Here is a 68,693-nt window from a genome sequence, read left to right on the forward strand (position 1 = left end):
ATAGAAATGTCAGACTGTTAGTTTGCTTGCTACCAATGTGGTATCAGCTGGTTTTGTGTTGTTCAATGCCGACTTATCAGTTTTGGCACTAGTTGCTTTTTCCAAAGGGAGGAGCTAATCACATTTGATTGTATAAGTATCAGTCAATCTCTTGAGACTAGATTGGATGATGTAACCATATAGCAGATCTGATGGTACTAGATGCGTTGGAAAGTATAATCATCCTCTTTCCTTTCTTGGTTTTCTTAGGGTTACTAGATGCTTTTCCTTAGTCTTTTGCTGCATCGACCCTCCACTCCCATTATTGAGCATATTGGTGGTCGACTATGAATGCATTGGGATGTTAATTGCCGTGTCCGGTAGCCACTATTGCAAGTTGTACAACACGTCCTTGACGGTGTCGAGACAGCAAAAGTGACAAAGCACTCACTATAGTTTTAGGTTTTGTTTCAAGCATTATCAATTACTCCCTTCGTACCAAAATAATTCTTTATCAGTTCTCAAGCTGATATGTTTTCACAATGATGGTGGTTTCACACCAACATCGGCTACTATGATATACTTCTTTACCTATATCAGCAGTTAATATATAACTAACAAATGAAAATGTTTTCAGAAGGTGCATATTTAACATGCATATTTAACATTGGAACGAGATGTGTGATGGCTCATCTCACTCAGCTCTTCAAGACAGCGTGCGTGCAAGGAAACTAGAAGGGCAGAAATGCAAGGGTGACTGCTTGGAGTGGTAAGCTTGCTGCAAGTTATAACTATTGCTTCAAATAATGCTTGTGCAAATTATTCTAGCCATATATGTGACAAAAAATGCTTCTCCAGCAAATTTTCTACTTCTGAAAATTTAAAAAAAATAGTGACAAGCTAGCCTTCTCCATTAACCACTTTCTGTGTGCTGCAATATGAACATGTTTCGATTTGGCTGCTCCCCCTACCTTATGCGCGTAGGTGCTTTGTGTGCTTCCTTCTTCCCTTCCCGGGACGCCGCTCTCCCGCTGCTCTGACGCAATAGACAGACAAATGTAAGTATTTCTCTTGTCTCCACTTTCCCTCTGTTAGTGTCCTTTCTCTGGCACTAATTTGCATAGAAATTATTTTTTAAGAGAGAACAAGAGGGGATGTCCTGTCATCCAACTTGTCTTCTTAAACAAATGAAGCACAATCCTTTGCAGCACCTGAAATTTTAGACTGAATGAATTACGTTGGCCACCTGTATTTAGAAACTCTACCCCATGGAGTAGCATCTACCTTTAGTTTCCTAGATGCCCATTGTGCCTGTCCTTAATTAGCAACTCACTTTCCAAAAGTGCCGATGACAATTTTTGTGAAATCAGTCGTGCAGTTTGCATCTTTGTAACAGTACATGCTATAAGATCAACATTAACACTAAAAGTGGGCTGTGTAGTGCCTGGAAGTTTAACTGATTATGCGGACCTGCTTTCATTGTGCCTCAAATTTCACAATCATTATTTTTTTATTTTAGATGCCTAGAATTTTGGCAAGCCAAGTTTCGCTGTTAAATGCCGACTTGTCAGTTTCCGTATTGGTTGCTTTTTCAAAGGGATGAGCTAATCACATTTAATTGTGTAAGTACCACTCAACCTCCTGAGGATCGATTGGATGATGTGATTATATAGCAGATCTGTTGGTACTAGACGAGATGTTGTGTAGGAAGGAAAATATAATCATCATCTCTCCTTTCTGGGTTTTCTTAAATTTACCTCCAAGATCTGATTTGCAGTTGGACGTACTGGACTGGCACAAGAGCACATTTTGGTTCCATTTTTACAGGTTAAAAACTGGAGCATCACGTTTATGACGAATACGCATGTCGTACAGTACATGCTTATTATTTCTATGCAGCATTATTTGGTTCAAGGACAAAACCTATAGTGCATGCTTATTATTTTTATGTAGCATTTTTTGGTTCAAGCACAAAACCTACAGTAGTATCTTAATTTGTTCAATTTCTACTAGAAGAGAGACAGGTTAACTTTGTGTAGTTTATGAAATTTCTAGAGGCTTGGCTCCATAGAAATGTCAGACTGTTAGTTTGCTTGCTACCAATGTGGTATCAGCTGGTTTTGTGTTGTTCAATGCCGACTTATCAGTTTTGGTGAAATCAGTCGTGCAGTTTGCATCCTTATAACAATACATGCTATAAGATCAAAGTACCACTAAAAGTGTTCTCTATAGTGCCTAGAAGTTTAACTGATTATGCGAATCTGCTTTCATTTGATTGTGCCTCAAATTTCACAATCATTATTTATATATTTTAGACACTTGAAAATGAAGGAAGAGATGCTATGATTGTATGTTGCTTCTGCTGTATGTTGATCTACCTGCCTTTCCTTTTGTTATACATGCAGCCAAAATTTCTGGAGCAGGACAGTCGCTTGACATTTTGTTATACATGCAACTGAGCCGGTCGGTTAGCGGCTCTTAAATCTATCCGCCACTGTCACCATGATGATGACGACATCCACTCCACATGCTTGTGCTCGGTCGACGACGCGACCGTCTCTTCCTCACCTCACCTCAGGCTGGCGGCGTCCAGATCAAGTGGATTCGTCAATGGCCTCAACAGATGCAGTCTGATTGCTCTGTCACGCCATCATGAAGGTACTCCCACTCCTCTTTGATTTGCTCCTCTCCCCTTCCCTTCCCCTTTCTTCTCTTTTACAATTTGTTTCCTTCCTCACGCAAGCGTCTCGGATAGGCTCCTTCTCCACAACCACACACGGGAAGCCATGGAAGCTCCATGTGCTTGTTCTCCATGGAGGTCAGCAGCTGCCGTGATGGAAGCAGGTCCTAGAGCTTGTCAAGGTTAGGATTTGGCAGCTGCGCTCCCTCCCTATTGATTAACCTATGCTAGTTTTTGATAGTTTGCCTTAATTTTGCTTCTAGCACATGGTTTTGCATGTATTGCTAGCGTATATTAAACTAGCAAGAAATAAGTGGCTCTGAAGCTACTTTTTTTACCAATCTAGTCTTGATTAAATCCAGACTTTATTTACTTGTAGATGTATATTGCTTCTTTTGGTTGGTACCTGCTAACTGGTGGGATATGGATTACGTCAAATGTTTATGTCAGGTGATGAATGTATCTGTGATGAATTTTTATGCTCTGTTTAGAGAACTCACTTGGGTTTGCTCACTCAAAATGACATCAAATTCTTGAAATCTAGTTCTTAGCCTCGAGTGTCAATGTGCGGCTTGACTGAATCTTTAATGTAATTTTTCTTGTACTTGTGTTGTATAACTAATGCTAGTGCGGAGAATGAGCACTTCAGATTGGTAGTAAGCTGGCTAAGTACTTGGTCTGAATCACACGATTTTGTTTGCAGCATAATAGCACCATGCTTAGTTGGTATACTTATGCAATCATCATTTTCCTTGCTGCTATTTTTGTGGTTACTTTGCACCACCTTGTTATCTCTATTTTGTTACACATCTGCTCGTACATTGATCATATGACAATTGTCCTTACTGCTACGGAGTAACACTTTATTGTATCATTCCATCTACATGCATATTGCTACCTCTTGAGCATTGCGTTGGTTTTCCCTTGAAGAGGAAAGGGTGATGCAGCAAAGCATCGTAAGTATTTCCCTCAGTTTTTGAGAACCAAAGTATCAATCCAGTAGGAGACCAGGCGCGAGTTACCTCGTACCTACACAAACAAATAAGAACCTTGCAACCAACGCGATAAAGGGGTTGTCAATCCCTTCTCGGTCACTTACGAGAGTGAAATCTGATAGATATGATAAGATAATATTTTTGGTATTTTTATAATAAAGATAAAAAGTAAAGATTGCAAAATAAAAGGTAATAGAAATAGCTTGTTGATGGAAGATTAATATGATGGAAAATAGACCCGGGGCCATAGGTTTCACTAGTGGCTTCTCTCAAGATAGCATAAGTATTACGGTGGGTGAACAAATTACTGTCGAGCAATTGATAGAAAAGCAAATAATTATGAGAATATCTAGGCATGCTCATGTATACAGGCATCACGTTCGTGACAAGTAGACCGACTCCTGCCTGCATCTACTACTATTACTCCACACATCGACCGCTATCCAGCATGCATCTAGAGTATTAAATTCATAGAACAGAGTAACACTTTAAGCAAGATTGACATGATGTAGAGGGATGAACTCATGCAATATGATATAAACCCCATCTTTTTATCCTCGATGGCAACAATACAACACATGTCGTTTCCCCTACATTCACTAGGATCGAGCACGGCAAGATTGAACCCAAAGCTAAGTACTTCTCCCATTGCAAGAAAGATCAATCTAGTAGGCCAAACCAAACTGATAATTCAAAGAGACTTGCAAAGATAACCAATCATACGTAAAAGAATTCAGAGAAGATTCAAATATTGTTCATAGATAATCTTGATCATAAACCCACAATTCATCGGATCTCGACAAACACACCACAAAAGAAGATTACATCGAATAGATCTCCAAGAGAATCAAGGAGAACTTTGTATTGAGATCCAAAGAGAGAGAAGAAGCCATCTAGCTAATAACTATGGACCCGAAGGTCTGAAGTAAACTACTCACACATCACCGGAGAGGCCATTGAGTTGATGTAGAGGCCCTCTGTGATCGATGCCCCCTCCGGCGGAGCTCCGGAAAAGGCCCCAAGATGGGATCTCTTGGGTACAGAAGGTTGCAGCGGTGGAAATAGGGTTTCGTGGTGCTCCTGGATGTTTTCGGGGTACATAGGTATATATAGGAGGAAGAAGTAGGTCGGTGGAGCAACAAGGGGCCCATGAGGGTGGAGGGCGTGCCCCCCTGCCTCGTGGCCTCCTCGATTGTTTCTTGACGTCCACTCCAGGTCCCCCGGATCACGTTTGTTCCAAAAATAACTCTCCCGAAGGTTTCACTCCGTTTGATATTCCTTTTCTGTGAAACACCGAAATAGGCAAAAAACAGCAATTTGGGTTGGGCCTCCGGTTAATAGGTTAGTCCCAAAAATAATATAAAATTGTCTAAATAAAGCCCATTAACATCCAAAAAAGAATATTTAATAGCATGGAACAATCAAAAATTATAGATACGTTGGAGACGTATCACATATGAATGGTGCTTTCTTTTTGGTACAGGTAACTAGTGTCGCTGATCTGCCAAGCATAGGATTCCAGAGCTTCTTGTCATCAGCGACCTACCTCCACTGGGACCTGACTGCCATCCGACAACACGTGAGTCATACCGGACATCGTTGGGACCTCCATGTCCGGCTACATGGGTTGCGATGAGCCCCTGCTCTCTCTCTCTCTCTCTCTCTCTCTGCCCTTAGACGGTATGGCCATTTAGCTAGTGTGCGACTGTTGTCGTCATGCTGTGTGTAGTGGTGGTGGTCTTCCGGCAACTGACATGATCTTGGGATTGTGGTCATATTTCATGTCGATTAAACATATCATAATAGTTGTACTTTGTGAGGTCATGTGTGTATGTGGCTGCTACCATGCTTTGTTGCCCATGCAAGATTCTGTTGTGCCTCGACAAATATTCTTCGGTTTATCCATTTATGTACCTTTTTTGCACTACAAGTTACAGGTTTGGTATTGGTCCTTGTTCTAGCTTTGGTAGGATCCTTGCTTATGTTCGGATGTTGATTTGTTAATAATGGCTATCGTCAAGTAGAAAGAAAACTATTACCTATTAACTGGTGTAGTGTTGCTGGGCACATATAGATAGAACAAGTGTTATCTTTGTGTGCTTTGCAGGGAGCCATCATGCATGTGCTAGCAATCTTTATGACTAGTCTTGGATGAATATTTAATCTAGTTGTCTATTTGATTGTCAATTGTTTGCTATGTTAGCTGAACAAAGGGTGCTTCTTCTAATTTCTTATGCTAGCTGATCAGTTTCTAGAGCTGAACAATATATGTAGTTTCTTTTAGCTGGGCCCCGGCGCAAATCACACCTGCTCTCCCTGGAGCTCTCTCCCTCCTCTAACGCCTCCGATGAACACTTCTTCTCTGATTACAGCCGAGGTGAGCCACTCGCTTCGTTTATTTTGCATGATTACTCTCATTCCCTGTGTGTCCACAACCATCGAGCCGTGGTAATTGTATACTGGCCATTGCACAATGGGCATTTCTTGGGCTGGGTTTGGGGCTGTGGTGATGGTGTTTGCTATAATCTACATTTCTGTTTCTGTGAATGATTGAGGACCAAATTATTTTCCTTGCTATGGCTGCGTTTCACCATCTTAATTGGTACTTCTAATTGTTACACATGTTCTAAATTCATGATGCTCAGGGTCCCATGTAGTTTTTAAACTAAACTTGATGTAGAAGATGATCTTTGGAATAAACTAGATGAAGAAAATTATCACCTTTGGCAAAACAAGTATAAACTTTCGCAACTTAATTCACATGTCATCTCTGTTTATTACTTGACAACAAATTAACAAAGTGGCCGCGACTTGGAAGACGTTTTACTCGACCACAAAATGAATTCACTTGTAATGTTGAAATATTTTCTATAATTCCTGGCAAACCAAAATAGTATGCAAATTATTTCGCCACATAATGGTCACGCAGCTGGTTTGAACTCCAATACTTACATTTTGATTCCTGGGTGCAGATGATAGACATGATTTCTGATTTCTTCAATTGAAGGCCTTAGTCGGCAGACCACTAGGGAGATTTTTGAGATGCTCAAGGAGTGAGAGAGCTTCATCTTGCAGTGCAACACACAAGATTGAGGTCCAGAGCAGGTACCTATAGGTGCAACGGTTACATCAGGCGGTGCCAGCACCCCCATGGAGGTGGTGGCTTCATCGGCGCCTCTTCTCTAGTGACCACTGCTTGCCTAGGTAAGCCACTCAGTTGGTCCCACTACTTCGCTTTCTCTTCTACTCTGCGTGCCCACGGCCATCCATTCGTGGTTCATTTAATTCCATGGCAATTTCTAGGATTCTGGGTTGTGCGTCTCGTGATGATTCTGGCTTGATAGTTAGTGGATTTAGCCCTCAAGTTTAGTACTCTGAGTCTGCTGTTGTTGTTGGCTGCTGTGTTGTTGTAGTTGTGATTGCTTTGCACCACCTTGTTATCTCTATTTGGTTACACATGTGCTTGTCCATTGACGATATGGCAATTGTCCTTGCTGCTATGAAGAAACACTTTATTGTATCAGTGCATCTACATGTATGTGCGGTGCTTTCTTTTTGGTACAGGCAACATGTGTCGCTGATCTGCCAAGCATATTATGATTCGAGAGCATCTCGTCACGTCACCAGCGACCTACCTCTACTGGGACTTGACTACCAGCCGACAGCACAGCGACCTACCTCTACTGGGACTTGACTACCAGTCGACAGCATGTGAACCATACCGTACATCGTCGGGACTTCCATGTTAGGCAACCCACGATGAACGATGCCGTGGAGAAGGAGGTGCAGACATGACCGAGACGACTCTCTGGTCAATAACCAACAGCGGGATCTAGATACCCATGTTGGCTCCCACATGCTCCACGATGATCTCATCGGATGAACCACGATGTCGAGGATTCAATCAACCCCGTATGCAATTCCCTTTGTCAATCGATATATTACTTGCCCGAGATTCGATCGTCGGTATCCTAATAACTCGTTCAATCTCGTTACCGGCAAGTCACTTTACTCGTACCGTAATGCATGATCCCGTGACCAGACACTTGGTCACTTTGAGCTCATTATGATGATGCATTACCGAGTGGGCCCAGTGATACCTCTCCGTCATACGGAGTGACAAATCCCAGTCTTGATCCGTGTCAACCCAACAGGCACTTTTGGAGATACCCGTAGTCTACCTTTATAGTCACCCAGTTATGTTGTGACGTTTGGTACACCCAAAGCACTCCTACGGTATCCGGGAGTTACACGATCTCATGGTCTAAGGAAAAGATACTTGACATTGCAAAACTCTAGCAAACGAACTATACAATCTTTATGATATGTTTAGGATTGGGTCTTGTCCATCACATCATTCTCCTAATGATGTGATCTCGTTATCAATGACATCTTATGTCCATAGCCAGGAAACCATGACTATCTGTTGATTAACGAGCTAGTCAACTAGAGGCTTACTAGGGACATGTTGGTGTCTGTTATTCACACATGTATTATGATTTCCGGATAACACAATTATAGCATGAATAAAGACAATTATCATGAACAAGGAAATATAATAATAATGCTTTTATTATTGCCTCTAGGGCATATTTCCAACAGGCCATCCATTCATGGTTCATTTAATTCCATGGCAATTTCTAAGATTCTGGGTTGTGCGTCTCGTGATGATTCTGGCATGATAGTTAGTGGATGTAGCCCTGAAGTTTAGTACTCTGAGTCTGTTGTTGTTGTTGGCTGCTGTGTTGTTGTAGTTGTGGTTGCTTTGCACCACCTTGTTATCTCTATTTGGTTACACATGTGCTTGTCCATTGACGATATGGCAATTGTCCTTGCTGCTATGAAGAAACACTTTATTGTATCAGTGCATCTACATGTATATGCGGTGCTTTCTTTTTGTTACAGGCAACATGTGTCGCTGATCTGCCAAGCATATTATGATTCGAAAGCATCTCGTCACGTCACCAGCGACCTACCTCCACTGGAACTTGACTACCAGCCGACAGCACAGCGACCTACCTCCACTGGGACTTGACTACCAGTCGACAGCACGTGAACCATACCGTACATCGTCAGGACTTCCATGTGGCTACATGGGTTGCGGTGAGCCCCTTCTCTCTCTCTCTCTCTGCTTTTAGAAGGTCTGTTCATTGAGCTGTGGGCAATTGTTGTTATCATGTGTGTATTGGTGGTGGTCTTCCGGCCACTACCATGATCTTGGGATTGTAGTCATATTTCTTTCTTGTCGATTAAACATGTCATAATAGTTGTGCTTTAAGAGGCCATGTGTGTATGTTGCCGCTAGCCTGCTACTATGCTTTTTTTGCCTATGCAAGATTCTATTGTGCCTCGACGAATATGCTTTGTTTTATCCATTTCTATATCTTTTTGCATTGCATGTTACATGGTTTGGTAGTGGTCCATGTTCTAGCTTTGGTAGGATCCTTGCTTATGCTGGGATGCTGATTTGTTAATAATGGCTATCATCAAATAGAAAGAAAACGCTTGCTTATTCACTGATGTAGTGTTGATGTGCATGTATAGATAGAACAAGTGCTATCCTTATGTGCTTGGAGGGAGCCATCATGCATGTGTTAACAATATTTTTGACTCGTCTTGGATGGATATATTTAATCTAGCTGTATGTTTGATTGTCAGTTGTTTGCTATGCTAGCTAGACAAATGGGCGTTTCTTTTATTTTGCTACGCTAGCTAATTAGTTTTTGTAGCTCAAATTTTTTTTTGTTGTTTCCTAGGCCGGATCGGAGATGGGACTCGGCGCAAATCACACCTACTGTCCCTCCTCTGACGCCTCCGGTGAACACTTCTTCTCTGACTACGACCTAGGTGATCCAATCTCTTCCTTTCTTTTGCATGATTACTCTCCTGACTTGTGTGCACAACCATCGAGTCGTGGTAATTTTATGTTGGCCATTGCACCATGGACATTTCTTGGGATGGGTTTGGGGCTGTGGTGATGGTGTCCCACATTTCTGTTTTGTGAATGAACGGTGACCAAAATATTTTCCTTGCTATGGTTGCGGCTGCATTGCGCCATCTTATTTGGTACTTCCGATTGTTACACATGTTCTGAATCCGCGATGCTCAAGGTCCCATGTAGTTTTTGAAGGAAATATTCCCTAGAGGCAATAATAAAGTTATTATTTATTTCCTTATATCATGATAAATGTTTATTATTCATGCTAGAATTGTATTAACCGGAAACATAATACATGTGTGAATACATAGACAATCGGAGTGTCACTAGTATGCCTCTACTTGACTAGCTCATTAATCAAAGATGGTTATGTTTCCTAACCATGAACAAAGAGTTGTTATTTGATTAACGAGGTCACATCATTAGTTGAATGATCTGATTGACATGACCCATTTCATTAGCTTAGCACCCGATCGTTTAGTATGTTGCTATTGCTTTCTTCATGACTTATACATGTTCCTATGACTATGAGATTATGCAACTCCCGTTTGCCGGAGGAACACTTTCGGTACTACCAAACATCACAACGTAACTGGGTGATTATAAAGGAGTACTACAGGTGTCTCCAATGGTAGATGTTGGGTTGGCGTATTTCGAGATTAGGGTTTGTCACTCCGATTGTCGGAGAGGTATCTCTGGGCCCTCTCGGTAATACACATCACATAAGCCTTGCAAGCATTATAACTAAGATGTTAGTTGTGAGATGATGTATGACGGAACGAGTAAAGAGACTTGCCAGTAACGAGATTGAACTAGGTATTGGATACCGACGATCGAATCTCGGGCAAGTAACATACCGATGACAAAGGGAACAACGTATGTTGTTATGCGGTCTGACCAATAAAGATATTCGTAGAATATGTAGGAGCCAATATGGGCATCTAGGTCCCGCTATTGGTTATTGACCGGAGACGTGTCTCGGTCATGTCTACATTGTTCTCGAACCGTAGGGTCCGCACGCTTAACGTTACGATGACAGTTATTATGAGTTTATGCATTTTGATGTACCGAAGGTTGTTCGGAGTCCCGGATGTGATCACGGACATGACGAGGAGTCTCGAAATGGTCGAGACATAAAGATTGATATATTGGAAGCCTATGTTTGGACATCGGAAGTGTTCCGGGTGAAATCGGGATTTTACCGGAATACCGGGAGGGTTACCGGAACCCCCCCGGGAGCTAAATGGGCCATAATGGGCCTTAGTGGAAAAGAGAAGGGGCTGCCCTAGATGGGCTGCACGCCTCCCCCTTCCCCTAGTCCTATTAGGACTAGGAAAGGGTGGCCGGCCACCTCCTCCTCTTTTCCCCTCCGAGGAATCCTAGTTGGACTAGGATTGGAGGGGGAATCCTACTCCCAGTGGGAGTAGGACTCTCCTGCGCCTCCTCCTTGGCCGGCCAGCCCCTCCCCCTTGGATCCTTTATATACGGGGGCAGGGGGCACCTCTAGACACACAAGTTGATCCTTGAGATCGTTCCTTAGCCGTGTGCGGTGCCCCCTGCCACCAAATTTCACCTCGATCATACCGTTGTAGTGCTTAGGCGAAGCCCTACGTCGGTAGTACATCAAGATCGTCACCACGCCATCGTGCTAACGGAACTCCTCCCCGAAGCTTTGCTGGATCGGAGCCCGGGGATCGTCATCGAGCTGAACGTGTGCTAAGAACTCGGAGGTGCCGGAGTAACGGTGCTTGGATCGGTCGGATCGGGAAGAAGACATACGACTACTTCCTCTACGTTGTGTCAACGCTTCCGTTGCGATCTACAAGGGTACGTAGATCAGACTCTCCCCCTCGTTGCTATGCATCACCATGATCTTGCGTGTGCGTAGGAAATTTTTTGAAATTACTACGTTCCCCAATAGTGGCATCCGAGCCTAGGTTTTATGGTTTGATGTTATTGGCACGAGTAGAACACAAGTGAGTTGTGGGCGATACAAGTCATACTGCCTACCAGCATGTCATACTTTGGTTCGGCGGTATTGTTGGACGAGACGACCCGGACCAACCTTACGCGTACGCTTACGCGAGACCGGTTCTCTCGACGTGCTTTGCACATAGATGGCTTGCGGGCGACTGTCTCTCCAACTTTAGTTGAACCGAGTATGGCTACGCCCGGTCCTTGAGAAGGTTAAAACGGAGTCTATTTGACAAACTATCGTTGTGGTTTTGATGCGTAGGTGAGATGAGTTCTTGCTTAAGCCCGTAGCAGCCACATAAAACTTGCAACAACAAAGTAGAGGACGTCTAACTTGTTTTTGCAGGGCATGTTGTGATGTGATATGGTCAAGGCATGATGCTGATTTTATTGTATGAGATGATCATGTTTTGTAACCAAGTTATCGGCAACTGGCAGGAGCCATATGGTTGTCGCTTTATTGTATGCAATGCAATCGCGATGTAATGCTTTACTTTATTGCTAAGCGGCAGTGATAGTCGTGGAAGCATAAGATTGGCGAGACGACAACGATGCTACGATGGAGATCAAGGTGTCGCGCCGGTGACGATGGTGATCATGACGGTGCTTCGGAGATGGAGATCACAAGCACAAGATGATGATGGCCATATCATATCACTTACATTGATTGCATGTGATGTTTATCTTTTATGCATCTTATCTTGCTTTGATTGACGGTAGCATTATAAGATGATCTCTCACTAAATTATCAAGAAGTGTTCTCCCTGAGTATGCACCGTTGCGAAAGTTCTTCGTGCTGAGACACCACGTGATGATCGGGTGTGATAGGCTCTACGTTCAAATACAACGGGTGCAAAACAGTTGCACACGCGGAATACTCAGGTTATACTTGACGAGCCAAGCATATACAGATATGGCCTCGGAACACGGAGACCGAAAGGTCGAGCGTGAATCATATAGTAGATATGATCAACATAATGATGTTCACCGATGAAACTACTCCATCTCACGTGATGATCGGACATGGTTTAGTTGATTTGGATCACGTGATCACTTAGAGGATTAGAGGGATGTCTATCTAAGTGGGAGTTCTTAAGTAATATGATTAATTGAACTTAAATTTATCATGAACTTAGTACCTGATAGTATCTTGCTTGTTTATGTTGATTGTAGATAGATGGCTCGTGCTGTTGTTCCGTTGAATTTTAATGTGTTCCTTGAGAAAGCAAAGTTGAAAGATGATGGTAGCAATTACACGGACTGGGTCCGTAACTTGAGGATTATCCTCATTGCTGCACAGAAGAATTACGTCCTGGAAGCACCGCTGGGTGCCAGGCCTGCTGCTGGAGCAACACCAAATGTTATGAACGTCTGGCAGAGCAAAGCTGATGACTACTCGATAGTTCAGTGTGCCATGCTTTACGGCCTAGAATCGGGACTTCAACGACGTTTTGAACGTCATGGAGCATATGAGATGTTCCAGGAGTTGAAGTTAATATTTCAAGCAAATACCCGGATTGAGAGATATGAAGTCTCCAATAAGTTCTATAGCTGCAAAATGGAGGAGAACCGTTCTGTCAGTGAGCATATACTCAAAATGTCTGGGTATAACAATCACTTGATTTAGATGGGAGTTAATCTTCCAGATGATTGCGTCATTGACAGAATTCTCCAATCACTGCCACCAAGCAACAAGAGCTTCGTGATGAACTATAATATGCAATTGATGAACAAGACTATTCCCGAGCTCTTCGCAATGCTGAAAGCTGCGGAGGTAGAAATCAAGAAGGAGCATCAAGTGTTGATGGTTAACAAAACCACTAGTTTCAAGAAAAAGGGCAAAGGGAAGAAGAAGGGGAACTTCAAGAAGAACGGCAAGCAAGTTGCTGCTCAGGAGAAGAAACCCAAGTCTGGACCTAAGCCTGAAACTGAGTGCTTCTACTGCAAGCAGACTGGTCACTGGAAGCGGAACTGCCCCAAGTATTTGGCGGATAAGAAGGATGGCAAGGTGAACAAAGGTATATGTGATATACATGTTATTGATGTGTACCTTACTAATGCACGCAGTAGCACCTGGGTATTTGATACTGGTTCTGTTGCTAATATTTGCAACTCGAAACAGGGACTACGGATTAAGCGAAGATTAGCTAAGGACGAGGTGACGATGCGCGTGGGAAACGGTTCCAAAGTCGATGTGATCGCGGTCGGCACGCTACCTCTACATCTACCTTCGGGATTAATATTAGACCTAAATAATTGTTATTTGGTGCCAGCGTTGAGCAAGAACATTATATCTGGATCTTGTTTAATGCGAGACGGTTATTCATTTAAATCGGAGAATAATGGTTGTTCTATTTATATGAGTAATATCTTTTATGGTCATGCACCCTTGAAGAGTGGTCTATTCTTGTTAAATCTCGATAGTAGTGATACACATATTCATAATGTAGAAGCCAAAAGATGCAGAGTTGATAATGATAGTGCAACTTATTTATGGCACTGCCGTTTAGGTCATATCGGTATAAAGCGCATGAAGAAACTCCATACTGATGGACTTTTGGAACCACTTAATTATGAATCACTTGGTACTTGCGAACCGTGCCTCATGGGCAAGATGACTAAAACACCGTTCTCCGGTACTATGGAGAGAGCAACAGATTTACTGGAAATCATACATACCGATGTATGTGGTCTGATGAATATTGAGGCTCGTGGCGGATATCGTTATTTTCTCACCTTCACAGATGATTTAAGAAGATATGGGTATATCTACTTGATGAAACACAAGTCTGAAACATTTGAAAAGTTCAAAGAATTTCAGAGTGAAGTTGAAAATCATCGTAACAAGAAAATAAAGTTTCTACGATCTGATCGTGGAGGAGAATATTTGAGTTACGAATTTGGTGTACATTTGAAAAATTGTGGAATAGTTTCGCAACTCACGCCACCCGGAACACCACAACGTAATGGTGTGTCCGAACGTCGTAATCGTACTTTACTAGATATGGTGCGATCTATGATGTCTCTTACTGATTTACCGCTATCGTTTTGGGGTTATGCTCTAGAGACGGCCGCATTCACGTTAAATAGGGCACCATCAAAATCCGTTTAGACGACGCCTTATGAACTATGGTTTGGCAAGAAACCAAAGTTGTCGTTTCTTAAAGTTTGGGGCTGCGATGCTTATGTGAAAAAGCTTCAACCTGATAAGCTCGAACCCAAAGCGGAGAAATGTGTCTTCATAGGATACCCAAAGGAGACTGTTGGGTACACCTTCTATCACAGATCTGAAGGCAAGACATTCGTTGCTAAGAATGGATCATTTCTAGAGAAGGAGTTTCTCTCGAAAGAAGTGAGTGGGAGGAAAGTAGAACTTGACGAGGTAACTGTACCTGCTCCATTATTGGAAAATAGTACATCACAGAAAACTGTTTCTGCGACACCTATACCAATTAGTGAGGAAGCTAATGATGATGATCATGAAACTTCAGGACAAGATACTACTGAACCACGTAGATCAACCAGAGTGAGATCCGCACCAGAGTGGTACGGTAATCCAATTCTGGAAGTCATGCTACTAGATCATGATGAACCTACGAACTATGAAGAAGCGATGGTGAGCCCAGATTCCGCAAAGTGGCTTGAAGCCATGAAATCTGAGATGGGATCCATGTATGAGAACAAAGTATGGACTTTGGTTGACTTGCCCGATGATCGGCAAGCAATTGAGAATAAATGGATCTTCAAGAAAAAGACTGACGCTGACGGTAATGTTACTGTCTATAAAGCTCGACTTGTTGCAAAAGGTTTTCGACAAGTTCAAGGGGTTGACTACGATGAGACATTCTCACCCGTAGCGATGCTTAAGTCTGTCGGAATCATGTTAGCAATTGCCGCATTTTATGATTATGAAATTTGGCAGATGGATGTCAAAACTGCATTCCTGAATGGATTTCTGGAAGAAGAGTTGTATATGATGCAACCGGAAGGTTTTGTCGATCCAAAGGGAGCTAACAAAGTGTGCAAACTCCAGCGATCCATTTATGGACTGGTGCAAGCATCTCGGAGTTGGAATAAACGCTTTGATAGTGTGATCAAAGCATTTGGCTTTATACAGACTTTTGGAGAAGCCTGTATTTACAAGAAAGTGAGTGGGAGCTCTGTAGCATTTCTGATATTATATGTGGATGACATATTGCTGATTGGAAATGATATAGAATTTCTTGATAGCATAAAGGGATACTTGAATAAGAGTTTTTCAATGAAAGACCTCGGTGAAGCTGCTTACATATTGGGCATTAAGATCTATAGAGATAGATCAAGACGCTTAATTGGACTTTCACAAAGCACATACCTTGACAAGATTTTGAAGAAGTTCAAAATGGATCAAGCAAAGAAAGGGTTCTTGCCTGTGTTACAAGGTGTGAAGTTGAGTCAGACTCAATGCCCGGCCACTGCAGAAGATAGAGAGAAAATGAAAGATGTTCCCTATGCTTCAGCCATAGGCTCTATCATGTATGCAATGCTGTGTACCAGACCTGATGTGTGCCTTGCTATAAGTTTAGCAGGGAGGTACCAAAGTAATCCAGGAGTGGATCACTGGACAGCGGTCAAGAACATCCTGAAATACCTGAAAAGGACTAAGGATATGTTTCTCGTATATGGAGGTGACAAAGAGCTCACCGTAAGAGGTTACGTTGATGCAAGCTTTGACACTGATCCGGACGATTCTAAATCGCAAACCGGATACGTGTTTACTTTAAACGGTGGAGCTGTCAGTTGGTGCAGTTCTAAACAAAGCGTCGTAGCGGGATCTACATGTGAAGCGGAGTACATAGCTGCTTCGGAAGCAGCGAATGAAGGAGTCTGGATGAAGGAGTTCATATCCGATCTAGGTGTCATACCTAGTGCATCGGGTCCAATGAAAATCTTTTGTGACAATACTGGTGCAATTGCTTTGGCAAAGGAATCTAGATTTCACAAAAGGACCAAACACATCAAGAGACGCTTCAACTCCATCCGGGATCTAGTCCAGGTGGGAGACATAGAGATTTGCAAGATACATACGGATCTGAATGTTGCAGACCCGTTGACTAAGCCTCTTCCACGAGCAAAACATGATCAGCACCAAGGCTCCATGGGTGTTAGAATCATTACTGTGTAATCTAGATTATTGACTCTAGTGCAAGTGGGAGACTGAAGGAAATATGCCCTAGAGGCAATAATAAAGTTATTATTTATTTCCTTATATCATGATAAATGTTTATTATTCATGCTAGAATTGTATTAACCGGAAACATAATACATGTGTGAATACATAGACAAACAGAGTGTCACTAGTATGCCTCTACTTGACTAGCTCGTTAATCAAAGATGGTTATGTTTCCTAACCATGAACAAAGAGTTGTTATTTGATTAACGAGGTCACATCATTAGTTGAATGATCTGATTGACATGACCCATTTCATTAGCTTAGTACCCGATCGTTTAGTATGTTGCTATTGCTTTCTTCATGACTTATACATGTTCCTATGACTATGAGATTATGCAACTCCCGTTTGCCGGAGGAACACTTTGGGTACTACCAAACGTCACAACGTAACTGGGTGATTATAAAGGAGTACTACAGGTGTCTCCAATGGTAGATGTTGGGTTGGCGTATTTCGAGATTAGGGTTTGTCACTCCGATTGTCGGAGAGGTATCTCTGGGCCCTCTCGGTAATACACATCACATAAGCCTTGCAAGCATTATAACTAAGATGTTAGTTGTGAGATGATGTATTACGGAACGAGTAAAGAGACTTGCCAGTAACGAGATTGAACTAGGTATTGGATACCGACGATCGAATCTCGGGCAAGTAACATACCGATGACAAAGGGAACAACGTATGTTGTTATGCGGTCTGACCGATAAAGATCTTCGTAGAATATGTAGGAGCCAATATGGGCATCCAGGTCCCGCTATTGGTTATTGACCGGAGACGTGTCTCGGTCATGTCTACATTGTTCTCGAACCGTAGGGTCCGCACGCTTAACGTTACGATGACAGTTATTATGAGTTTATGCATTTTGATGTACCGAAGGTTGTTCGGAGTCCCGGATGTGATCATGGACATGACGAGGAGTCTCGAAATGGTCGAGACATAAAGATTGATATATTGGAAGCCTATGTTTGGACATCGGAAGTGTTCCGGGTGAAATCGGGATTTTACCGGAATACCGGGAGGGTTACCGGAACCCCCCCGGGAGCTAAATGGGCCATAATGGGCCTTAGTGGAAAAGAGAAGGGGCTGCCCTAGATGGGCTGCGCGCCTCCCCCTTCCCCTAGTCCTATTAGGACTAGGAAAGGGTGGCCGGCCACCTCCTCCTCTTTTCCCCTCCGAGGAATCCTAGTTGGACTAGGATTGGAGGGGGAAATCCTACTCCCAGTGGGAGTAGGACTCTCCTGCGCCTCCTCCTTGGCCGGCCAGCCCCTCTCCCTTGGATCCTTTATATATGGGGGCAGGGGGCACCTCTAGACACACAAGTTGATCCTTGAGATCGTTCCTTAGCCGTGTGCGGTGCCCCCTGCCACCAAATTCCACCTCGATCATACCGTTGTAGTGCTTAGGCGAAGCCCTGCGTCGGTAGTACATCAAGATCGTCACCACGCCGTCGTGCTGACGGAACTCCTCCCCGAAGCTTTGCTGGATCGGAGCCCGGGGATCGTCATCGAGCTGAACGTGTGCTAAGAACTCGGAGGTGCCGGAGTAACGGTGCTTGGATCGGTCGGATCGGGAAGAAGACGTACGACTACTTCCTCTACGTTGTGTCAACGCTTCCGTTGCGATCTACAAGGGTACGTAGATCAGACTCTCCCCCTCGTTGCTATGCATCACCATGATCTTGCGTGTGCATAGGAAATTTTTTGAAATTACTACGTTCCCCAACAGTTTTTAAGTTAAACTTGAGGCAGAAAATGTTTTTGGAATAAACTAGATGCATAAAATTATCACCTCTGACAAAAAAAGTGTAATCTTTGACAGCTTAATTCACATACTAGCTCATATAGTATTTTTTCTTGGAACCAATCTCGCTTCCTAAACTGGGTCCATGGTTTTTTGGGTGTATATTTGTTGCTTCCCTTATTGATGTTGTATTGCCCAGCAAAACAAAACAGTCTGTGCAGTTTTATTTCGCCTCTTGCTCAGCAAGGTTGTTAATGACCACTGATGAGTAGTATATAGTTTTCTCCTTCGGCTACGAGTTTCCTTGATTTTCATGTGGCACTGTGACTCGTTGTGTCCCGAGCACTCAAATTTCTTTTGCGATAATCTCCAAAGGGATTGGGATCTCTTATGTTGCTCCTTCATGAGTAGATGGATGGAACATTTGGGCTTAGGATCTTGCTGCATCTCTCAACACTCTTCAGTCTCTTCAGGCTGTAGTTGGCAAGGATAAGCAGTGAATGATATATCTATTATTTACCATCTCTAGGTCACAATTTAGGACGTTTTCAATATTGATAGCTCATTGTTTTGAAATTTGACTATCAGTTCCTATGAAAATTATGTTTCTTCAAATTGAACCAAATATTCATTATAAACATATATTTCAAAATAATCTAGTCTATACCTATACTAATTACAGACTCTCAAAAAGTTACCATGTTAATTAGAAAATACTAACCGTTCATCCGGTGGGACCAAATTTTTACGGTGTGGATCAACTCATATAATCCTTGACTAACAAGATTAATCATAGGGCCCACAATCCTGCCATGATTGTAGAGATGAAAACCGACCTTTAATCATAGGGCCCACAAGGCTTCCACAGTTGTAGAGATGAAAACCAGCCTTCACGCAACAATGAATCTAGATAAACGATCCAGCCAGCCAAACCTCTCCCCAATTCCATTGGTTCTAAACTCTGCCCCAAGAAGGATTGGCTGCAATCCATCTTCATTGGTCTAGCGGAGATGGAGATCCTTTCAATCTCCTCAGCTTCCATGCCAGGTCAAATTGCAACCCACGATGGACGATGCCGTGGAGAAGGAGGTGCATCAATAAGAGTTTGAGTTAGATTGAACAACCACCATAGCTGTAGGCCGCAGATTGGAGGAAGTACGGCAGTCTTATGGCGCTGCGGCCCTTAAAGGGAAGAACAATAATGGATTCCTCTAGGCGTTCTTTTGATTTCCTCCTCCTATTAATATCATGAACAACAACAGATCCTCCTAGGAGATTGTACCAATTAAATCTACATGAGGATCCTCTCCTGGAGGAAGGTAAGTGCCTCTGTAACTTTTACAGAAGAATTTGAGGAGTAGCAGAAGAGGGGGGTCGATCACGCAAGTAGCTCACTAGACATGTCATGCTAAGTCTGGCTGATGACGACGTCACCTGGTGTTGAGTAGCAGCAAGATAGTAGTGGCACTTAGCAATTGACGGGCCTAAGCCAGATGAGTAGCAGTAATTATCTCATGCATCCACCCATGCTACCTGAATCAGTCGTTTTGTAGCGTTTCTTCAGTCTACATCTCTCTGCTTCTTAAATCTTATAGGAAAAAGTACAAGTTTGTAGTTGGATCTGTACTTTCAGTTTTATGCTTACCCAATTATCCAATAGGACACGTGCATCATAAAAGCACAAACCATACTCTGTTCTGGTGATTTTTTTCTTTATAGTGTTGTCTGCACTTTTGTTTTATATATTCTTATTTGCAGACATGGAATGTATATGCATACACAAGGTCAAAAACATGGCACCTTAGCAGCATCTATTTTAAGCAATACGGGAGATCGAAAAAGATGCTCAAGTTAACCTCATGGTAAAGCTGAACGGCAATCTGTTCACCTCCTTGATGGTGTTAAAAAGTAGCTCTATCTGGAAAACAGAAAATGTCAAGTTTTGTCATCTTCATGTCGTCCTATTTCTCCCCATATTATGCAGCAAGTGCTAACTGTTACTATTGCTTTCGTCCCTACAGACCAAATCGGCGGTTGGTGCATCGTTTCTCAAGTAAAAAACCATTGTAGTGAAAGGTTTTGAAGTTTAGTTCCTGATTCACAGTGCTTACCTTGATGTTGTTCAGATCAAGTTTCAGCCTTCTTATGTTGTAGATTGTTTACAGTTTCTACGCCGGGCTAAAAACTTCTAGGTCCAAAGGTGTGTGAGAAACCATCCGTATGGTCTCGGGTCAGGGTTATTTTGAGGTAATCATATGTTAGTTGCAAACTAGATTAACTAAGCATACATAGGTGGTTATATGATCTCATAGACCTTCAAAAGTTGCTATTGTCTGCTCTAGGCCGCATCATATTGGTTAAAGTATCAGAGAAGGTAACACGTTTGACCTACTATTGCTCACTACTCCTCGGTAAACAAATATAAGTGTGTTTAGATTACTAAAATAGTGATCTAAATGCTCTTATATTTCTTTACAGAGGGAGTATTAAATATTTACGCCTGTTCTTTTGTTTTGGAAAGTGTTGTCCCAATGAATGCCCAAAAAAATGTTTCTTTTCAAGAGCTTGGATTTTTCTTCTGAGATACACTTAAATAGACAGAACTTTTATACAAAATATTAGTGTATTCACTATAAGCTCCTTTTATAAGCTACGAGTAATGTTTTTTCCATCTAATATAAGAATCATTGTATGTTGTGCTTTGGCTATACATTTTGCCTATAGGTTCACGTACTCCATTTATTCTATTCTATTGGTTCCTCTAAATGTGTCATGGATAACTTGAACTTCATTAGCACAAGCTTACAGATTGAAAAATAGGTCACCTCATTAATCGAAGAGTAGACAAAGTAGCAGGTATGTAATGTTCATTTTGCTTTCTGTTGTGTTGTTTTGGTTCAGACTACAAAAATTACTTTATATAGATGTTTCAACCAAACAGTGCACTCCTAAAATTTGACCTTTGTTATGCATGATGGATGATTCACAGCATTCTGAATATGGGTGTCCAGCTATACTGCCTTCTTTATATGCTTCTATATTATCCCCTGGTATTAAAGAGTGCTTAGTTAACAATTTGCAAAATAATTGTTGATCATAACTTACCTGAAAAATAATATTACGGAAGCTTAATTATAAATCGCTACTCAGGATTTGAAGACATTGATAATTACAAGCATCCGATGTTCAAGATAGATAGATTGCTCGAGAGCACGATCTTCATTGTTGTTGCACATCAGTATCTCATAAGGCTTTTAAGTGCATTAATATTTCAAGGATATTTCTTGCAGGTGTATCAAGCTATTTGAGATGTCCAGAGCATCCAGTGAGTGTGATTGATCAATCATGCATGCTAACTTAAAATCAAAACTTAAGGAACCACATTTTGATTGCAAAAGGATTTTGATGGGGCTACGCTTAGAGACAAATCATTCACGTTATTTCATTCTAAATGTTTCTTGAAAACTCCATAGCTTATTTCCACTCTCCAATTTAATTGTCTCATAGTGTTAATCATATTTCCATGGTGCATAATTATTAGTTGGGAGATATTCAAAAGTTGCATTCCAAGTTCTAATATATTTTGAACTCCTGCTATATTAACAGAGAAAGATCTTCGATTATTTCAAAATTCATGTTTTCAAAATTACTAGACCGTGCGCATGCACGGGTTGACGACTAGTAGTATTAATATGTTGAAGTTGTTGTTATTTGTTATATATTGATAGTTGTGATCAACCTTTAAATTCAGGTCCTGCATTTGGATCTCATTGCTGCTGCTTTGGTTAGGCAGCAATTTAGAAACTCTACAGCAATAGGCGCTCGCGCGTACTTGCATGTCACGCTAATCAAGAAAGAAGCATATAGTTAGTTCATATTGTGTCTGTAAAGGCTAGCCTGCCTAGTTAGGGCCCGTATCTTATATATCTTAGTGCGTTTAATCCTCCGCTGATGTATCTCCCATTGTGGTCTATGGTGGATTTTCGTTGGGTCTATCCCCATTTCGTGGATTGTATCCCGGTATATCAGGTTTAAATTGCTGCCACCGTCCATCAGGGCTCGTGTAAAGTGGTATCCGTTAATTATTGGGTCTAATACCAGGGCAGCCCATCCTGCACGCCGGATACTTGCTGAGTAATCACGATGGTCGAAAGTGATCGTTTGAGACGACCAGTGGTAGGACTTCGCTGTGATAGGCCCTTGGGCATGTCTCTCTGGGAGTGTGCTTTGCTTCCCTTGATCACGTGTAACACGTTGACTGTTTTGACTTCTGGTGGAAACTTCTTTTGTTCCCTAGTGTCTTGCTTGAGAGGCTCATCCTCGTCTTCGCTTGGTGTATCCTCCCCCTTGTGTACGGCGTTGAGCTTGCCGGACTGCTTGAAGACCCAACATTCTCAGTGGGTATGATTAGCGGGTTTGTGGGGGTGCTATGGATCTGACATACTTGGTCCAGAATTTTGTTTAGGCTGGACAATTCGTCTCTGGCGCCTTTAGAGGGCGGCTTTTGCTGACTTGGCCGAGAGCTTTTGAATGCGCCGTTTACTGCCGTGCTCTTCGTGCTATCTTCTTTATTCCGGCGTTTGTTATTGTTGTTGCGCCGTGATTTCCCGTTTCCATCTCTAGCTTCGGATGTACTGGGGTCGCTGGTGTTGCATCTGGCTAGCCAGCTATCCTCACCCGCGCAAAAGCGGGTCATGAGGCTTGTTAATTCTGCCATTTTTCTCGGCTTTTCTTGGCCGAGGTGTCTGGCAAGCCATTCGTCACGGACGCTATGCTTAAAAGCTGCCAAGGCTTCGGTGTCCGGACAGTCGACTATTTGGTTCTTTTTAGTAAGAAACCTGTTCCAAAGCTTTCAGGATGACTCTCCGGGCTGTTGAGTTATATGACTCAAATCGTCCGCGTCCGGAGGTCGGACATAAGTCTCTTGAAAATTTGCCCAAAAAGCGTCTTCGAGCTCTTCCCAGCTTCCAATGGAGTTTTCGGGGAGGCTTTTAAGCCAGTGCCGAGCTGGCCCTTTGAGTTTGAGGGGTAAGTATTTAATGGCGTGGAGATCGTCTCCTCGAGCCATATGGATGTGGAGGATATAGTCCTCAATCCAGACCCCAGGGTCTGTTGTTCCGTCGTACGCCTCTATGTTTACGGGGTTGAATCCCTCTGGAAATTCATGGTCCAGCACCTCATCGGTGAAATATAGGGGGTGTTCGGCGCCCCTGTATCTGGGCGTGCCGTGGTGTTCGGATGTTTGGTGTCTTGCATCGTGTGCTGGAGTGCGCTTGCGTGGTCCATAGATGGATCTAGTTGCTCCGTCCTTTTGATGCGAGCACTTGCGTGGATCACGTATTGGCTTCTGTGCGGCGTTGCTTGCCGCTCCATGTTGCCCGTGAGGTCGTCTATCCGCCCAGGTGGCCATTTTAATTTTTGGTTGCGGGGGATCTAAGGCCTCCTCATCGAATTCAGGCAGCAACTTCCGCTTCGGGTAGCTCTTGTTGAGGCGATTACCGCCATACTTCGCTGCTGTGTTGAGTACTTTACTCCATCTGATTTGGAGTGTGTCTTGGGCTGCCTTGAGCCTTTGCTTCTGCCTTTTTAGACTCCTCGCGGTGGCAACAAGCCTTTGATGGGCATTTTGTTGCTCTGGGCGTCTGTCCGGTGTTATGTCCTCCGGACTATTATCCTTGACAGAGTTGGTTTGTTCGGTTTGATTCTCCGCGTTGCCGTGGTCCAGCAGTGGTTCGCCCTGCTCTAACGTTGGGTCTATATGATCATTATTTTTATCAAGGCGGGATTTGGGGCGGCGCTTACGCCGCCGCTTTGACTGCTTCTCGAGGGGACAACCCTTCGTTGCATCCTTCCGTTCCTCCTCGTCGTTTTCCTTTGGTGTGTCCACCAGCACGTCGACATCGCGGGGCGCGAAGCCGCTCCTGAGGAAGAGCTCGGCGATGGCTTCATGGAAGAAGGCGTCCATCTCGTCCAGCGTGTCCTGGTGGGTGGGCGACTCCTCGCGACCCTCCAGGATGCTGCGCGGGCAGTAGCTCTCCTCGCCGATGCCGGACCGGAGGATGACACCGAGGAGGAAGCGCTGCTCTCGGACGCCGAGGCGCTTGTTGCGCATGGCCACCCTGCCAGCGATATCCGCGCTCACCTTGCGGTCGTCACACGGCATATGGCACACGTCAAGATGGCAACGGGAATGAAACCCACCGGGTTTTGCTTGCCCAAACCCATCCCCACGAGAAAATCGCAAACCCGTCCCATCAACGTTTGCGGGGTTAAATTTTTGCCCGTCCCCTAAATCCATCGGAATTTCAAAACCCACGGGGAACCCGTCCCCACAAGCACTCAATGAATACATCAACATTGGAAGAAAAACAGGAGCATATTACAGCAGCAGGCGACGGCTGGGGGACCTAGGTTTAGGTTTAGGTGTCGTGTTGTGCGGGAGAGAGAGTCCTAAAGAGCGAGCAACACTACAGCGACCGAGTGAGGGGTTGATTTGTACTCCAGGGCCTCGATGCTGTGGGGCTCGGCTGCTCGGGCACTGTGGCTTTGGGCCACTTGAGTCAGGATGAATCGATGCGTGCTAAATAATGTATTTTGACGGGTTTTGTGGGATTTCGGGTTCGGATAGTACTCAAACGGGTTCAAACTCGCGAAACATGCCGGGTTTAATAATGTACCCACGACCAGCCCCGCGGGGATAGAAAGTTGTCCATCCCCGTTCCCTAATAGGGTAAAAATCCGCGTGGACACGAGTTTCAAGACCCCATTGCCATCTTGAGGCACACGTAGTCCAGCAGGTAGCACCGCGAGTACCGCCGACGGGTGATAGCCGTGCGCACCAGGGAACTCACGGCATGCACAAGGAGAAGCACTACGGTGAGCATAAGAAGCGGCTCCATCGTGTCCGCGTGCTTCATCTCCTAGGCGTACCTCGCCCTCAGCACGGAGTGTGTACAGTTTCTTTTTGACAGCAACTACTAGCCCTTATTCCTCAGATAAGGCGAAATGATTTTTCTAGCAGAACCGGTTCCTTCTTTAGTACTCCCTTCGTCTGGAACTACTTTCGCTGAAATGAAACATTCATTCCTATGACAAGTAATTCGGGATAGAGAGAGTATATGATACACACGAGCAGCATGTTCGAAATTTTTTAAAGATATTTTACGATACATCATACTAACTAATCCAACGGTCTTAATAATTCCCAATTAGGGATAAATTTCTCCTTTCTGACTTTTAACTGTAACGATTTAGATAATTAATTAAAATATAATTCATCTGCACATTGTCGTCCCCAGCCTTCAGCATCCCGACACACCGCCGCCAACAATCACAGTCGACCCAGCCTACAGGCCGCCGGCGGCCACCCCCAACCTTCGCATCCCAACGCCACTTGCAGGCCGCCGCCCCCACCAAGACTTCCATCATCTTGACGCTGCCTGCAATCCTCCCGGCGCGCACCCTCGTCCATGGCGGTGTGAGTTAGCAAGGCTGCAAGTTGGAGTGGGCTAGCAAGCCTATGTCGCTCAAGGCTCATGCAGGTATGTATTGATTAGTATACAATTTTGTACGCAGCCGCCAGCACACATCAATCCATCACACACTACGCTCCAGCGCCCCCCGCGCGCACACACCCATCGTTAAGCTAGCACAGACACCCAGCACTCGGCACGAATGACCAAAACACACAAGAAACCGGAGGAGAGATAAAGACGAGGGACGGAGCTATCTTCGTGAGGGAGGGGGGCTTACGATGGGCGCCAGTGGTGACACGGGGAAGGAATTGATCTCGGAGCAATGGCCGGAGTTGGTGTCTGTGGCGTGGGGCTCCGTGTGATGGACAAAGGCCGCCGAGCGTCCGAGTAGAACGCCACCGAGCGGCGTGGTGGGCGGCTCCGTCGAATTGCTGGGTCCGCCTGCGTGCGTCGGTGACCTCAGCGCGTCCTTGGCCTGGCCGAGTTTTAACTGATTACCACCCAAAATGTCCCTACCGTCATAATATACATACTACCCAAATCGTGTTGTAGTATTGGTAAATCTGGAACGTTCGTCCACTTAAATGGATGGCTAATATATCTTAGGTGTACTGTAAAAGATCTCTAAAAATATGCATTACAATAGTTTGCCTATAACAAAAAGAAACTGGAGCGTTACATTTAGCTGCAAGTATAATAAGAAACTAAATCCATCCTATATCTACTATACTCTACTTCTCTACTTCCTTTTTACTACGCCGACATAAGGAAGCTCCACCGAGCCCAAGTAGAGTTTGCCGTCATCTCTTTCCATGATCTCGGTTGGCCTGACTTTCTTTGGCCCTCTCATCTCCTCGACTATCTTCCCATCAGCAGCGACCCTCACAGCAAGAAGATGGCTATCACGACCAAAGGGCAGCTCATTTCTCTCACGGTGCAACGCCACCCAGTAGCCTCCTTTCCTGTCGGGCCTCACGTTATCTGGGTAGCCCGGCAGGTCGGCCAAAGGCTCGGACTTGCCCGCGTCGACCCCTTTGATCCAGTGCCTCAGCAGCTTGCACGGGCCAGTAGATGCGACCACGAGGTGTGTGCGGTCGGCGCTGAGCGCGACGCCATTCGGGTATGTCATCCTTGGTTGGAGCACGGTGGCGTCCGATGTTCGTGGATCATACATCATGAGGCGGCCCGTGGAGTCCCCGGTCTTGGTGACATCTCGTGTTCTGACCTGTCGTAGTTCATCGAACTATGGGTGAAGTAGACTTGACCGGTGACTTGATCGACGTCAACCCCGTTGGTGAAACGCAGCGGCATGCCATCAATCTGATCGACCAACACGGTGGCCTCCCCGCCGCCGGGCGGCACACGCATAAGGCCTTTGTACGCATCGGCCACGTAGAGGTCACCCGTTTTCTGGTTGAAGCGCAGACCAAGTGGGCGACCGCAGCGGTTCTCTATGTCCGCCTCCGTGCCAAACCTGGATGTCGTGCACGTTTCGCTGTCGTAGCCTGGTCCGTAGGCGTATGTTGTCCAGCCAAGCTTGGGCCCATTCCACCTCAGGATGCGGCCGTCGGAGACGCTGCTGTAGGGGCCTCGGCCCTGAGCGTCGAAGGCGACGCTCTCCGGCCCGTGCACTTCTCCGGGCGGCAGGGGCAGCTGTTGTGCCCGGGAGGCGTCGAAGCTTGCGGATCAATCGATCCATCTATTGTATATAATGATCTCATCTTCAATAGTTTCATTTCAAAAGAAAAAGTCTTCAACAGTGTATAGCTAGCTACCACGTCATACCGACTCGACCGTCGTGCATGGATCTAAAACCCGGTGCCACCTCATGGTGCACGCATCCCCGCCACTAGACATCATCGACGCTTTCCGCCTTGTGGCGGTGCTCCGCAGAATGGCCTCATTAGAAGAGATCAACGGTCGTGCCGCTCCCGCTGGAGGACGACCGGCGTCAGGGTTGCTATAGCCTATAGGAGATTGGAGAGGGAAGGCTAGGGTGCGGCCGCGACCGGTTCTTCCTCCAACACGACGACCGGAGTGGTCCGAATTCATGACGATGGAGGAGCTAAGTGTCCTTGCAGACGACCGCGATGCCAATAGAGATCGTTGCAGCGCTGTCCGTAGAGAATGCCTCGCTGCCATCACGACCACATCACCACCGCTAGGATGGCCTTGTTGCCCTGAGTAGGCGCCGCTAGGAGCGCCCCACCACCTCCCGTTCTTAGGCCAAATGATTTTAACTATTTCGGTCCACTCCCGCTCTTGCGCCCGAAGTGCGGCCTCGTAAGAGAGATGTGGGCCCTAGGTCAGGCCTAGGCCGAACCAGGTTTCTCTCTCTCTCTCTCTCTCCACCAGTTTATGCATGGACGACCGTGATCGATTTTTGAGGGGGGCTATTTGTGTGTTGCGCGGTGGACAATGGTCGCCGAAGCTGCAAGCGGGATGACAATGCATGGTGGCAGCTGCAGATCCGCACTTGAGCGGCCATCTCCGCCTATGTCTGCTCCTTGCACTAGACTAGTTACACAAGGTAGTTGAGACGCTGCTGTTAGTGGGGAGCACGTCGTTCGTACACAATTAGACATACATGCATGCATTCAAATTAATTAGCTACTAGTAGTAGTGCATATGTGCGCGTGAGGATGATGTCAGGTACTACGCATGGATCGATGTGTGTGCACATTAGCAACAAGCAATGAGAGGATCACTGTTAGATTTGGACGTGCCGCTGAGATGGGTTCACAAGAAAGAAGGATCAATCCATGGGAGATAAATTTGACAATGAGCGAGAAATCGATCAGTGAAAGATGAGGTTGACCAATCATTAATGGAAGGCCAGTGAAACGATTGATTAATACTAGTACTAGTACCAAGAAAGAAAGAGAAGATCTAACAGTAGACACGGACGGACCGCTGAGATGAGATTGGCATGAGATCGATCTGTGGAACGCAACAATTCTCTAATGAACAAGAAGCAATCCGACGTGGGTAAACCGAAACGGCGAAATCACATCGACTTCCCCCGACCGATTCATTCATTGCTCCCCTACCCACACCCACACACAACACCACATTGGTGCTGCCACCCAACGCCCCATCTCCCTCGGAGACTCGGACCTCACCGCCGCCCCCTCCCCTCCCCACCCCTCGAGCGAGGAGGAGGTCGGTCGGCGTCCCCAGATCCTTTAAGATATTTGAACTGGAGCTCTCGATCACTCGCGCACCGGGCACAACCTCCGTCCGCTCTTCTTGCTTGCCGGCGACGCCAGCATGGAGCTTCCTCCGTGCTCACTCGGGCTAGGGACGCTCCTGCTCGTCAAGGTAACTTGTCTCTCGCCCGCCCATCTTTGATTCGCTCTTCTCCAACGCCCTTCCCTTCCTCCCCTCCCCTCATGAGTTTCCATCCTCGGAGCGCAGACACCATTGGAATCGAACCCTAGCCAAGATCTGGTTTGCAATTGTACGTACTGCCCAGACAAAAGAGCACGTTTTGGTTCCATTTTTACAGGCTTAAAACTGGAGCATCACTTTTATGACGAATACGCATCACATACAGTACATGCTTATTACTTCTATGCAGCATTTTTTGGTTCAAGCACAAAACCTACAGTAGTATATATCTTGATTTGTTCAATTTCTACTAGAAGAAGAGAGACAGGTCAACTTTGTGTAGTTTATGAAATTTCTAGAGGCTTGGCTCCATAGCAATGTCAATCTGGTAGTTTGCTTGCTACCAATGTGGTATCAATTGGTTTTGGTTCAATGCCGACTTATTAGTTTTGGCACTGGTTGCTTTTTCAAAAGGGAGGAGCTAATCACATGTGATTGCACAAGTATCACTCAATCTCTTGAGACTGGATTGGATGATGCAACCACATAGCAGATCTGATGGTACTAGATGCGTTGGAAAATATAATCATCATCTTTCCTCTCTTGGTTTTCTTAAATTTACTAGATGTTTTTCCAGAGTCTTTCGCTGCACGGACCCTCCACTCCCATTATTCGGCAGCATAGTGGTCTACTAGGAATGCGTCAGGATGTTAATTGCCATGTACGGTAGCCACTCCCGCAAGTTCTACCACACGTCCTTGACGGTGTTGAGACGGCAAACGTGACAAAGCACTCACTATAGTTTTACTCTCAATGATGGTTGTTTCGGACCAACATCAGCTAATATATAACCAAAAAATGAAAATGTTTTCAGAAGGTGCATATTTAACCTGTGGCATTTCACTCACCTGCCATGATATGCCTTCAAATTTGAAACTTTAACTCTACCTTTACATAAATGATATGCTGTTCATAACTAGCAACTCAGAAAAATTACCTTCAAATTCACTTTTTATGTCACTGACCAGTGACAGCCCAAGCTTGCACTATTGTGGGTTAATTCAACAAGTTGTTTCCGCAATGTGGTAATGAACAGACGGATTGATTTCTATTTATTCTCAAGTTATATTTCTAGTTTTATTTTATTTGAGGTTCCTTCCTGGGTTAAGTTAATTTCATATGCGGCTGCTTCTGCCATGTGTAATGAACTGGGGATTAACTTGTTGTATTCTGAATTTTAGATAAGTAAAGAATTCACCCTTGATGCTGCTTCTTTAGTTGAGACAATCTGGTCCCTGGCTTCTACTGCAACGAGATGTGCGATGGCTCATCTCACTCAACTCTTGAAGACAGCGTGTGTACCAGGAAAGGAGAATGGCAGAAATGCAAGTTGCGACTACTTGGAGTGGTAAGCTTGCTGCAAGTTGTGACTACTTGGAGTGGTAATCTTGCTGCAAGTTGTAAATATAGCTTCAAACAATGCTTCTACAAATTATTCTAGCCATGTACATGAGAAAAAAATGCTTCTCCAGCAAATTTCCACACCAATTTGTTTGTCTATCGTTTAGATTTTCTACTTCTGAAAATAAAAAATTTAGTAACAAGCTAGCCTTCTCCATTAACCACTTTGTGTGTGCTTCTATGCTATATGAACAGGTTTTGATTTGGCCACTTCCCTCCCTGATGTGCGCGTGCAGGTGCTCCATGTGCTTCCTTCTTCCCTTCGTGGGACGCCGCTATCCCGCTGCTCTAACGCCATGGATTGACAAATGTAAGTATTTATCTTTGTCTCCCCTTACCCTCTGTTCTTGTGCTTCCTCTGGGCTTAATTTGCATAGAAATTATTTCTTCAGAGAGGACAAGAGGGGATGTCTTGTAATCCAACTTGTCTTCTTGAACAAATGAAGCACAATCCTTTGCAACACTTGAAGTTTCAGACTGAATGAAATACATTGGCCACCTGTATTTAGAAACTTTACCCTATGTAGTATCATGTACCTTTAAGGGCTTCTTTTGGCGGATTCTTCCAGAATCGCCCCTCTCCTCAGCTACTCCCAGAATCTTTGACCCACATTATAGTAAAACTTGGTAGTCAAAGTTGTGTTTTTAGACCTCTAGTATCTGAAATGACATGTTTTGGGGAACAAGGGGGAGCCCTTTTAGTCTGCTCCCTGTCAGTATAGTTTTTTTAATTTGCCATACTTGCTGCTGTCCTCTTGAGTTCTAATTTCGTCTTCTAAAGCAATGAATTTTTCCCTTATAAAGGTCATCTTGTTATAGTTAGGTGTTGTTGTGCTGCTTTCGATCAGTAACACAAATGATAAACTAGATGCAACTTGGTTCAGGGTTAGTGGTCATTTGTATGGATTACAGAGTATAGCTATTGTAGGAATATTTGCTTCAATTTGGCCTTGGTATTAGAGTACAACTATCTTGAATCTACAGAATATAAGTCTTGGAGTACAACTTGCAAGACATTCCAAGCTAATTAGGCTCTAACTAGCTAGGATGGTCAAACAAATGAGGGTTGGAGATTCTATGAGAAGCTGGGGAGGGGGCCAATTCTCCCAGGATCGGCCAAAAGTACTGACTTTTAGTTATGAAGAAGCCCGTTGTGCCTGTCCTTATTGAGCAACAAACTTTCCAAAAGTGATAATGGCAATTTTTGTGAAATCAGTAGTGCAGTTTGCATCTTTGTAACAGTACATGCTATAAGATCAACATTAACACTAAAAGTGGGCTGTGTAGTGCCTGGAAGTTTAACTGATTATGCGGACCTACTTTCATCGTGCCTCAAATTTCACAATCATTATTTTTTTATTTTAGATGCCTAGAATTTTGGCAAGCCAAGTTTCGCTGTTAAATGCCGACTTGTCAGTTTCCGTATTGGTTGCTTTTTCAAAGGGATGAGCTAATCACATTTAATTGTGTAAGTACCACTCAACCTCCTGAGGATCGATTGGATGATGTGATTATATAGCAGATCTGTTGGTACTAGACGAGATGTTGTGTAGGAAGGAAAATATAATCATCATCTCTCCTTTCTGGGTTTTCTTAAATTTACCTCCAAGATCTGATTTGCAGTTGGACGTACTGGACTGGCACAAGAGCACATTTTGGTTCCATTTTTACAGGTTAAAACCTGGAGCATCACGTTTATGACGAATACGCATGTCGTACAGTACATGCTTATTATTTCTATGCAGCATTATTTGGTTCAAGGACAAAACCTATAGTGCATGCTTATTATTTTTATGTAGCATTTTTTGGTTCAAGCACAAAACCTACAGTAGTATCTTAATTTGTTCAATTTCTACTAGAAGAGAGACAGGTTAACTTTGTGTAGTTTATGAAATTTCTAGAGGCTTGGCTCCATAGAAATGTCAGACTGTTAGTTTGCTTGCTACCAATGTGGTATCAGCTGGTTTTGTGTTGTTCAATGCCGACTTATCAGTTTTGGCACTAGTTGATTTTTCCAAAGGGAGGAGCTAATCACATTTGATTGTATAAGTATCAGTCAATCTCTTGAGACTAGATTGGATGATGTAACCATATAGCAGATCTGATGGTACTAGATGCGTTGGAAAGTATAATCATCCTCTTTCCTTTCTTGGTTTTCTTAGGGTTACTAGATGCTTTTCCTTAGTCTTTTGCTGCATCGACCCTCCACTCCCATTATTGAGCATATTGGTGGTCGACTATGAATGCATTGGGATGTTAATTGCCGTGTCCGGTAGCCACTATTGCAAGTTGTACAACACGTCCTTGACGGTGTCGAGACAGCAAAAGTGACAAAGCACTCACTATAGTTTTAGGTTTTGTTTCAAGCATTATCAATTACTCCCTTCGTACCAAAATAATTCTTTATCAGTTCTCAAGCTGATATGTTTTCACAATGATGGTGGTTTCACACCAACATCGGCTACTATGATATACTTCTTTACCTATATCAGCAGTTAATATATAACTAACAAATGAAAATGTTTTCAGAAGGTGCATATTTAACATGCATATTTAACACTGGAACGAGATGTGTGATGGCTCATCTCACTCAGCTCTTCAAGACAGCGTGCGTGCAAGGAAACTAGAAGGGCAGAAATGCAAGGGTGACTGCTTGGAGTGGTAAGCTTGCTGCAAGTTATAACTATTGCTTCAAATAATGCTTGTGCAAATTATTCTAGCCATATATGTGACAAAAAATGCTTCTCCAGCAAATTTTCTACTTCTGAAAATTAAAAAAAAATAGTGACAAGCTAGCCTTCTCCATTAACCACTTTCTGTGTGCTGCAATATGAACATGTTTCGATTTGGCTGCTCCCCCTACCTTATGCGCGTAGGTGCTTTGTGTGCTTCCTTCTTCCCTTCCCGGGACGCCGCTCTCCCGCTGCTCTGACGCAATAGACAGACAAATGTAAGTATTTCTCTTGTCTCCACTTTCCCTCTGTTAGTGTCCTTTCTCTGGCACTAATTTGCATAGAAATTATTTTTTAAGAGAGAACAAGAGGGGATGTCCTGTCATCCAACTTGTCTTCTTAAACAAATGAAGCACAATCCTTTGCAGCACCTGAAATTTTAGACTGAATGAATTACGTTGGCCACCTGTATTTAGAAACTCTACCCCATGGAGTAGCATCTACCTTTAGTTTCCTAGATGCCCATTGTGCCTGTCCTTAATTAGCAACTCACTTTCCAAAAGTGCCGATGACAATTTTTGTGAAATCAGTCGTGCAGTTTGCATCCTTATAACAATACATGCTATAAGATCAAAGTACCACTAAAAGTGTTCTCTATAGTGCCTAGAAGTTTAACTGATTATGCGAATCTGCTTTCATTTGATTGTGCCTCAAATTTCACAATCATTATTTATATATTTTAGACACTTGAAAATGAAGGAAGAGATGCTATGATTGTATGTTGCTTCTGCTGTATGTTGATCTACCTGCCTTTCCTTTTGTTATACATGCAGCCAAAATTTCTGGAGCAGGACAGTCGCTTGACATTTTGTTATACATGCAACTGAGCCGGTCGGTTAGCGGCTCTTAAATCTATCCGCCAGTGTCACCATGATGATGACGACATCCACTCCACATGCTTGTGCTCGGTCGACGACGCGACCGTCTCTTCCTCACCTCACCTCAGGCTGGCGGCGTCCAGATCAAGTGGATTCGTCAATGGCCTCAACAGATGCAGTCTGATTGCTCTGTCACGCCATCATGAAGGTACTCCCACTCCTCTTTGATTTGCTCCTCTCCCCTTCCCTTCCCCTTTCTTCTCTTTTACAATTTGTTTCCTTCCTCACGCAAGCGTCTCGGATAGGCTCCTTCTCCACAACCACACACGGGAAGCCATGGAAGCTCCATGTGCTTGTTCTCCATGGAGGTCAGCAGCTGCCGTGATGGAAGCAGGTCCCAGAGCTTGTCAAGGTTAGGATTTGGCAGCTGCGCTCCCTCCCTATTGATTAACCTATGCTAGTTTTTGATAGTTTGCCTTAATTTTGCTTCTAGCACATGGTTTTGCATGTATTGCTAGCGTATATTAAACTAGCAAGAAATAAGTGGCTCTGAAGCTACTTTTTTTACCAGTCTAGTCTTGATTAAATCCAGACTTTATTTACTTGTAGATGTATATTGCTTCTTTTGGTTGGTACCTGCTAACTGGTGGGATATGGATTACGTCAAATGTTTATGTCAGGTGATGAATGTATCTGTGATGAATTTTTATGCTCTGTTTAGAGAACTCACTTGGGTTTGCTCACTCAAAATGACATCAAATTCTTGAAATCTAGTTCTTAGCCTCGAGTGTCAATGTGCGGCTTGACTGAATCTTTAATGTAATTTTTCTTGTACTTGTGTTGTATAACTAATGCTAGTGCGGAGAATGAGCACTTCAGATTGGTAGTAAGCTGGCTAAGTACTTGGTCTGAATCACACGATTTTGTTTGCAGCATAATAGCACCATGCTTAGTTGGTATACTTATGCAATCATCATTTTCCTTGCTGCTATTTTTGTGGTTACTTTGCACCACCTTGTTATCTCTATTTTGTTACACATCTGCTCGTACATTGATCATATGACAATTGTCCTTACTGCTACGGAGTAACACTTTATTGTATCATTCCATCTACATGCATATTGCTACCTCTTGAGCATTGCATTGGTTTTCCCTTGAAGAGGAAAGGGTGATGCAGCAAAGCATCGTAAGTATTTCCCTCAGTTTTTGAGAACCAAAGTATCAATCCAGTAGGAGACCAGGCGCGAGTTACCTCGTACCTACACAAACAAATAAGAACCTTGCAACCAACGCGATAAAGGGGTTGTCAATCCCTTCTCGGTCACTTACGAGAGTGAAATCTGATAGATATGATAAGATAATATTTTTGGTATTTTTATAATAAAGATAAAAAGTAAAGATTGCAAAATAAAAGGTAATAGAAATAGCTTGTTGATGGAAGATTAATATGATGGAAAATAGACCCGGGGCCATAGGTTTCACTAGTGGCTTCTCTCAAGATAGCATAAGTATTACGGTGGGTGAACAAATTACTGTCGAGCAATTGATAGAAAAGCAAATAATTATGAGAATATCTAGGCATGCTCATGTATACAGGCATCACGTTCGTGACAAGTAGACCGACTCCTGCCTGCATCTACTACTATTACTCCACACATCGACCGCTATCCAGCATGCATCTAGAGTATTAAATTCATAGAACAGAGTAACACTTTAAGCAAGATTGACATGATGTAGAGGGATGAACTCATGCAATATGATATAAACCCCATCTTTTTATCCTCGATGGCAACAATACAATACATGTCGTTTCCCCTACATTCACTAGGATCGAGCACGGCAAGATTGAACCCAAAGCTAAGTACTTCTCCCATTGCAAGAAAGATCAATCTAGTAGGCCAAACCAAACTGATAATTCAAAGAGACTTGCAAAGATAACCAATCATACGTAAAAGAATTCAGAGAAGATTCAAATATTGTTCATAGATAATCTTGATCATAAACCCACAATTCATCGGATCTCGACAAACACACCACAAAAGAAGATTACATCGAATAGATCTCCAAGAGAATCAAGGAGAACTTTGTATTGAGATCCAAAGAGAGAGAAGAAGCCATCTAGCTAATAACTATGGACCCGAAGGTCTGAAGTAAACTACTCACACATCACCGGAGAGGCCATTGAGTTGATGTAGAGGCCCTCTGTGATCGATGCCCCCTCCGGCGGAGCTCCGGAAAAGGCCCCAAGATGGGATCTCTTGGGTACAGAAGGTTGCAGCGGTGGAAATAGGGTTTCGTGGTGCTCCTGGATGTTTTCGGGGTACATAGGTATATATAGGAGGAAGAAGTAGGTCGGTGGAGCAACGAGGGGCCCATGAGGGTGGAGGGCGTGCCCCCCTGCCTCGTGGCCTCCTCGATTGTTTCTTGACGTCCACTCCAGGTCCCCCGGATCACGTTTGTTCCAAAAATAACTCTCCCGAAGGTTTCACTCCGTTTGATATTCCTTTTCTGTGAAACACCGAAATAGGCAAAAAACAGCAATTTGGGTTGGGCCTCCGGTTAATAGGTTAGTCCCAAAAATAATATAAAATTGTCTAAATAAAGCCCATTAACATCCAAAAAAGAATATTTAATAGCATGGAACAATCAAAAATTATAGATACGTTGGAGACGTATCACATATGAATGGTGCTTTCTTTTTGGTACAGGTAACTAGTGTCGCTGATCTGCCAAGCATAGGATTCCAGAGCTTCTTGTCATCAGCGACCTACCTCCACTGGGACCTGACTGCCATCCGACAACACGTGAGTCATACCGGACATCGTTGGGACCTCCATGTCCGGCTACATGGGTTGCGATGAGCCCCTGCTCTCTCTCTCTCTCTCTCTCTCTGCCCTTAGACGGTATGGCCATTTAGCTAGTGTGCGACTGTTGTCGTCATGCTGTGTGTAGTGGTGGTGGTCTTCCGGCAACTGACATGATCTTGGGATTGTGGTCATATTTCATGTCGATTAAACATATCATAATAGTTGTACTTTGTGAGGTCATGTGTGTATGTGGCTGCTACCATGCTTTGTTGCCCATGCAAGATTCTGTTGTGCCTCGACAAATATTCTTCGGTTTATCCATTTATGTACCTTTTTTGCACTACAAGTTACAGGTTTGGTATTGGTCCTTGTTCTAGCTTTGGTAGGATCCTTGCTTATGTTCGGATGTTGATTTGTTAATAATGGCTATCGTCAAGTAGAAAGAAAACTATTACCTATTAACTGGTGTAGTGTTGCTGGGCACATATAGATAGAACAAGTGTTATCTTTGTGTGCTTTGCAGGGAGCCATCATGCATGTGCTAGCAATCTTTATGACTAGTCTTGGATGAATATTTAATCTAGTTGTCTATTTGATTGTCAATTGTTTGCTATGTTAGCTGAACAAAGGGTGCTTCTTCTAATTTCTTATGCTAGCTGATCAGTTTCTAGAGCTGAACAATATATGTAGTTTCTTTTAGCTGGGCCCCGGCGCAAATCACACCTGCTCTCCCTGGAGCTCTCTCCCTCCTCTAACGCCTCCGATGAACACTTCTTCTCTGATTACAGCCGAGGTGAGCCACTCGCTTCGTTTATTTTGCATGATTACTCTCATTCCCTGTGTGTCCACAACCATCGAGCCGTGGTAATTGTATACTGGCCATTGCACAATGGGCATTTCTTGGGCTGGGTTTGGGGCTGTGGTGATGGTGTTTGCTATAATCTACATTTCTGTTTCTGTGAATGACTGAGGACAAAATTATTTTCCTTGCTACGGCTGCGGCTGCGTTTCACCATCTTAATTGGCACTTCTAATTGTTACACATGTTCTGAATTTATGATGCTCAGGGTCCCATGTAGTTTTTAAACTAAACTTGATGTAGAAGATGATCTTTGGAATAAACTAGATGCAGAAAATTATCACCTTTGGCAAAACAAGTATAAACTTTGGCAACTTAATTCACATGTCATCTCTGTTTATTACTTGACAACAAATTAACAAAGTGGCCGCGACTTGGAAGACGTTTTACTCGACCACAGAATGAATTCACTTGTAATGTTGAAATATTTTCTGTAATTCCTGGCAAACCAAAATAGTATGCAAATTATTTCGCCACATAATGGTCATGCAGCTGGTTTGAACTCCAATACTTACATTTTGATTCCTGGGTGCAGATGATAGACATGATTTCTGATTTCTTCCATTGAAGGCCTTAGTGGGCAGACCACTAGGGAGATTTTTGAGATGCTCAAGGAGTGAGAGAGCTTCATCTTGCAGTGCAACACACAAGATTGAGGTCCAGAGCAGGTACCTATAGGTGCAACGGTTACATCAGGCGGTGCCAGCACCCCCATGGAGGTGGTGGCTTCATCGGCGCCTCTTCTCTAGTGACCACTGCTTGCCTAGGTAAGCCACTCAGTTGGTCCCACTACTTCGCTTTCTCTTCTACTCTGCGTGCCCACGGCCATCCATTCGTGGTTCATTTAATTCCATGGCAATTTCTAGGATTTTGGGTTGTGCGTCTCGTGATGATTCTGGCTTGATAGTTAGTGGATTTAGCCCTCAAGTTTAGTACTCTGAGTCTGCTGTTGTTGTTGGCTGCTGTGTTGTTGTAGTTGTGATTGCTTTGCACCACCTTGTTATCTCTATTTGGTTACACATGTGCTTGTCCATTGACGATATGGCAATTGTCCTTGCTGCTATGAAGAAACACTTTATTGTATCAGTGCATCTACATGTATGTGCGGTGCTCTCTTTTTGGTACAGGCAACATGTGTCGCTGATCTGCCAAGCATATTATGATTCGAGAGCATCTCGTCACGTCACCAGCGACCTACCTCCACTGGGACTTGACTACCAGCCGACAGCACAGCGACCTACCTCCACTGGGACTTGACTACCAGTCGACAGCATGTGAACCATACCGTACATCGTCGGGACTTCCATGTTAGGCTACATGGGTTGCGGTGAGCCCCTTCTCTCTCCCTCTGCTTTTAGAAGGTCTGTTCATTGAGCTGTGGGCAATTGTTGTCATCATGTGTGTATTGGTGGTGGTCTTCCGGCCACTACCATGATCTTGGGATTGTACTCATATTTCTTTCTTGTCGATTAAACATGTCATAATACTTGTGCTTTAAGAGGCCATGTGTGTATGTTGCTGCTAGCCTGCTACTATGCTTTTTTTGCCTATGCAAGATTCTGTTGTGCCTCGACGAATATGCTTTGTTTTATCCATTTCTATATCTTTTTGCATTGCATGTTACATGGTTTGGTAGTGGTCCATGTTCTAGCTTTGGTAGGATCCTTGCCTATGCTGGGATGTTGATTTGTTAATAATGGCTATCATCAAATAGAAAGAAAACGCTTGCTTATTAACTGATGTAGTGTTGATGTGCATGTATAGATAGAACAAGTGCTATCCTTATGTGCTTGGAGGGAGCCATCATGCATGTGTTAACAATATTTTTGACTCATCTTGGATGGATATATTTAATCTAGCTATATGTTTGATTGTCAGTTGTTTGCTATGCTAGCTAGACAAATGGGCGTTTCTTTTATTTTGCTACGCTAGCTAATCAGTTTCTGTAGCTCAAATTTTTTTTGTTGTTTCCTAGGCCGGATCGGAGATGGGACTCGGCGCAAATCACACCTACTGTCCCTCCTCTGACGCCTCCGGTGAACACTTCTTCTCTGACTACGACCTAGGTGATCCAATCTCTTCCTTTCTTTTGCATGATTACTCTCCTGACTTGTGTGCACAACCATCGAGTCGTGGTAATTTTATGTTGGCCATTGCACCATGGACATTTCTTGGGATGGGTTTGGGGCTGTGGTGATGGTGTCCCACATTTCTGTTTTGTGACTGAACGGCGACCAAAATATTTTCCTTGCTATGGTTGCGGCTGCATTGCGCCATCTTATTTGGTACTTCCGACTGTTAAACATGTTCTGAATCCGCGATGCTCAAGGTCCCATGTAGTTTTTAAGCTAAACTTGAGGCAGAAAATGTTTTTGGAATAAACTAGATGCATAAAACTATCACCTCTAACAAAAAAAGTGTAATCTTTGACAGCTTAATTCACATACTAGCTCATATAGTATTTTTTTCTACGAACCAATCTCGCTTCCTAAACTGGGTCCATGGTTTTTTGGGTGTATATTTGTTGCTTCCCTTGTTGATGTTGTATTGCCCAGCAAAACAAAACAGTCTGTGTAGTTTTATTTCTCCTCTTGCTCAGCAAGGTTGTTAATGGCCACTGATGAGTAGTATATAGTTTTCTCCTCCGGCTACGAGTTTCCTTGATTTTCATGTGGCTCTGTGACTCGTTGTGTCCCGAGCACTCAAATTTCTTTTGCGATAATCTCCAAAGGGTTTGGGATCTCTTATGTTGCTCCTTCATGAGTAGACGGATGGAACATTTGGGCTTAGGATCTTGCTGCATCTCTCAACACTCTTCAGTCTCTTCAGGCTGTAGTTGGCAAGGATAAGCAGTGAACGATATATCTATTATTTACCACCTCTAGGTCACAATTTAGGACGTTTTCAATATTGATAGCTCATTGTTTTGAAATTTGACAATCAGTTCCTATGAAAATTATGTTTCTTCAAATTGAACCAAATATTCATTATAAACATATATTTCAAAATAATCTAGTCTATACCTATACTAATTACAGACTCTCAAAAAGTTACCATGTTAATTAGAAAATACTAACCATTCATCCGGTGGGACCAAATTTTTACACTCTGGATTAACTCATATAATCCTTGAGTAACAAGATTAATCATAGGGCCCACAATCCTGCCATGATTGTAGAGATGAAAACCGACCTTTAATCATAGGGCCCACAAGGCTTCCACAGTTGTAGAGATGAAAACCAGACTTCACGCAACAATGAATCTAGATAAACGATCCAGCCAGCCAAACCTCTCCCCAATTCCATTGGTTCTAAACTCTGCCCCAAGAAGGATTGGCTGCAATCCATCTTCATTGGTCTAGCGGAGATGGAGATCCTTTCAATCTCCTTAGCTTCCATGCCAAGTCAAATTGCAAACCACGATGAACGATGCCGTGGAGAAGGAGGTGCATCAATAAGAGTTTGAGTTGGATTGAACAACCACCATAGCTGCTGAGGCCGTAGGCCGCAGATTGGAGGAAGTACGGCAGTCTTATGGCGCTGCGGCCCTTAAAGGGAAGAACAACAATGGATTCCTCTAGGCGTTCTCTTGATTTCCTCCTCCTATTAATATCATGAACAACAACAGATCCTCCTAGGAGATTGTACCAATTAAATCTACATGAGGATCCTCTCCTGGAGGAAGGTAAGTGCCTCTGTAACTTTTACAGAACAATTTGAAGAGTAGCAGAAGAGGGGGGTTGATCACGCAAGTAGTTCACTAGACATGTCATGCTAAGTCTGGCTGATGACGACGTCACCTGGTGTTGAGTAGCAGCAAGATAGTAGTGGCAGTCAGCAATCGACGGGCCTAAGCCAGATGAGTAGCAGCAATTATCTCATGCATCCACCCATGCTACCTGAATCAGATCGAATAGATGCCATTGTTGGGAAAGCTACAGAGCCAAACGACTATGGTAGACTGATTGCAGTATAGGTAATTAAGGAGCTAGCAAGGATGCAATAGGTTTGTATTTTTAGTGATTATTATGATGTTGTGAGACATGGTCTCAAAGAACAAGTAAAACCTTAGAGTTTCGTTTTGAGGATTTAGATGATAAGTGTTTTGTTTCAGACCTATCTAGATACATATTAATACGATGGTTTTGTTTTGTGGGTGCCATACAATACAGTTAGGGGATTCAGTTCAAGAAAGATGTGGCCGTACTTCTGGCTTTTGCAGAGTGAACTCAAGAACCTCTACTTATTTTGTTGGAAACTGAATTAGTCGTTTTGTAGCGTTTCTTCAGTCTACCTCTCTCTGCTTCTTAAATCTTATAGGAAAAACTACAAGTTTGTAGTTGGATCTGTACTTTCAGTTTTATGCTTACCCAATTATCTAATAGGACACGCGCATCATAAAAGCACAAACCATACTCTGTTCTGGTGATTTTTTTCTTTATAGTGTTGTCTGCACTTTTGTTTTATATATTCTTATTTGCAGACATGGAATGTATATGCATACACAAGGTCAAAAACATGGCACCTTAGCAGCATCTATTTTAAGCAATACGGGAGATCGAAAAAGATGCTCAAGTTAACCTCATGGTAAAGCTGAACGGCACTCTGTTCATCTCCTCGATAGTGTTAAAAAGTAGCTCTGTCTGGAAAACAGAAAATGTCAAGTTTTGTCATCTTCATGTCGTCCTATTTCTCCCCATATTATGCAGCAAGTGCTAACTGTTACTGTTGCTTTTGTCCCTACAGACCAAATCAGCGGTTGGTGCATCGTTTCTCAAGTAAAAAACCATTGTAGTGAAAGGTTTTGAAGTTTAGTTCCTGATTCACAGTGCTTACCTTGATGTTGTTCAGATCAAGTTTCAGCCTTCTTATGTTGTAGATTGTTTACAGTTTCTACGCCGGGCTAAAAACTTCTAGGTCCAAAGGTGTGTGAGAAACCATCCGTATGGTCTCGGGTCAGGGTTATTTTGAGGTAATCATATGTTAGTTGCAAACTAGATTAACTAAGCATACATAGGTGGTTATATGATCTCATAGACCTTCAAAAGTTGCTATTGTCTGTTCTAGGCCGCATCATATTGGTTAAAGTATCAGAGAAGGTAACACGTTTGACCTACTATTGCTCACTACTCCTCGGTAAACAAATATAAGTGTGTTTAGATTACTAAAATAGTGATCTAAATGCTCTTATATTTCTTTACAGAGGGAGTATTAAATATTTACGCCTGTTCTTTTGTTTTGGAAAGTGTTGTCCCAATGAATGCCCAAAAAATGTTTCTTTTCAAGAGCTTGGATTTTTCTTCTGAGAAGTTTCTATATACACTTAAATAGACAGAACTTTTATACAAAATATGAGTGTATTCACTATAAGCTCCTTTTATAAGCTACGAGTAATGTTTTTTCCATCTAATATAAGAATCATTGTATTTTGTGTTTTGGCTATACATTTTGCCTATAGGTTCACGTACTCCATTTATTCTATTCTATTGGTTCCTCTAAATGTGTCATGGATAACTTGAACTTCATTAGCACAAGCTTACAGATTGAAAAATAGGTCACCTCATTAATCGAAGAGTAGACAAAGTAGCAGGTATGTAATGTTTATTTTGCTTTCTGTTGTGTTGTTTTGGTTCAGACTACAAAAATTACTTTATATAGATGTTTCAACCAAACAGTGCACTCCTAAAATTTGACCTTTGTTATGCATGATGGATGATTCACAGCATTCTGAATATGGGTGTCCAGCTATACTGCCTTCTTTATATGCTTCTATATTATCCCCTGGTATTAAAGAGTGCTTAGTTAACAATTTGCAAAATAATTGTTGATCATAACTTACCTGAAAAATAATATTACGGAAGCTTAATTATAAATCGCTACTCAGGATTTGAAGACATTGATAATTACAAGCATCCGATGTTCAAGATAGATAGATTGCTCGAGAGCACGATCTTCATTGTCGTTGCACATCAGTATCTTATAAGGTACTTTTTTTTTCAAAATTTGTATATGTATTGCAATAATGCCAAATCTACCACATTGATACGATCTCCTCATATCAGAACTTCGCATGCAAGAAAAGAAATCAGGTTATGGCAGCATATGATTCTCGCATTAGTTTTTCTGTTGTGAATTTCTGTAATTTTCTACTTATGTGCTAATAAGGCTTTTAAGTGCATTAATATTTCAAGGATATTTCTTGCAGGTGTATCAAGCTATTTGAGATGTCCAGAGCATGCAGTGAGTGAGATTGATCAATCATGCATGCTAACTTAAAATCAAAACTTAAGGAACCACATTTTGATTGCAAAAGTATTTTGATGGGGCTACGCTTAGAGACAAATCATTCACGTTATTTCATTCTAAATGTTTCTTGAAAACTCCATAGCTTATTTCCACTCTCCAATTTAATTGTCTCATAGTGTTAATCATATTTCCATGGTGCATAATTATTAGTTGGGAGATATTCAAAAGTTGCATTCCAAGTTCTAATATATTTTGAACTCCTGCTATATTAACAGACAAAGATCTTCGATTATTTCAAAATTCATGTTTTCAAAATCACTAGACCGTGCGCATGCACGGGTTGACAACTAGTAGTATTAATATGTTGAAGTTGTTGTTATTTGTTATATATTGATAGTTGTGATCAACCTTTAAATTCAGGTCCTGCATTTGGATCTCATTGCTGTTGCTTTGGTTAGGCAGCAATTTAGAAACTCTACAGCAGTAGGCGCTCGCGCGTACTTGCATGTCACGCTAATCAAGAAAGAAGCATATAGTTAGTTCATATTGTGTCTGTAAAGGCTAGCCTGCCTAGTTAGGGCCCGTATCTTATGTATCTTAGTGCTTTTAATCCTCCGCTGATGTATCTCCCATTGTGGTCTATGGCGGATTTTCGTTGGGTCTATCCCCATTTCGTGGATTGTATCCTGGTATATCAGGTTTAAATTGCTGCCACCGTCCATCAGGGCTCGTGTAAAGTGGTATCCGTTAATTATTGGGTCTAATACCAGGGCAGCCCATCCTGCACGCCGGATACTTGCTGAGTAATCATGATGGTCGAAAGTGATCGTTTGAGACGACAAGTGGTAGGAATTCGCTGTGATAGGCCCTTGGGCATGTCTCTCTGGGAGTGTGCTTTGCTTCCCTTGATCACGTGTAACACGTTGACTGTTTTGACTTCTGGTGGAATCATCTTTTGTTCCCTAGTGTCTTGCTTGAGAGGCTCATCCTCGTCTTCGCTTGGTGTATCCTCCCCCTTGTGTATGGCGTTGAGCTTGCCGGACTGCTTGAAGACCCAACATTCTCTGTGGGTATGATTAGCGGGTTTACCAGGGGTGCTATGGATCTGACATACTTGGTCCAGAATTTTGTTTAGGCTGGACAATTCGTCTCTGGCGCCTTTAGAGGGCGGCTTTTGCTGACTTGGCCGCGAGCTTTTGAATGCGCCGTTTACTGCCGTGCTCTTCGTGCTGTCTTCTTTATTCCGGCGTTTGTTATTGTTGTTGCGCCGTGATTTCCCGTTTCCATCTCTAGCTTAGGATGTACTGGGGTCGCTGGTGCTGCATCTGGCTAGCCAGCTATCCTCACCCGCGCAAAAGCGGGTCATGAGGCTTGTTAATGCTGCCATTGTTCTCGGCTTTTCTTGGCCGAGGTGTCTGACAAGCCATTCGTCACGGACGCTATGCTTAAAAGCTGCCAAGGCTTCGGTGTCCGGACAGTCGACTATTTGGTTCTTTTTAGTAAGAAACCTGTTCCAAAGCTTTCGGGCTGACTCTCCGGGCTGTTGAGTTATATGACTCAAATCGTCCGCGTCCGGAGGTCGGACATAAGTCCCTTGAAAATTTGCCCCAAAAGCGTCTTCGAGCTCTTCCCAGCTTCCAATGGAGTTTTCGGAGAGGCTTTTAAGCCAGTGCCGAGCTGGCCCTTTGAGTTTGAGGGGTAAGTATTTAATGGCGTGGAGATCGTCTCCTCGAGCCATATGGATGTGGAGGATATAGTCCTCAATCCAGACCCCAGGGTCTGTTGTTCCGTCGTACGCCTCTATGTTTACGGGGTTGAATCCCTCTGGAAATTCATGGTCCAGCACCTCATCGGTGAAACATAGGGGGTGTTTGGCGCCCCTGTATCTGGGCGCGCCGTGGTGTTCGGATGTTTGGTGTGTTGCATCGTGTGCTGGAGTGCGCTTGCGTGGTCCATAGATGGATCTAGTTGCTCCGTCCTTTTGATGCGAGCACTTGCGTGGATCGCGTATTGGCTTCTGTGCGGCGTTGCTTGCCGCTCCATGTTGGCCATGAGGTCGTCTATCCGCGCCCAGGTGGCCATTTTAATTTTTGGTTGCAGGGGATCTAAGGCCTCCTCATCGAATTCAGGTAGCAACTTCCGCTTCGGGTAGCTCTTGTTGAGGCGATTACCGCCATACTTCGTTGCTGTGTTGAGTACTTTACTCCATCTGATTTGGAGTGTGTCTTGCGCCGCCTTGAGCCTTTGCTTCTGCCTTTTTAGACTCCTTGCAGTGGCAACAACCTTTGATGGGCATTTTGTTGCTCCGGGCGTCTGTCCGGTGTTATGTCCTCCAGACTATTATCCTTGACAGAGTTGGTTTGTTCGGTTTGATTCTCCGCGTTGCCATGGTCCGGCAGTGGTTCGCCCTGCTCTAACGCTGGGTCTATATGATCATTATTTCTGTCAAGGCGGGATTTGGGGCGGCGCTTACGCCGCCGCTTTGACTGCTTCTCGAGGGGACAACCCTTCGTTGCGTCCTTCCGTTCCTCGTCGTCGTTTTCCTTTGGTGTGTCCACCAGCACGTCGATGTCGCGGGGCGCAAAGCCGCTCCTGAGGAAGAGCTCGGCGATGGCTTCGTGGAAGAAGGCGTCCATCTCGTCCAGCGTGTCCTGGTGGGTGGGCGAATCCTCGCGACCCTCCAGGATGCTGCGCGGGCAGTAGCTCTCCTCGCCGATGCCGGACCGGAGGATGGCGCCGAGGAGGAAGCTATGCTCTCGGACGCCGAGGCGCTTGTTGCGCATGGCCACCCTGCCAGCGATATCCGCGCTCACCTTGCGGCCGTCACACGGCGTATGGCACACGTCAAGATGGCAACGGGAATGGAACCCACCGGGTTTTGCTTGCCCAAACCCATCCCCACGAGAAAATCGCAAACCCGTCCCCGTCCCCATCAACGTATGTGGGGTTAAATTTTTGCCCGTCCCCTAAATCCATCGGATTTTCAAAACCCACGGGGAACCCGTCCCCACAAGCACTCAAGGAATACAACAACATTGGAAGAAAAACAGGAGCATATTACAGCAGCAGGCGACGGCTGGGGGACCTAGGTTTAGGTTTAGGTGTCGTGTTGTGCGGGAGAGAGAGTCCTAAAGAGCGAGCAACACTACAGCGACCGAGTGAGGGGTTGATTTGTACTCCAGGGCCTCGATGCTGTGGGGCTCGGCTGCTCGGGCACTGTGGCTTTTGGCCACTTGAGTCAGGATGAATCGATGCGTGCTAAATAATGTATTTTGACGGGTTTTGTGGGATTTCGGGTTCGGATAGTACTCAAACGGGTTCAAACTCGCGAAACATGCCGGGTTTAATAATGCACCCACGAACAGCCCCGCGGGGATAGAAAGTTGTCCATCCCCGTCCCCTAATAGGGTAAAAATCCACGTGGACACGGGTTTCAAGACCCCATTGCCATCTTGAGGCACACGTAGTCCAGCAGGTAGCACCGCGAGTACCGCCGACGGGCGATAGCCGTGCGCACCAGGGAACTCACGGCATGCACAAGGAGAAGCACTACGGTGAGCATAAGAAGCGGCTCCATCGTGTCCGCGTGCTTCATCTCCTAGGCGTACCTCGCCCTCAGCACGGAGTGTGTACAGTTTCTTTTTGACAGCAACTACTAGCCCTTATTCCTCAGATAAGGCGAAATGATTTTTCTAGCAGAACCGGTTCCTTCTTTAGTACTCCCTTCGTCTGGAACTACTTTCGCTGAAATGAAACATTCATTTCTATGACAAGTAATGCGGGATAGAGAGAGTATATGATACACACGAGCAGCGTGTTCGAAATTTCTTAGAGATATTTTACGGTACATCATACTAACTAATCCAACGGTCTTGATAATTCCCAATTAGGGGTAAATTTCTCCTTTCTGACTTTTAACTGTAACGATTTAGATAATTAATTAAAATATAATTCATCTGCACATTGTCGTCCCCAGCCTTCAGCATCCTGACACACCGCCGCCAACAATAACAGTCGACCCAGCCTACAGGCCGCCGGCGGCCACCCCCAACCTTCGCATCCCAACGCCACTTGCAGGCCGCCGCCCGCACCAAGACTTCCATCATCTTGACGCTGCCTGCAATCCTCCCGGCGCGCACCCTCGTCCATGGCGGTGTGAGTTAGCAAGGCTGCAAGTTGGAGTGGGCTAGCAAGCCTATGTCGCTCAAGGCTCATGCAGGTATGTATTGATTAGTATACAATTTTGTACGCAGCCGCCAGCACACATCAATCCATCACACACTACGCTCCAGCGCCCCCCGCGCGCACACACCCATCGTTAAGCTAGCACAGACACCCAGCACTCGGCACGAATGACCAAAACACACAAGAAACCGGAGGAGAGATAAAGACGAGGGACGGAGCTATCTTCGTGAGGGAGGGGGGCTTACGATGGGCGCCAGTGGTGACACGGGGAAGGAATTGATCTCGGAGCAATGGCCGGAGTTGGTGTCTGTGGCGTGGGGCTCCGTGTGATGGACAAAGGCCGCCAAGCGTCCGAGTAGAACGCCACCGAGCGGCGTGGTGGGCGGCTCCGTCGAATTGCTGGGTCCGCCTGCGTGCGTCGGTGACCTCAGCGCGTCCTTGGCCTGGCCGAGTTTTAACTGATTACCACCCAAAATGTCCCTACCGTCATAATATACATACTACCCAAATTGTGTTGTAGTATTGGTAAATCTGGAACGTTCGTCCACTTAAATGGATGGCTAATATATCTTAGGTGTACTGTAAAAGATCTCTAAAAATATGCATTACAATAGTTTGCCTATAACAAAAAGAAACTGGAGCGTTACATTTAGCTGCAAGTATAATAAGAAACTAAATCCATCCTATATCTACTATACTCTACTTCTCTACTTCCTTTTTACTACGCCGACATAAGGAAGCTCCACCGAGCCCAAGTAGAGTTTGCCGTCATCTCTTTCCATGATCTCGGTTGGCCTGACTTTCTTTGGCCCTCTCATCTCCTCGACTATCTTCCCATCAGCAGCGACCCTCACAGCAAGAAGATGGCTATCACGACCAAAGGGCAGCTCATTTCTCTCACGGTGCAACGCCACCCAGTAGCCTCCTTTCCTGTCGGGCCTCACGTTATCTGGGTAGCCCGGCAGGTCGGCCAAAGGCTCGGACTTGCCCGCGTCGACCCCTTTGATCCAGTGCCTCAGCAGCTTGCACGGGCCAGTAGATGCGACCACGAGGTGTGTGCGGTCGGCGCTGAGCGCGACGCCGTTCGGGTATGTCATCCTTGGTTGGAGCACGGTGGCGTCCGATGTTCGTGGATCATACATCATGAGGCGGCCCGTGGAGTCCCTGGTCTTGGTGACCATCTCGTGTTCTGACCTGTCGTAGTTCATCGAACTATGGGTGAAGTAGACTTGACCGGTGACTTGATCGACGTCAACCCCGTTGGTGAAACGCAGCGGCATGCCATCAATCTGATCGACCAACACGGTGGCCTCCCCGCCGCCGGGCGGCACACGCATAAGGCCTTTGTACGCATCGGCCACGTAGAGGTCACCCGTTTTCTGGTTGAAGCGCAGACCAAGTGGGCGACCGCAGCGGCTCTCTATGTCCGCCTCCGTGCCAAACCTGGATGTCGTGCACGTTTCGCTGTCGTAGCCTGGTCCGTAGGCGTATGTTGTCCAGCCAAGCTTGGGCCCATTCCACCTCAGGATGCGGCTGTCGGAGACGCCGCTGTAGGGGCCTCGGCCCTGAGCGTCGAAGGCGACGCTCTCCGGCCCGTGCACTTCTCCGGGCGGCAGGGGCAGCTGTTGTGCCCGGGAGGCGTCGAAGCTTGCGGCGGCGGCTGCCATGGCCCCGGGCATGAAGAGAAGGACAAGTATGACCAGAGCGACGGTGGCCTTGAGGAGGCGGCTCATGCTGCAGCCCATGTTGGCTGGCTGGCCGGCTACCTTAAGCTTGTCGATCGATCACGTCGGCTGTTCGATGGAGGTTGGTTGTACCGTGTGTGTCGATCTGCTGGATGTGGTTTGGTTTGATGGATTGAAGGGAGGTGTCTAGATGTCCTATTATATGTACTCTGATGGACAGCTACAGGTCCGAGTCGGCCCATGCATGATCCACACGTACGCCGAGACGGACGGAGGCAATCGAGTCGAGTTGGATTCGAAGCTTGCGGATCAATCGATCCATCTATTGTATATAATGATCTCATCTTCAATAGTTTCATTTCAAAAGAAAAAGTCTTCAACAGTGTATAGCTAGCTACCACGTCATACCGACTCGACCGTCGTGCATGGATCTAAAACCCGGTGCCACCTCATGGTGCACGCATCCCCGCCACTAGACATCATCGACGCTTTCCGCCTTGTGGCGGTGCTCCGCAGAATGGCCTCATTAGAAGAGATCAACGGTCGTGCCGCTCCCGCTGGAGGACGACCGGCGTCAGGGTTGCTATAGCCTATAGGAGATTGGAGAGGGAAGGCTAGGGTGCGGCCGCGACCGGTTCTTCCTCCACCACGACGACCGGAGTGGTCCGAATTCATGACGATGGAGGAGCTAAGTGTCCTTGCAGACGACCGCGATGCCAATAGAGATCGTTGCAGTGCTGTCCGTAGAGAATGCCTCGCTGCCATCACGACCACATCACCACCGCTAGGATGGCCTTGTTGCCCTGAGTAGGCGCCGCTAGGAGCGCCCCACCACCTCCCGTTCTTAGGCCAAATGATTTTAACTATTTCGGTCCACTCCCGCTCTTGCGCCCGAAGTGCGGCCTCGTAAGAGAGATGTGGGCCCTAGGTCAGGCCTAGGCCGAACCAGGTTTCTCTCTCTCTCTCTCTCCACCAGTTTATGCATGGACGACCGTGATCGATTTTTGAGGGGGGCTATTTGTGTGTTGCGCGGTGGACAATGGTCGCCGAAGCTGCAAGCGGGATGACAATGCATGGTGGCAGCTGCAGATCCGCACTTGAGCGGCCATCTCCGCCTATGTCTGCTCCTTGCACTAGACTAGTTACACAAGGTAGTTGAGACGCTGCTGTTAGTGGGGAGCACGTCGTTCGTACACAATTAGACATACATGCATGCATTCAAATTAATTAGCTACTAGTAGTAGTGCATATGTGCGCGTGAGGATGATGTCAGGTACTACGCATGGATCGACGTGTGTGCACATTAGCAACAAGCAATGAGAGGATCACTGTTAGATTTGGACGTGCCGCTGAGATGGGTTCACAAGAAAGAAGGATCAATCCATGGGAGATAAATTTGACAATGAGCGAGAAATCGATCAGTGAAAGATGAGGTTGACCAATCATTAATGGAAGGCCAGTGAAACGATTGATTAATACTAGTACTAGTACCAAGAAAGAAAGAGAAGATCTAACAGTAGACACGGACGGACCGCTGAGATGAGATTGGCATGAGATCGATCTGTGGAACGCAACAATTCTCTAATGAACAAGAAGCAATCCGACGTGGGTAAACCGAAACGGCGAAATCACATCGACTTCCCCCGACCGATTCATTCATTGCTCCCCTACCCACACCCACACACAACACCACATTGGTGCTGCCACCCAACGCCCCATCTCCCTCGGAGACTCGGACCTCACCGCCGCCCCCTCCCCTCCCCACCCCTCGAGCGAGGAGGAGGTCGGTCGGCGTCCCCAGATCCTTTAAGATATTTGAACTGGAGCTCTCGATCACTCGCGCACCGGGCACAACCTCCGTCTGCTCTTCTTGCTTGCCGGCGACGCCAGCATGGAGCTTCCTCCGTGCTCACTCGGGCTAGGGACGCTCCTGCTCGTCAAGGTAACTTGTCTCTCGCCCGCCCATCTTTGATTCGCTCTTCTCCAACGCCCTTCCCTTCCTCCCCTCCCCTCATGAGTTTCCATCCTCGGAGCGCAGACACCATTGGAATCGAACCCTAGCCAAGATCTGGTTTGCAATTGTACCTACTGCCCAGACAAAAGAGCACGTTTTGGTTCCATTTTTACAGGCTTAAAACTGGAGCATCACTTTTATGACGAATACGCATCACATACAGTACATGCTTATTACTTCTATGCAGCATTTTTTGGTTCAAGCACAAAACCTACAGTAGTATATATCTTGATTTGTTCAATTTCTACTAGAAGAAGAGAGACAGGTCAACTTTGTGTAGTTTATGAAATTTCTAGAGGCTTGGCTCCATAGCAATGTCAATCTGGTAGTTTGCTTGCTACCAATGTGGTATCAATTGGTTTTGGTTCAATGCCGACTTATTAGTTTTGGCACTGGTTGCTTTTTCAAAAGGGAGGAGCTAATCACATGTGATTGCACAAGTATCACTCAATCTCTTGAGACTGGATTGGATGATGCAACCACATAGCAGATCTGATGGTACTAGATGCGTTGGAAAATATAATCATCATCTTTCCTCTCTTGGTTTTCTTAAATTTACTAGATGTTTTTCCAGAGTCTTTCGCTGCACGGACCCTCCACTCCCATTATTCGGCAGCATAGTGGTCTACTAGGAATGCGTCGGGATGTTAATTGCCATGTACGGTAGCCACTCCCGCAAGTTCTACCACACGTCCTTGACGGTGTTGAGACGGCAAACGTGACAAAGCACTCACTATAGTTTTACTCTCAATGATGGTTGTTTCGGACCAACATCAGCTAATATATAACCAAAAAATGAAAATGTTTTCAGAAGGTGCATATTTAACCTGTGGCATTTCACTCACCTGCCATGATATGCCTTCAAATTTGAAACTTTAACTCTACCTTTACATAAATGATATGCTGTTCATAACTAGCAACTCAGAAAAATTACCTTCAAATTCACTTTTTATGTCACTGACCAGTGACAGCCCAAGCTTGCACTATTGTGGGTTAATTCAACAAGTTGTTTCCGCAATGTGGTAATGAACAGACGGATTGATTTCTATTTATTCTCAAGTTATATTTCTAGTTTTATTTTATTTGAGGTTCCTTCCTGGGTTAAGTTAATTTCATATGCGGCTGCTTCTGCCATGTGTAATGAACTGGGGATTAAGTTGTTGTATTCTGAATTTTAGATAAGTAAAGAATTCACCCTTGATGCTGCTTCTTTAGTTGAGACAATCTGGTCCCTGGCTTCTACTGCAACGAGATGTGCGATGGCTCATCTCACTCAACTCTTGAAGACAGCGTGTGTACCAGGAAAGGAGAATGGCAGAAATGCAAGTTGCGACTACTTGGAGTGGTAAGCTTGCTGCAAGTTGTGACTACTTGGAGTGGTAATCTTGCTGCAAGTTGTAAATATAGCTTCAAACAATGCTTCTACAAATTATTCTAGCCATGTACATGAGAAAAAAAATGCTTCTCCAGCAAATTTCCACACCAATTTGTTTGTCTATCGTTTAGATTTTCTACTTCTGAAAATAAAAAATTTAGTAACAAGCTAGCCTTCTCCATTAACCACTTTGTGTGTGCTTCTATGCTATATGAACAGGTTTTGATTTGGCCACTTCCCTCCCTGATGTGCGCGTGCAGGTGCTCCATGTGCTTCCTTCTTCCCTTCGTGGGACGCCGCTATCCCGCTGCTCTAACGCCATGGATTGACAAATGTAAGTATTTATCTTTGTCTCCCCTTACCCTCTGTTCTTGTGCTTCCTCTGGGCTTAATTTGCATAGAAATTATTTCTTCAGAGAGGACAAGAGGGGATGTCTTGTAATCCAACTTGTCTTCTTGAACAAATGAAGCACAATCCTTTGCAACACTTGAAGTTTCAGACTGAATGAAATACATTGGCCACCTGTATTTAGAAACTTTACCCTATGTAGTATCATGTACCTTTAAGGGCTTCTTTTGGCGGATTCTTCCAGAATCGCCCCTCTCCTCAGCTACTCCCAGAATCTTTGACCCACATTATAGTAAAACTTGGTAGTCAAAGTTGTGTTTTTAGACCTCTAGTATCTGAAATGACATGTTTTGGGGAACAAGGGGGAGCCCTTTTAGTCTGCTCCCTGTCAGTATAGTTTTTTTAATTTGCCATACTTGCTGCTGTCCTCTTGAGTTCTAATTTCGTCTTCTAAAGCAATGAATTTTTCCCTTATAAAGGTCATCTTGTTATAGTTAGGTGTTGTTGTGCTGCTTTCGATCAGTAACACAAATGATAAACTAGATGCAACTTGGTTCAGGGTTAGTGGTCATTTGTATGGATTACAGAGTATAGCTATTGTAGGAATATTTGCTTCAATTTGGCCTTGGTATTAGAGTACAACTATCTTGAATCTACAGAATATAAGTCTTGGAGTACAACTTGCAAGACATTCCAAGCTAATTAGGCTCTAACTAGCTAGGATGGTCAAACAAATGAGGGTTGGAGATTCTATGAGAAGCTGGGGAGGGGGCCAATTCTCCCAGGATCGGCCAAAAGTACTGACTTTTAGTTATGAAGAAGCCCGTTGTGCCTGTCCTTATTGAGCAACAAACTTTCCAAAAGTGATAATGGCAATTTTTGTGAAATCAGTAGTGCAGTTTGCATCTTTGTAACAGTACATGCTATAAGATCAACATTAACACTAAAAGTGGGCTGTGTAGTGCCTGGAAGTTTAACTGATTATGTGGACCTGCTTTCATTGTGCCTCAAATTTCACAATCATTATTTTTTTATTTTAGATGCCTAGAATTTTGGCAAGCCAAGTTTCGCTGTTAAATGCCGACTTGTCAGTTTCCGTATTGGTTGCTTTTTCAAAGGGATGAGCTAATCACATTTAATTGTGTAAGTACCACTCAACCTCCTGAGGATCGATTGGATGATGTGATTATATAGCAGATCTGTTGGTACTAGACGAGATGTTGTGTAGGAAGGAAAATATAATCATCATCTCTCCTTTCTGGGTTTTCTTAAATTTACCTCCAAGATCTGATTTGCAGTTGGACGTACTGGACTGGCACAAGAGCACATTTTGGTTCCATTTTTACAGGTTAAAAACTGGAGCATCACGTTTATGACGAATACGCATGTCGTACAGTACATGCTTATTATTTCTATGCAGCATTATTTGGTTCAAGGACAAAACCTATAGTGCATGCTTATTATTTTTATGTAGCATTTTTTGGTTCAAGCACAAAACCTACAGTAGTATCTTAATTTGTTCAATTTCTACTAGAAGAGAGACAGGTTAACTTTGTGTAGTTTATGAAATTTCTAGAGGCTTGGCTCCATAGAAATGTCAGACTGTTAGTTTGCTTGCTACCAATGTGGTATCAGCTGGTTTTGTGTTGTTCAATGCCGACTTATCAGTTTTGGCACTAGTTGCTTTTTCCAAAGGGAGGAGCTAATCACATTTGATTGTATAAGTATCAGTCAATCTCTTGAGACTAGATTGGATGATGTAACCATATAGCAGATCTGATGGTACTAGATGCGTTGGAAAGTATAATCATCCTCTTTCCTTTCTTGGTTTTCTTAGGGTTACTAGATGCTTTTCCTTAGTCTTTTGCTGCATCGACCCTCCACTCCCATTATTGAGCATATTGGTGGTCGACTATGAATGCATTGGGATGTTAATTGCCGTGTCCGGTAGCCACTATTGCAAGTTGTACAACACGTCCTTGACGGTGTCGAGACAGCAAAAGTGACAAAGCACTCACTATAGTTTTAGGTTTTGTTTCAAGCATTATCAATTACTCCCTTCGTACCAAAATAATTCTTTATCAGTTCTCAAGCTGATATGTTTTCACAATGATGGTGGTTTCACACCAACATCGGCTACTATGATATACTTCTTTACCTATATCAGCAGTTAATATATAACTAACAAATGAAAATGTTTTCAGAAGGTGCATATTTAACATGCATATTTAACACTGGAACGAGATGTGTGATGGCTCATCTCACTCAGCTCTTCAAGACAGCGTGCGTGCAAGGAAACTAGAAGGGCAGAAATGCAAGGGTGACTGCTTGGAGTGGTAAGCTTGCTGCAAGTTATAACTATTGCTTCAAATAATGCTTGTGCAAATTATTCTAGCCATATATGTGACAAAAAATGCTTCTCCAGCAAATTTTCTACTTCTGAAAATTAAAAAAAAATAGTGACAAGCTAGCCTTCTCCATTAACCACTTTCTGTGTGTTGCAATATGAACATGTTTCGATTTGGCTGCTCCCCCTACCTTATGCGCGTAGGTGCTTTGTGTGCTTCCTTCTTCCCTTCCCGGGACGCCGCTCTCCCGCTGCTCTGACGCAATAGACAGACAAATGTAAGTATTTCTCTTGTCTCCACTTTCCCTCTGTTAGTGTCCTTTCTCTGGCACTAATTTGCATAGAAATTATTTTTTAAGAGAGAACAAGAGGGGATGTCCTGTCATCCAACTTGTCTTCTTAAACAAATGAAGCACAATCCTTTGCAGCACCTGAAATTTTAGACTGAATGAATTACGTTGGCCACCTGTATTTAGAAACTCTACCCCATGGAGTAGCATCTACCTTTAGTTTCCTAGATGCCCATTGTGCCTGTCCTTAATTAGCAACTCACTTTCCAAAAGTGCCGATGACAATTTTTGTGAAATCAGTCGTGCAGTTTGCATCTTTGTAACAGTACATGCTATAAGATCAACATTAACACTAAAAGTGGGCTGTGTAGTGCCTGGAAGTTTAACTGATTATGCGGACCTGCTTTCATTGTGCCTCAAATTTCACAATCATTATTTTTTTATTTTAGATGCCTAGAATTTTGGCAAGCCAAGTTTCGCTGTTAAATGCCGACTTGTCAGTTTCCGTATTGGTTGCTTTTTCAAAGGGATGAGCTAATCACATTTAATTGTGTAAGTACCACTCAACCTCCTGAGGATCGATTGGATGATGTGATTATATAGCAGATCTGTTGGTACTAGACGAGATGTTGTGTAGGAAGGAAAATATAATCATCATCTCTCCTTTCTGGGTTTTCTTAAATTTACCTCCAAGATCTGATTTGCAGTTGGACGTACTGGACTGGCACAAGAGCACATTTTGGTTCCATTTTTACAGGTTAAAAACTGGAGCATCACGTTTATGACGAATACGCATGTCGTACAGTACATGCTTATTATTTCTATGCAGCATTATTTGGTTCAAGGACAAAACCTATAGTGCATGCTTATTATTTTTATGTAGCATTTTTTGGTTCAAGCACAAAACCTACAGTAGTATCTTAATTTGTTCAATTTCTACTAGAAGAGAGACAGGTTAACTTTGTGTAGTTTATGAAATTTCTAGAGGCTTGGCTCCATAGAAATGTCAGACTGTTAGTTTGCTTGCTACCAATGTGGTATCAGCTGGTTTTGTGTTGTTCAATGCCGACTTATCAGTTTTGGTGAAATCAGTCGTGCAGTTTGCATCCTTATAACAATACATGCTATAAGATCAAAGTACCACTAAAAGTGTTCTCTATAGTGCCTAGAAGTTTTACTGATTATGCGAATCTGCTTTCATTTGATTGTGCCTCAAATTTCAGAATCATTATTTATATATTTTAGACACTTGAAAATGAAGGAAGAGATGCTATGATTGTATGTTGCTTCTGCTGTATGTTGATCTACCTGCCTTTCCTTTTGTTATACATGCAGCCAAAATTTCTGGAGCAGGACAGTCGCTTGACATTTTGTTATACATGCAACTGAGCCGGTCGGTTAGCGGCTCTTAAATCTATCCGCCACTGTCACCATGATGATGACGACATCCACTCCACATGCTTGTGCTCGGTCGACGACGCGACCGTCTCTTCCTCACCTCACCTCAGGCTGGCGGCGTCCAGATCAAGTGGATTCGTCAATGGCCTCAACAGATGCAGTCTGATTGCTCTGTCACGCCATCATGAAGGTACTCCCACTCCTCTTTGATTTGCTCCTCTCCCCTTCCCTTCCCCTTTCTTCTCTTTTACAATTTGTTTCCTTCCTCACGCAAGCGTCTCGGATAGGCTCCTTCTCCACAACCACACACGGGAAGCCATGGAAGCTCCATGTGCTTGTTCTCCATGGAGGTCAGCAGCTGCCGTGATGGAAGCAGGTCCCAGAGCTTGTCAAGGTTAGGATTTGGCAGCTGCGCTCCCTCCCTATTGATTAACCTATGCTAGTTTTTGATAGTTTGCCTTAATTTTGCTTCTAGCACATGGTTTTGCATGTATTGCTAGCGTATATTAAACTAGCAAGAAATAAGTGGCTCTGAAGCTACTTTTTTTACCAGTCTAGTCTTGATTAAATCCAGACTTTATTTACTTGTAGATGTATATTGCTTCTTTTGGTTGGTACCTGCTAACTGGTGGGATATGGATTACGTCAAATGTTTATGTCAGGTGATGAATGTATCTGTGATGAATTTTTATGCTCTGTTTAGAGAACTCACTTGGGTTTGCTCACTCAAAATGACATCAAATTCTTGAAATCTAGTTCTTAGCCTCGAGTGTCAATGTGCGGCTTGACTGAATCTTTAATGTAATTTTTCTTGTACTTGTGTTGTATAACTAATGCTAGTGCGGAGAATGAGCACTTCAGATTGGTAGTAAGCTGGCTAAGTACTTGGTCTGAATCACACGATTTTGTTTGCAGCATAATAGCACCATGCTTAGTTGGTATACTTATGCAATCATCATTTTCCTTGCTGCTATTTTTGTGGTTACTTTGCACCACCTTGTTATCTCTATTTTGTTACACATCTGCTCGTACATTGATCATACGACAATTGTCCTTACTGCTACGGAGTAACACTTTATTGTATCATTCCATCTACATGCATATTGCTACCTGTTGAGCATTGCGTTGGTTTTCCCTTGAAGAGGAAAGGGTGATGCAGCAAAGCATCGTAAGTATTTCCCTCAGTTTTTGAGAACCAAAGTATCAATCCAGTAGGAGACCAGGCGCGAGTTACCTCGTACCTACACAAACAAATAAGAACCTTGCAACCAACGCGATAAAGGGGTTGTCAATCCCTTCTCGGTCACTTACGAGAGTGAAATCTGATAGATATGATAAGATAATATTTTTGGTATTTTTATAATAAAGATAAAAAGTAAAGATTGCAAAATAAAAGGTAATAGAAATAGCTTGTTGATGGAAGATTAATATGATGGAAAATAGACCCGGGGCCATAGGTTTCACTAGTGGCTTCTCTCAAGATAGCATAAGTATTACGGTGGGTGAACAAATTAATGTCGAGCAATTGATAGAAAAGCAAATAATTATGAGAATATCTAGGCATGCTCATGTATATAGGCATCACGTTCGTGACAAGTAGACCGACTCCTGCCTGCATCTACTACTATTACTCCACACATCGACCGCTATCCAGCATGCATCTAGAGTATTAAATTCATAGAACAGAGTAACACTTTAAGCAAGATTGACATGATGTAGAGGGATGAACTCATGCAATATGATATAAACCCCATCTTTTTATCCTCGATGGCAACAATACAATACATGTCGTTTCCCCTACATTCACTAGGATCGAGCACGGCAAGATTGAACCCAAAGCTAAGTACTTCTCCCATTGCAAGAAAGATCAATCTAGTAGGCCAAACCAAACTGATAATTCAAAGAGACTTGCAAAGATAACCAATCATACGTAAAAGAATTCAGAGAAGATTCAAATATTGTTCATAGATAATCTTGATCATAAACCCACAATTCATCGGATCTCGACAAACACACCACAAAAGAAGATTACATCGAATAGATCTCCAAGAGAATCAAGGAGAACTTTGTATTGAGATCCAAAGAGAGAGAAGAAGCCATCTAGCTAATAACTATGGACCCGAAGGTCTGAAGTAAACTACTCACACATCACCGGAGAGGCCATTGAGTTGATGTAGAGGCCCTCTGTGATCGATGCCCCCTCCGGCGGAGCTCCGAAAAAGGCCCCAAGATGGGATCTCTTGGGTACAGAAGGTTGCAGCGGTGGAAATAGGGTTTCGTGGTGCTCCTGGATGTTTTCGGGGTACATAGGTATATATAGGAGGAAGAAGTAGGTCGGTGGAGCAACGAGGGGCCCATGAGGGTGGAGGGCGTGCCCCCCTGCCTCGTGGCCTCCTCGATTGTTTCTTGACGTCCACTCCAGGTCCCCCGGATCACGTTTGTTCCAAAAATAACTCTCCCGAAGGTTTCACTCCGTTTGATATTCCTTTTCTGTGAAACACCGAAATAGGCAAAAAACAGCAATTTGGGTTGGGCCTCCGGTTAATAGGTTAGTCCCAAAAATAATATAAAATTGTCTAAATAAAGCCCATTAACATCCAAAAAAGAATATTTAATAGCATGGAACAATCAAAAATTATAGATACGTTGGAGACGTATCACATATGAATGGTGCTTTCTTTTTGGTACAGGTAACTAGTGTCGCTGATCTGCCAAGCATAGGATTCCAGAGCTTCTTGTCATCAGCGACCTACCTCCACTGGGACCTGACTGCCATCCGACAACACGTGAGTCATACCGGACATCGTTGGGACCTCCATGTCCGGCTACATGGGTTGCGATGAGCCCCTGCTCTCTCTCTCTCTCTCTCTCTCTGCCCTTAGACGGTATGGCCATTTAGCTAGTGTGCGACTGTTGTCGTCATGCTGTGTGTAGTGGTGGTGGTCTTCCGGCAACTGACATGATCTTGGGATTGTGGTCATATTTCATGTCGATTAAACATATCATAATAGTTGTACTTTGTGAGGTCATGTGTGTATGTGGCTGCTACCATGCTTTGTTGCCCATGCAAGATTCTGTTGTGCCTCGACAAATATTCTTCGGTTTATCCATTTATGTACCTTTTTTGCACTACAAGTTACAGGTTTGGTATTGGTCCTTGTTCTAGCTTTGGTAGGATCCTTGCTTATGTTCGGATGTTGATTTGTTAATAATGGCTATCGTCAAGTAGAAAGAAAACTATTACCTATTAACTGGTGTAGTGTTGCTGGGCACATATAGATAGAACAAGTGTTATCTTTGTGTGCTTTGCAGGGAGCCATCATGCATGTGCTAGCAATCTTTATGACTAGTCTTGGATGAATATTTAATCTAGTTGTCTATTTGATTGTCAATTGTTTGCTATGTTAGCTGAACAAAGGGTGCTTCTTCTAATTTCTTATGCTAGCTGATCAGTTTCTAGAGCTGAACAATATATGTAGTTTCTTTTAGCTGGGCCCCGGCGCAAATCACACCTGCTCTCCCTGGAGCTCTCTCCCTCCTCTAACGCCTCCGATGAACACTTCTTCTCTGATTACAGCCGAGGTGAGCCACTCGCTTCGTTTATTTTGCATGATTACTCTCATTCCCTGTGTGTCCACAACCATCGAGCCGTGGTAATTGTATACTGGCCATTGCACAATGGGCATTTCTTGGGCTGGGTTTGGGGCTGTGGTGATGGTGTTTGCTATAATCTACATTTCTGTTTCTGTGAATGATTGAGGACCAAATTATTTTCCTTGCTATGGCTGCGTTTCACCATCTTAATTGGTACTTCTAATTGTTACACATGTTCTAAATTCATGATGCTCAGGGTCCCATGTAGTTTTTAAACTAAACTTGATGTAGAAGATGATCTTTGGAATAAACTAGATGAAGAAAATTATCACCTTTGGCAAAACAAGTATAAACTTTCGCAACTTAATTCACATGTCATCTCTGTTTATTACTTGACAACAAATTAACAAAGTGGCCGCGACTTGGAAGACGTTTTACTCGACCACAAAATGAATTCACTTGTAATGTTGAAATATTTTCTATAATTCCTGGCAAACCAAAATAGTATGCAAATTATTTCGCCACATAATGGTCACGCAGCTGGTTTGAACTCCAATACTTACATTTTGATTCCTGGGTGCAGATGATAGACATGATTTCTGATTTCTTCAATTGAAGGCCTTAGTCGGCAGACCACTAGGGAGATTTTTGAGATGCTCAAGGAGTGAGAGAGCTTCATCTTGCAGTGCAACACACAAGATTGAGGTCCAGAGCAGGTACCTATAGGTGCAACGGTTACATCAGGCGGTGCCAGCACCCCCATGGAGGTGGTGGCTTCATCGGCGCCTCTTCTCTAGTGACCACTGCTTGCCTAGGTAAGCCACTCAGTTGGTCCCACTACTTCGCTTTCTCTTCTACTCTGCGTGCCCACGGCCATCCATTCGTGGTTCATTTAATTCCATGGCAATTTCTAGGATTCTGGGTTGTGCGTCTCGTGATGATTCTGGCTTGATAGTTAGTGGATTTAGCCCTCAAGTTTAGTACTCTGAGTCTGCTGTTGTTGTTGGCTGCTGTGTTGTTGTAGTTGTGATTGCTTTGCACCACCTTGTTATCTCTATTTGGTTACACATGTGCTTGTCCATTGACGATATGGCAATTGTCCTTGCTGCTATGAAGAAACACTTTATTGTATCAGTGCATCTACATGTATGTGCGGTGCTTTCTTTTTGGTACAGGCAACATGTGTCGCTGATCTGCCAAGCATATTATGATTCGAGAGCATCTCGTCACGTCACCAGCGACCTACCTCCACTGGGACTTGACTACCAGCCGACAGCACAGCGACCTACCTCCACTGGGACTTGACTACCAGTCGACAGCATGTGAACCATACCGTACATCGTCGGGACTTCCATGTTAGGCAACCCACGATGAACGATGCCGTGGAGAAGGAGGTGCAGACATGACCGAGACGACTCTCTGGTCAATAACCAACAGCGGGATCTAGATACCCATGTTGGCTCCCACATGCTCCACGATGATCTCATCGGATGAACCACGATGTCGAGGATTCAATCAACCCCGTATGCAATTCCCTTTGTCAATCGATATATTACTTGCCCGAGATTCGATCGTCGGTATCCTAATAACTCGTTCAATCTCGTTACCGGCAAGTCACTTTACTCGTACCGTAATGCATGATCCCGTGACCAGACACTTGGTCACTTTGAGCTCATTATGATGATGCATTACCGAGTGGGCCCAGTGATACCTCTCCGTCATACGGAGTGACAAATCCCAGTCTTGATCCGTGTCAACCCAACAGGCACTTTTGGAGATACCCGTAGTCTACCTTTATAGTCACCCAGTTATGTTGTGACGTTTGGTACACCCAAAGCACTCCTACGGTATCCGGGAGTTACACGATCTCATGGTCTAAGGAAAAGATACTTGACATTGCAAAACTCTAGCAAACGAACTATACAATCTTTATGATATGTTTAGGATTGGGTCTTGTCCATCACATCATTCTCCTAATGATGTGATCTCGTTATCAATGACATCTTATGTCCATAGCCAGGAAACCATGACTATCTGTTGATTAACGAGCTAGTCAACTAGAGGCTTACTAGGGACATGTTGGTGTCTGTTATTCACACATGTATTATGATTTCCGGATAACACAATTATAGCATGAATAAAGACAATTATCATGAACAAGGAAATATAATAATAATGCTTTTATTATTGCCTCTAGGGCATATTTCCAACAGGCCATCCATTCATGGTTCATTTAATTCCATGGCAATTTCTAAGATTCTGGGTTGTGCGTCTCGTGATGATTCTGGCATGATAGTTAGTGGATGTAGCCCTGAAGTTTAGTACTCTGAGTCTGTTGTTGTTGTTGGCTGCTGTGTTGTTGTAGTTGTGGTTGTTTTGCACCACCTTGCTATCTCTATTTGGTTACACATGTGCTTGTCCATTGACGATATGGCAATTGTCCTTGCTGCTATGAAGAAACACTTTATTGTATCAGTGCATCTACATGTATATGCGGTGCTTTCTTTTTGTTACAGGCAACATGTGTCGCTGATCTGCCAAGCATATTATGATTCGAAAGCATCTCGTCACGTCACCAGCGACCTACCTCCACTGGGACTTGACTACCAGCCGACAGCACAGCGACCTACCTCCACTGGGACTTGACTACCAGTCGACAGCACGTGAACCATACCGTACATCGTCAGGACTTCCATGTGGCTACATGGGTTGCGGTGAGCCCCTTCTCTCTCTCTCTGCTTTTAGAAGGTCTGTTCATTGAGCTGTGGGCAATTGTTGTTATCATGTGTGTATTGGTGGTGGTCTTCCGGCCACTACCATGATCTTGGGATTGTAGTCATATTTCTTTCTTGTCGATTAAACATGTCATAATAGTTGTGCTTTAAGAGGCCATGTGTGTATGTTGCCGCTAGCCTGCTACTATGCTTTTTTTGCCTATGCAAGATTCTATTGTGCCTCGACGAATATGCTTTGTTTTATCCATTTCTATATCTTTTTGCATTGCATGTTACATGGTTTGGTAGTGGTCCATGTTCTAGCTTTGGTAGGATCCTTGCTTATGCTGGGATGCTGATTTGTTAATAATGGCTATCATCAAATAGAAAGAAAACGCTTGCTTATTCACTGATGTAGTGTTGATGTGCATGTATAGATAGAACAAGTGCTATCCTTATGTGCTTGGAGGGAGCCATCATGCATGTGTTAACAATATTTTTGACTCGTCTTGGATGGATATATTTAATCTAGCTGTATGTTTGATTGTCAGTTGTTTGCTATGCTAGCTAGACAAATGGGCGTTTCTTTTATTTTGCTACGCTAGCTAATTAGTTTTTGTAGCTCAAATTTTTTTTTGTTGTTTCCTAGGCCGGATCGGAGATGGGACTCGGCGCAAATCACACCTACTGTCCCTCCTCTGACGCCTCCGGTGAACACTTCTTCTCTGACTACGACCTAGGTGATCCAATCTCTTCCTTTCTTTTGCATGATTACTCTCCTGACTTGTGTGCACAACCATCGAGTCGTGGTAATTTTATGTTGGCCATTGCACCATGGACATTTCTTGGGATGGGTTTGGGGCTGTGGTGATGGTGTCCCACATTTCTGTTTTGTGAATGAACGGTGACCAAAATATTTTCCTTGCTATGGTTGCGGCTGCATTGCGCCATCTTATTTGGTACTTCCGATTGTTACACATGTTCTGAATCCGCGATGCTCAAGGTCCCATGTAGTTTTTGAAGGAAATATGCCCTAGAGGCAATAATAAAGTTATTATTTATTTCCTTATATCATGATAAATGTTTATTATTCATGCTAGAATTGTATTAACCGGAAACATAATACATGTGTGAATACATAGACAATCAGAGTGTCACTAGTATGCCTCTACTTGACTAGCTCATTAATCAAAGATGGTTATGTTTCCTAACCATGAACAAAGAGTTGTTATTTGATTAACGAGGTCACATCATTAGTTGAATGATCTGATTGACATGACCCATTTCATTAGCTTAGCACCCGATCGTTTAGTATGTTGCTATTGCTTTCTTCATGACTTATACATGTTCCTATGACTATGAGATTATGCAACTCCCGTTTGCCGGAGGAACACTTTCGGTACTACCAAACATCACAACGTAACTGGGTGATTATAAAGGAGTACTACAGGTGTCTCCAATGGTAGATGTTGGGTTGGCGTATTTCGAGATTAGGGTTTGTCACTCCGATTGTCGGAGAGGTATCTCTGGGCCCTCTCGGTAATACACATCACATAAGCCTTGCAAGCATTATAACTAAGATGTTAGTTGTGAGATGATGTATGACGGAACGAGTAAAGAGACTTGCCAGTAACGAGATTGAACTAGGTATTGGATACCGACGATCGAATCTCGGGCAAGTAACATACCGATGACAAAGGGAACAACGTATGTTGTTATGCGGTCTGACCAATAAAGATATTCGTAGAATATGTAGGAGCCAATATGGGCATCTAGGTCCCGCTATTGGTTATTGACCGGAGACGTGTCTCGGTCATGTCTACATTGTTCTCGAACCGTAGGGTCCGCACGCTTAACGTTACGATGACAGTTATTATGAGTTTATGCATTTTGATGTACCGAAGGTTGTTCGGAGTCCCGGATGTGATCACGGACATGACGAGGAGTCTCGAAATGGTCGAGACATAAAGATTGATATATTGGAAGCCTATGTTTGGACATCGGAAGTGTTCCGGGTGAAATCGGGATTTTACCGGAATACCGGGAGGGTTACCGGAACCCCCCCGGGAGCTAAATGGGCCATAATGGGCCTTAGTGGAAAAGAGAAGGGGCTGCCCTAGATGGGCTGCGCGCCTCCCCCTTCCCCTAGTCCTATTAGGACTAGGAAAGGGTGGCCGGCCACCTCCTCCTCTTTTCCCCTCCGAGGAATCCTAGTTGGACTAGGATTGGAGGGGGAAATCCTACTCCCAGTGGGAGTAGGACTCTCCTGCGCCTCCTCCTTGGCCGGCCAGCCCCTCTCCCTTGGATCCTTTATATATGGGGGCAGGGGGCACCTCTAGACACACAAGTTGATCCTTGAGATCGTTCCTTAGCCGTGTGCGGTGCCCCCTGCCACCAAATTCCACCTCGATCATACCGTTGTAGTGCTTAGGCGAAGCCCTGCGTCGGTAGTACATCAAGATCGTCACCACGCCGTCGTGCTGACGGAACTCCTCCCCGAAGCTTTGCTGGATCGGAGCCCGGGGATCGTCATCGAGCTGAACGTGTGCTAAGAACTCGGAGGTGCCGGAGTAACGGTGCTTGGATCGGTCGGATCGGGAAGAAGACGTACGACTACTTCCTCTACGTTGTGTCAACGCTTCCGTTGCGATCTACAAGGGTACGTAGATCAGACTCTCCCCCTCGTTGCTATGCATCACCATGATCTTGCGTGTGCATAGGAAATTTTTTGAAATTACTACGTTCCCCAACAGTTTTTAAGTTAAACTTGAGGCAGAAAATGTTTTTGGAATAAACTAGATGCATAAAATTATCACCTCTCACAAAAAAAGTGTAATCTTTGACAGCTTAATTCACATACTAGCTCATATAGTATTTTTTCTTGGAACCAATCTCGCTTCCTAAACTGGGTCCATGGTTTTTTGGGTGTATATTTGTTGCTTCCCTTATTGATGTTGTATTGCCCAGCAAAACAAAACAGTCTGTGCAGTTTTATTTCGCCTCTTGCTCAGCAAGGTTGTTAATGACCACTGATGAGTAGTATATAGTTTTCTCCTTCGGCTACGAGTTTCCTTGATTTTCATGTGGCACTGTGACTCGTTGTGTCCCGAGCACTCAAATTTCTTTTGCGATAATCTCCAAAGGGATTGGGATCTCTTATGTTGCTCCTTCATGAGTAGATGGATGGAACATTTGGGCTTAGGATCTTGCTGCATCTCTCAACACTCTTCAGTCTCTTCAGGCTGTAGTTGGCAAGGATAAGCAGTGAATGATATATCTATTATTTACCATCTCTAGGTCACAATTTAGGACGTTTTCAATATTGATAGCTCATTGTTTTGAAATTTGACTATCAGTTCCTATGAAAATTATGTTTCTTCAAATTGAACCAAATATTCATTATAAACATATATTTCAAAATAATCTAGTCTATACCTATACTAATTACAGACTCTCAAAAAGTTACCATGTTAATTAGAAAATACTAACCGTTCATCCGGTGGGACCAAATTTTTACGGTGTGGATCAACTCATATAATCCTTGACTAACAAGATTAATCATAGGGCCCACAATCCTGCCATGATTGTAGAGATGAAAACCGACCTTTAATCATAGGGCCCACAAGGCTTCCACAGTTGTAGAGATGAAAACCAGCCTTCACGCAACAATGAATCTAGATAAACGATCCAGCCAGCCAAACCTCTCCCCAATTCCATTGGTTCTAAACTCTGCCCCAAGAAGGATTGGCTGCAATCCATCTTCATTGGTCTAGCGGAGATGGAGATCCTTTCAATCTCCTCAGCTTCCATGCCAGGTCAAATTGCAACCCACGATGGACGATGCCGTGGAGAAGGAGGTGCATCAATAAGAGTTTGAGTTAGATTGAACAACCACCATAGCTGTAGGCCGCAGATTGGAGGAAGTACGGCAGTCTTATGGCGCTGCGGCCCTTAAAGGGAAGAACAATAATGGATTCCTCTAGGCGTTCTTTTGATTTCCTCCTCCTATTAATATCATGAACAACAACAGATCCTCCTAGGAGATTGTACCAATTAAATCTACATGAGGATCCTCTCCTGGAGGAAGGTAAGTGCCTCTGTAACTTTTACAGAAGAATTTGAGGAGTAGCAGAAGAGGGGGGTCGATCACGCAAGTAGCTCACTAGACATGTCATGCTAAGTCTGGCTGATGACGACGTCACCTGGTGTTGAGTAGCAGCAAGATAGTAGTGGCACTTAGCAATTGACGGGCCTAAGCCAGATGAGTAGCAGTAATTATCTCATGCATCCACCCATGCTACCTGAATCAGTCGTTTTGTAGCGTTTCTTCAGTCTACATCTCTCTGCTTCTTAAATCTTATAGGAAAAAGTACAAGTTTGTAGTTGGATCTGTACTTTCAGTTTTATGCTTACCCAATTATCCAATAGGACACGTGCATCATAAAAGCACAAACCATACTCTGTTCTGGTGATTTTTTTCTTTATAGTGTTGTCTGCACTTT

At 43.9% G+C, this 68,693-nt stretch overlaps 2 pseudogenes; both read right to left on the reverse strand.

Annotated features, from left to right (window-relative positions):
- Nucleotides 1-26,727: 26,727 nt before the first annotated feature.
- On the reverse strand, nucleotides 26,728-47,173 carry LOC147957762 (protein STRICTOSIDINE SYNTHASE-LIKE 10 pseudogene; annotated as a pseudogene).
- Nucleotides 47,174-49,132: 1,959 nt separating this feature from the next.
- LOC147957763 (protein STRICTOSIDINE SYNTHASE-LIKE 10 pseudogene) lies at nucleotides 49,133-50,259 on the reverse strand (annotated as a pseudogene).
- Nucleotides 50,260-68,693: the final 18,434 nt, after the last annotated feature.

This window comes from Triticum urartu, chromosome 7A (assembly GCF_056163025.1).
Source record: "Triticum urartu cultivar PI428250 chromosome 7A, HENAU_Tu73, whole genome shotgun sequence".
In the NCBI taxonomy this organism is placed as follows: Eukaryota; Viridiplantae; Streptophyta; class Magnoliopsida; order Poales; family Poaceae; genus Triticum; species Triticum urartu.